This window comes from Cajanus cajan, chromosome 6, assembly GCF_000230855.2.
Source record: "Cajanus cajan strain Asha chromosome 6, NIPB_CcT2T_4, whole genome shotgun sequence".
NCBI classification, from domain to species: domain Eukaryota; kingdom Viridiplantae; phylum Streptophyta; class Magnoliopsida; order Fabales; family Fabaceae; genus Cajanus; species Cajanus cajan.
The window spans coordinates 31,196,846-31,268,934 of NC_138522.1; the positions used below are offsets into that span (position 1 = coordinate 31,196,846).

Here is a 72,089-nt window from a genome sequence, read left to right on the forward strand (position 1 = left end):
CAATGGCAATGAGCAACTTGGAAAATTTGATGCAAAAGATGATGAGGAAATCTTCTTAGGATATTCTACAAATAACAAAGCCTATAGAATATATAACAAGAGAACTAAGTGTTGAAGAATCAGTTCATGTTGTGTTTGATGAGACTAACAAACAAGAGACAAAGCAAACTACAATAGAAGACTTGACTCATTTGCTTGATCAACCTCTATTGGAAAGTGAACCTAATGAAAAGCCAAAAGAGAGTGAATCAAATGAAACCACTGAGGATACAACTGAACAATTGCCTAAGGAATGGAAAACTTCTAGGGACTTATCAATGGATAATATAATTGGAAATATTGGTAAAGGAGTGTCAACTAGAAGAGCCATCAAGAATATTTGTAATACTATGGATTTTGTGTCACAAGTTGAACCTAAGACTATAGATGAAGCACACTAAAAGATGAACATTGGTTAATGGCTATGCAAGAGGAACTAAATCAGTTTGAAAGAAATGAAGTATGGGATTTAGTGCTATTACCAACTGATTATCCAATTATAGGGACCAAGTGAGTTTTTAGAAATAAGCTTGATGAATCAGGAATTATTATAAGAAATAAGGCAAGGCTAGTGGCTAAGGGGTATAATCAAGAAGAGGGAATTGATTATGATGAGACTTTTGCCCCTTTAGCAAGGATAGAAGCCATTAGATTACTTCTTGCTTATTCTTCTATAATGAATTTCAAGCTTTATCAAATGGATGTAAAAAGTGATTTTCTTAATGGGTTGATACAAGAAGAAGTGTATGTGGAGAAACCACCTGGTTTTGTTGATTGTAAGTATCCTAATCATGTGTACAAACTTAAAAAGGCACTCTATGGCTTGAAGCAAGCTCCTAGATATGGTATGACAGGTTGAGCAAGTTTTTGATTGAGAATGACTATGTAAGAGGGAAAGTAGATAATACATTATTTGTGAAAAAGTTTAAAAATGATACTATGTATGTTCAAATCTATGTGGATGACATTGTTTTTGGATCCACTAATGTCTCTCTATGCAAAGAATTTTCTAAGACCATGCAAGGTGAATTTGAAATGTCAATGATGGGGGAGCTTACATTCTTCTTGGGGTTACAAATCAAACAAATGAGTGATGGAATCTTCATAAGTCAAAGCAAGTATTGCAATGAATTATTGAAGAAGTTTGGTACGAAAGGGTGTAAGGAGGCTGCAACACCAATATCAAACACATGCAATCTTGACTTGAATGAGAAAGGCATAGTTGTTGATAACTCAAAGTATAGAGGTATCATTGGATCACTTTTATATTTGACAGCTAGTAGGCATGATATAATGTTTGTTGTGTGCTTGTGTGCAAGATTTCAGGCAAAACCAAAAGAATCTCACATGAAAATTGTAAAGAGAATTCTTAAATATCTGAAAGGAACAACTAATGTAGGTTTGTGGTATCCAAAAGGAGTCTCACTAAGTCTGATAGGCTACTCAGATCCAGACTATGTTGGGTGTAGACTTGATATAAAAAGCACAAGTGGTACTTGTCACCTACTAGGAAGTGCACTAGTCTCATGGCATAGCAAAAAGCAAGCTTGTGTTGCTTTGAGTACAGCTGAGGCTGAATACATAGCTGCTGGGAGTTGTTGTGCTCAAATTCTTTGGATGAAACAACAACTAAGAGATTATGAAACTGAGCTAAATAAAATTCCATTGAGATGTGACCAAACATATAGAGATAAGACACCACTTTTTAAAAGATCATGTTCAGAAAAATGATTGTGTTGTAGAGTTTGTTGAAACTAGTAAACAATTAGCTGACATATTTACAAAACCTCTACCAAGAGAAAGATTTAATCAATTGAGAATTGAACTAGGAATAATCAATGAGTCTTGTTTGAATTGATTATGATTGTGTACTTGGGAATGATTGTTTGATTGAAAATTATTGATGTATGTGTAAAACATTGATGTATAATGCATAAAAGAGAGTGTTTAAGAGTTGAATTAGATTTAAAATGGTTTAAAAGTGAGAAATAAGAGAAGCAAAACCTCTCTAGAATAATCGATTATTTTGAAATTTAATCGATTATTGTAAGTGAGCCTATGAGAATAATCGATTATTTGGGTAATAATCGATTATTTGGGAGAAGAGGAATTCCAGAAGTCTTTGGAATAATCGATTAGTTGGGCAATAATTGATTATCTGGGAAGCAGAATACAAAGAGTCTCTAGAATAATCGATTATTTTAGAAATAATCGATTATCTGGGCAAGTTTGAGGAAAATGACCCTCTGGAATAATCGATTATTCAAAAAATAATCGATTATTTAGTGCAAAAAGGGTTTTTCAAAGGATTTTACTGATACAAACAATCGATTATTTGCGTGACCCTTGGTTTTCTAGAAGGTTTTTGAACGGTTTTATTCGCGCCAACCTCCAACTCTCTCATTACTCTTCATTTGTAGAACCTCTCCTCTACCCAAAATCGTGCTAGGGCTTTTATAATCTTTGAACCCTCTCATTTTCCAAATAATCACATTCTCTCAACTCTCAAACCCTAACCTCTTCATCTTTCTTCATCTTCTTCACCTCCACCAAAGAACCAATCTTTAACCCAACAATAGGGGTGTTCAAAAAAATCAAAAGAACCGAATTGGATTTAAAACTATACTGTACCATTTTAAAAAAACTAGAACCAATTGTAAAAAAAATGGACTAGATATATATTTTTAAATATAAGTTTAAAAACCGAACCTATTTTTTAAGAGGGTCGGTTCACTTAAAACTAAAAGAACCGAACTAGATTTAAACTGTACTGTACCACTGGTGCTTTCGCGTCGGGCGTTGTTTCCGCTGCTGTCGGGGATGATGGTTCTGTTTGGGTGTGGGGGAAGTCAAAACGCGGTCAACTCCCTTGGCAAACATGTCATTGAGGCTATTGTGCCTACCAAAATGGAAGCACTTTCTGGAGAGAACGTAGCCAAGGTTTCGTTTGGATGGGGGCATGCTCTTGCTCGAACTTCGGATGGAAAGTTGCTCGAACCTAATTGTTTAAAGCTGGTACATTTCTTAAAATTAGTTAAAATCAGTTTATTTCTTAAAATCAGTTTTAAAAACTGGTTTGGTTTTGAAACTGGTTTTAAACCGATTATAAACCTATTTATTAAAATAATTCAGTTTTAAATCGATTTATTAAAGTGGTTCAAATGGTTTATAAACTGGTTCAATTTAATAAAATGGTGTGGTTCAGTTCAATGTGGTTTTTTGGAAAAACCAAACCATGCACACCCCTACCCAACAATGGCTTCATCCTCCAAAAGGCCAAAGAAGCTAGAAGTGAGGGGGAGCAAACGTCCTCTACCCATGGAGCAACTCATTTCAAAATGGTTTGTTGATGAGAAAACCCAAGAGTACTATTTTGAATGGTATGCGGGTAGAAGAATCATCCCTCCCAAGACCTTGAAGTTGGAATGGTTCAAGAACGAAGGGTTTAGCTTTCCTACTCTGTTAGAGCACCAAGAACTTGGGAAGTTTTTGGAACTAGAAGGACCCTATTACCCTGAGCTTATAAGGTTGTTCTTATGCTTTGCCTCAAGCAATGAAGGGATAACGCAATCGGTGGTGAAGGACAAGCTCATATGGCTTGAAGGTCCAACTTTGAAGGAAGTTGCCGGGCTTAGCGGAAATGGGAGTACAAAGCCCCAACCCTTCAACTTCGGAGATTTTGAAGAGCTGACGACCTTCAGAGACTGTCAGAGGAACCTGGAGAACACCAACTACACTAAATTTCTGGCAGGAGGTATGAAGAAAAACTCACATTTAATTTCTCTTATTATAGCATAGATGCTTAAACCTCGTTTGCATAATCATGCTCAAATGTCAAGGGATGACATTTTGCTGATGCATGTTATCAAGAAAAAGATTAAGATTGATTGGGTGTCTGTGGTGAACGAATGTATGTGGAAGGCTAAGAGGAAAGAGGACGGTCCGATTCCATATGCTTTATTATTGTCTAAAATTTTTGAGAAAGCAAGTGTGGATCTGAAAGGGGAGAAAAAGATTATTCTCCATGCCTCTAATAAGATTGAAAAATCTTCCTTGCATCACATGGGGATGCTGAAACAGGAAGATAAATGGGTATTCAAGGGAGATGTCCCTCCAACTCCTGAACTGGCAACTGATGAAGATGGCGTTCCATCTCATGATGAAGATCAGCCACCACAGGTCGAAGTTGAACCTGATAGAGAACAAGAAGCGGAGCCTAAACCATTCTCTCCATTCGATCAGATTATGATTAATAAGCTTGATGCGGTAATGGAGATGTCTAGGAGGCACGAGTCAATGTATTTGGGTATTCTTGATCGGTTTGATAACCTTGATCATGAGATTAACCTAATTAAGACTCAATTTGGGATGCCTGAAGACTCAGAGTGATTTAGTGTTTTGTTTTTGAATTAGGAAGTTATAGTTTTAAATTTTTGTTTTTCAATTGGGTTGTAATTTTGTTTAATTTCTGAACAATTGTCTTGGTTTATTCTGTTGAACAATTTAAATTTTGTTGGAATGTGAAGTTTAATTGTTGATATATTGTGTTTGGAATGATTTGATAATTCTGTTTTGGATGATTGATGGTGCGATGTTCTGTTTTTGATAATGTTTTTGGAATTTGAAATGTGATAATATACTGCACATTGTGATTTTGGCTGACAAATTAATGTTTTTGCTGCTGATATGATGCTTATGGTTTAGATATGGTGATTAAAAGATCACAAAATTTTTTATATCAGTTGATTGGAACAATGCCTATGTTATGTTTAAATCAGTCTTGTGGCATTGATTTTGAGCAAATAAGGATTATGCATAATCTCATACATGTGTAATTTGGACATACATATATTGGTTTGTTTTTTATGATGTCCAAAGGGGGAGAAAGGTTTTGTTGAGTTATTTTGCAGGTTTTAAAATGTTGTGTAATGTGGCAAAACAAAATGGCTTGGCTTGTATGGTTTGTCATCATCAAATAGGGGGAGATTGTTGAGATTCATAGTGGTGAATCAACTCACATTTGGAGAATAAAGGTTCTGATGATAACAAAATATGGATCAAAGCTGACCAAGGACATCAACAAGTCAAAAAAAAGTCTTGAAGAAAAATATGACTATTATGTTTTGTAATAGGAGTAGCTTATAAATTGTATTGTTTTGTTGAGCTTATTTTTCGTGTGTGTGCTTTGTGCATGAGCTAATCTTTATCTAATCTAATTAAGAGTGTGTATGCTGATGAGTTAGAAACTTAAGAAGTTATTTTGAGACATAAAACATAGTTTTTGAAAACTGACTCAAAATAATCGATTATCATTAAATATAATCGATTAATCCAGCAACAGGTAAAAAGGATACCTTGTTGCAATAATCGATTATTTGTGAAATAATCGATTATCCCAGGAATCACTCTCTAGAATAATCAATTATCCTGCAAAATAATCGATTAAATTGTTCTTGATTGATTTCCAGAAATCATGAAGAACAAAATAATTGATTATCCTTTAAAATAATCGATTATCTGGTTCTGAAAATGTTATAAAGAGTTTTCAGATTTTGAAACTTCAGAATAAGAGAAGAATAAGATTGAACAGAGTGAAAAACGTGTTTGTGAAGTCTTTGTGACCTTCTTGGAGTGTTTTCTTTGTGAAACCAAGAAGTAAAACGTTTTTGAAATGTTTTGAGAAAAGATCATCATCATCATCACATTCTTGAAAGAGAGAAGGATTAAGATTTGCTTCTGAATTCTAGGTGAATTCGTTCCTTTAATTCTTTGTGAATAATTGTAAATCTTGAGTAAGTTTCTCAAGTGGTAAGGAATTCGTGTAGTGAGTTTCTACAAGGGGTGCTTTCTTGGGGTCAAGAAAGTGATTATCTTGAATGTAGGAGTGTATGCATGTGTAAACTTCTTCATTAAGATAGTGGAACAAATCTTGATCAGGTTATGATTGAGGACTGGATGTAGGTCACATGTGGAGTGGCTGAACCAGGATAAAAGACTTGTGCAATCTTCTCTTACCCTTATTCTTTACTTTGAGTATTCTTGATTAACATGTTTGTATACATAACATTGTTTTAAACTGAATCAAAGTATTGCATATGGATTATTCTTAACCTTAAAGTTTATCAACGATTAATCAAGAAAGCATATAGGATTCATTCTTCATTAACAAGTCTTTAAGAAACTTCTTTGAAAATTCATATTAGAAAAGTTTGAATTGAAATAAAGATCCTAAAAACTCTAAAAAAATTTAAAGTGTCATAGAATCCAATTCACCCCCCTCTTGGATTGAGCCATTCTTTTCTAACACAATGGTCAACTACACAAAGGTCAACAAAACAAGTATCAGTCATTGGATAACACAAGATGAAGAAATATTCCAGACGGAATAAAATTCATCCATCTTCCTGACTGATCAGACGAGATCAAAAAGTCAAAGTCTAACTCTTAGACGGAGACTTAGATTCCAGACACAAATGAAGAATGTTGAAAAATGTCTGAAGTTCACTATTCACAACAAGGAATATCCCATATCGTCCACATTCACAAGAAGAGTACATGATGTCATCAAGAATGTGATATGAAAGAATAAAAATAGAAGAGCGCGAATCCACAAGTCAAAGTTGCGTGTGTTAGGGCAAGTACATCTACTTTTTAGAAAAAGGCAACGCCTCCATAGCTACAATGGCGAAAAAAGGAAAAACATACCTAGTTCATGATTGAAGTCAAAAATAAAAGGGAACAAATTACGCAAAGGACTTCATGTAACACAAATTCAGCAAGCAAGCATTTAATACAAGATCGAACGAATTAAATGAAAAAGATTTGTGTAGCCATGAACGAATGATTATCTGCACCAACAGGAAGCTCTACCTCAACAAACACATTCAAATTCAAACAACGGCAAGATTTATCACAATGCTATAAATATTAAAAATCGAGAAGAAAAGAAAAGAAGAAGAGAAGCAACGAACAATAAGAAAAAGCTAGCGTCAAAACAAATTTACATCTCTTCTTGTTCAAATTTAAATATCAATGTTAAACTAAGATAGTTTATCTTAGCGAGTGTAGAAACTACCCCATCCTCTCTACGAGAGTTATACACACACACTCTAAAACACATATCCTTGTAAAACTAAGGTTGAAAACCTTAGCAAGTGTTGAAACCATACTATCCTTTCTGTGAGAGTCGCACACACACTCAAAACATCCATTGTTTGTAAAGCATGAAAAGGCTTGTTAAAGAATACTTGGAGAACCATAAGTGGTTTAAAAATACTAGCATCAAAAGTGAATTTGACGAACCATGAGCGGTTGAGAATACTTGGAGAACCAGAAGTGGTTTAAGAATACTAGCGTCGACAAGTGAAGTTGACCAACCAGAAGTGGTTAAGAATACTTGTAATCTGTTGTGATTAGTGGAACCCTTCAGTTGAAGGAGACTAGACGTAGCTCAGGATGAGAGAACTAGTATAAAACTTTGTGCATTGTTATTTGTTTTACAAATGCAGTTTTATCTATATTGATATATCACACCAAAAAACTTCGTCTACTACTTATTTTCTAAATGATATTTAGACGAAATTATATTTGTTTGACTTAGGAAACTATTTTCGAGTTGATGATAGATCTTCAGATGCAGAGTTTCTTTTAACCAATCTTGCACAGTCTCTAAGTGCTTGAAATATTATTTTCAGACCGAAATAAGCCCCTTTGCGAAAACGTTCTTAAAATCCTTTGTTCACACACATTCAAGCCCCCTTCTGTGTGTTTTTCGCTAAACTTCATTTTCACCCTAGCGGTATTTTGCAAGTGATATTTTTGGGCATAATACTTCTTTGCTGTGACAAAATTTCTAACCGTCCACGTTAGGGGGGAACCAATGCCTTCGATGATTAACACTGCTCCCGTCCTATACACCAAGGAGAAAGATGCTACCACGACTTATGGGTGTTGAAAGTTCTTTCATGGACCAAGATTTATGCTTCCTTTGTCAGGAAAATTGAGTTGAAGTTTTTTTTGTGTGTAAGATTCTTATTATGCGATGAGAATCTTATGGTTCTGCATTTGATCACTTTCTCATATTTATGTGTTTCAAGGAAGTGATTTCCTTATCTGCCTTGGACTCAGATAATGCGTCGTAGATGTTTGAAGCTTTGATTAATTTTATAATCTTCAGTTATGTCTGCTTTGATAAAATTTTGGCCAAATGCTCCCAAGAAACCCTAGATGCCTTTCTGTCCCTATAAGTACTCTAGGTAACCCACCTTGTAGCCACTTTGGAAATTAATGATATTGAGTGAGCCTTGTGATTTTTTTTCCTTCCTTAGTCCCCTAGGAACTCCATGGCCCCCTATCCTCTCCTCTCTTCCTTGAGTGAGCTTGGGTCTTCCTTGGTTGGCCTTCATCATCCTAAGTAAAGTGAGCTAGCCTAAAGGAGCTACACCACCAATCACCTTCCCCTTCTATCCTCCATTTTGTGCGTCAACCTTCACCTACCTAAACACCATCTCCACCATTTCCACACCTTTGAAGAGATCACCCTTCATGTCATCTCAACCTTGGAGAAGAGAGAGAATCAACCATTAGCCCTCATGAAGAAGTTGGTTCCATCATGTTGACCCTGAAAATAAAGGCCATCAAAGATTGACCCACCCCAAAGAGTGTTGGAGAAGTTAGAATCTTTCATGGTTTAGCAAGCTTCTATAGAAGATTTGTGAAGGACTTATCCACACTTGCATTCGCTGAAAATAGATTCTTTTGACTTTCAATTTGAAGTTCTTCTCATCAAAAATATTCTAAGTTAAAACTTTAGTTTTTGAATCAAAAGGAGTCGCCTAAAATCCGATCCATGTAAAATGGAAAAATATTTTAAGTTAAAACTTTAGTTTTTGAATCAAAAGGAGTCGCCTAAAATCCGGTCCATGTGAAATGGAAAAATATTCTAAAGTTAAAAACCCAGTTTTTGAATCAAAAGTAGTCCCCTAAAATCCGATCCATGTAAAATGGAAAAATATTCTAAGTTAAAACTTTAGTTATTGAATCAAAAGGAGTCGCCTAAAATCCCATCCATGTGAAATGGAAAAATATTCTAAGTTAAAAACCCAATTTTTGAATCAAAAGTAGTCGCCTAAAATCCGATCCATGTAAAATGGAAAAATATTCTAAGTTTAAAACCCAGTTTTTGAATCAAAAGTAGTCGCCTAAAATCCGATCCATGTGAAATGGAAAAATATTCTAAGTTAAAAACCCAATTTTTGAATCAAAAGTAGTCGCCTAAAATCCGATCCATGTAAAATGGAAAAATATTCTGAGTTAAAACTTTAGTTTTTGAATCAAAAGGAGTCGCCTAAAATCCGATCCATGTGAAATGGAAAAATATTCTAAGTTAAAAACCCAGTTTTTGAATCAAAAGTAGTCGCCTAAAATCTGATCCATGTAAAATGGAAAATATTCTGAGTTAAAACTTTAGTTTTTGAATCAAATGTAGTCGCCCAAAATCCGATTCATATAAAGTGGAAAAATATTCGAAGTTAAAAATCGATTTTTGAATCAAAAGTAGTCGCCCAAAATCCGATCCGCGTAAAATGGAAAAATCTTCTAAGTTTAAAATACGATTTTGAATCAAAAGTAGTCGCCCAAAATTCGATTCGCGTAAAATGGAAAAATCTTCTAAGTTTAAAACTTGATTTTTGAATCAAAAGTAGTCGCCCAAAATCCGATCCGCGTAAAATGGAAAAATCTTCTAAGTTTAAAATACGATTTTTGAATCAAAAGTAGTCGCCCAAAATCTGATTCGCGTAAAATGGAAAAATCTTCTAAGTTTAAAACTCGATTCTGGAATCAAAGGTAGTCGGCGAAGCGCCGACCTTAACCATGAGAAAAAATGACTGTTAAAACTTGGTGTTGAGTAATGTGAGGTTGGTAGGATCCCGATCGCATGAGGAAAACTCGTTTGAACAACATGACCGTTCAACTTCCGATCTCCACGATGAGTAAAAGTTCTTAGTTAAAGGCTTGTGAAATGTCTGAAGACCTTGCAGTCGCCTAAATACCGATTCCACATTTGATCGCCTAAACTTGGTATCATGTAAAGTGAAAATAATCCAAGTTAAAAATCTATTTTAACTAGATATATTGCCCAAATTCTGACTTTGTTTTATGAGAAAAAATGACTGAGTTTAACCTTTGATCGCTGAAATTCTGACTAAAAAATGTAGAGGCCATATGCCCTAGTTAAAACATAGGATTCGCCCAATCTCCGATTGGTCGGACCGAATATAAGCAACAACGTTGACCTTTAATTGCCAAAACACCAACTTAAATGAGGTATGAAAAATCATACAAGTTTGAAAATCAATCACATGAGAAATTCTTCAAGAGTCCGACTCACTTTGGTGAGAAGATGACCAAGTTAAAGATTCCATTTTGAATACTAGGAGTCGTTCTAATACCGATTTCCCGAGTTTAGAGGGAATTGTCTAGCCTTCTTGAATTATGTTTGCCCAGTCGGATTTTTACCGATCAATCACGAGTTTGGTCTTCGAGTTATTTATACTCGCCCAGTCGGATTTTTACCGATCAATCACTAGTTTGGTCTTCGAGTTATTTATACTCGCCCAGTCGGATTTTTACCGATCAATCACGAGTTTGGTCTTCGAGTTATTTATACTCGCCCAGTCAGATTTTTAGTGATCAATCACGAGTTTGGTGCCTTTAAAATAACACGTGTTAGAAATCATAGAAGAGAAGTAGGGGGTGATATTTATTAAAATTGAGAAATTATTACTTTGTGGTGCCTCGTTAAAAACCTTCTCAGCAAAAAACCCCTCTCATTTTTACGGGGAAAAAATACTGAGTTAGGAAAAGAGTGCACCTAATACAAATGAATAGACTAACTATAATAGAAACGCAAGTTTTCTACGTTCCAAGTCCTCGATATCTTCCCTCCATCCAGAGTCCTCAATCGGTAAGCTCCTTTGCCGACCACGTCGTCAATTTTATAAGGGCCGACCCATTTAGGTGACAATTTGTTCCTCATTTGAGTTAGCTGAGCACGCTTCAAAACGAGGTCTCCTACCACAAAATCCATTGGGATGACCTTTGTATTGTACTTGAAAGTTGCCCTTTTCTGAGCTGCTACTTGATTTATCCGGGCTCTTTCTCTTGTTTCTGTAATCAAATCCAAATCAACTCGTCTTCCTTGATCGGATTCTTCCTCAGAGAAGCACGTTGCTCATATAGAGGGTTCGGTGATTTCAATCAGGATCATCGCATCTGTCCCGTACACTAGATTGAAAGGGGTGTCCTGGGTCGACGAATGAAAAGTCATGTGGTATGACCATAGCACTCGGGGAAGCTCCTCCACCCATGAAGCGCCAGAGTCCTGGACACGCTTTTTCAATCCTGATAGAACAACCTTGTTGGCCGACTCTACTTAGCCATTAGACTGGGGGTGTTCAACGGAAGTAAATGTCATTCGGATACCGATCTCCCGACAGAAATCGCGGACTCTCCCACTTGCAAATTGTGTCCCATTATCTGATACGAGCACTTGAGGAATGCCATATCTGCATATCACATTCTTCCATAAAAATTTCCTTACCCTTTCTGCCGAAATAGTTGCTACTGGCTCCGCCTCGATCCATTTGCTGAAGTAGTCTACAGCCACTATCAAGAATTTTAGCTTTCGTACAGTAATCAGAAATGGACCGAGAATATCAATACCCCACTTGTTGATTGGCCAAGGAGACAGGATTGAATGAATTCGTTTAGCTGGAGAATGGTGCAAGGTTGCATGTCTTTGGCATCTTGGATCCAATTGACGCAGTCGTTTCTCAAAGTCGGCCAAAAATATCCTTCCCGCGCAACTCTATATACTAGAGCTCGTCCTCCGATATGACTTCCACACATGCCGCCATGCACTTCATCCATCACTCTCTGTGCTTGTGATGTAGTCAAACATCTCAAAAGGTGAGTGCTGAAACCCCTTCGATATAACCTTTCATTGATGACTACAAACCTGGGTGACTCCCTTTGTACCAATGACGCCTCCCTTTTGTCCTCTGGCAACTCTCCCCTTGTCAGGTATGCAATATACGGTCCCATCCACGAATCAAGCTCTTCTTGGATGAAAAGAACACTCCCCTGTGGCTCATTAATACTCGGCTAAGCTAAGGTTTCTTGGATCACCGACCGAGTGGCCCCTGGCTTCTTTGTGCTTGCTAACTTAGAGAGGAGATCGGCTCGCGAGTTTTGTTCTCGCGGTACATGGTTAAGTGTAAACTCTCGAAAGTTTTCCGATAAGAGCTTAACCTTTTTCCAGGTACTTAGCCAATTGGGGATCCTTTGCCTGGAAAGTTCCAGCTACTTGCCCCATGATCAACTGAGAGTCACTCCGAGCTGATAAACTCGTTGCCCCCATCTCCTTCGCCAAATTCATTCCTGCTAACAATGCCTCATACTCGGCTTGGTTATTGTTTGCCTAGAATTTAAATCGTAATGATTGCTCCAGCAATATTCCCCCCGGACCCTCCAAGACAATTCCGGCTCCACTTCCTCCTAGATTCTAAGCACCATCCACTGATATAATCTATTGGGTTTCTCCGGCGCTGCCCTCCTCAACAGGAGGGGTCAATTCCATCAGGAAGTCGGCTAAGGCTTGAGCCTTGATTGCTCCTCTCGGCTCATACTTGATGGAGAACTCTGATAATTCAATCGACCACTTCATCATTCTGCCTACCATGTCACGTTTCTGTAAGACTTGTCAAATTGGATGGTCAGTTCGGATAACCACCTCGTAACTCTGGAAGTAGTGTCTCAGCTTCCTCGCGGTAACTAGTATTGCAAGGGCCAGCTTTTCATTCTTCTGGTACCTCGTCTCTGCTCCCTATAAGACCCTACTCACGAAGTAAATAAGAACTTGAGAACCTTCCTGTTCTTGTACAAGAACCGAACTAACTGCTCGGTTGGATGCCGATATGTAAACCAACAAGGGGAGGTTCGGTCGTGGTTTTGTCAAGATCGGTGGCGATGCCAGTGACCTTTTGAGTTTCGTGAAAGCTTCTTCACACTCAGTCGTCCAAGTGAAACGATCGTTCTTCTTCAAACATTGGAAAAGCGGTAACGCCTTATCAGCTGCCCTTGACAAAAAATGAGACAGAGAAGCCATCCTTCCCACTAGTTGTTGAACCTCCTTCACCATAGATGGGCTCCTCATATTGATGATGGCGGAGCACTTGTCGGGGTTTTCTTCGATGCCACGATGAGTTAGTAGAAAACCAAGGAATTTTCCTGCTTGGACCCTGAAAGAGCACTTTTCAGGATTCAACTTGAGTTGGTACTTACCGATAGTATCGAATAATTCCTGTAGGTCGTCAAAATGCCGATCGGTGCTCGCCGACTTCACCACCATGTCATCCACATAAGCTTCCACATTCCGACCCAGCTGATTCACTAAGACCTTGTCCATCATTCATTGATAAGTCGCCCCGCGTTCTTTAGGTTGAACGACATAACCCTGTAACAAAAGTTGGCTTGATTTGCTATGAAGGCTGTCTTGTTTTCATCTGCTGAATGCATGCAAATCTGGTTGTATCCTAAGTAGGCATCCATGAAACTCAGTAACTCGTACCCCGACGCTCCATCAACCAAACAGTCTATGTTGGGCAGCGGGTACGAGTCCTTTGGGCAAGCTTTATTGAGATTGGTAAAGTCTGTACACATTCTCCACTTTCCATTACTCTTGCGAACCATCACCACATTCGCCAACCAGGTCGGATACTGGATTTCTCGGACATGTCCTGCCATTACCAATTTCTTCGTTTCTTCTGCAATGGCCCTTCGTTTCTCCTCTCTAAACTTCCTCCTCTTCTGGATTACTACTTTTGCATTGGGGTCTATAGCTAGCTTGTGGCACAGGAAATCAGGGTCAATGCCAGGCATGTCGCTAGAGTGCCATGCAAATGCCGATGCATTTTCTTTTAGAACCTTGACCAACCTTTCTTCGTTTTCTGGGGTTAAAGAGGTACCGATCTTCACCGTTCTTCCTTCCATCATTGCTACTTCCTTGACATCTTCCACAAGGGCGGGTCGGTGATCAAACTGCCCCATCCTAGGATCCAGCTCAATGGAATGAATGTGTTTTTCAGCTGGTGTAGAATATAAATGCCTTCTCACCTTCAAACTATCCGCGTCACCTTAGGGTGACCTCTTGATCTACTTTGAGGACTCTGACATCCCCATTCGGCAATGGGTACTTCAACTTTAGATGCGATGTTGACACAACGGCCCCTAGTTTGTTCAACGTGGGCCTGACGATGAGTATGTTGTAAGACGATTGAGCATTCACCACTAAGTACCGGATGGTCACTGTGTTCATCTGCGAGCCTTGACTGAAGGTCGTTTCTAGATCAGCATACCTCCTAGCCATAACCTGATCTCCTGCAAAACCTACTAGGGTTCCCATGTAGGGTATCAGTCGATCGTTGGGGATCTTCATTCCCACGAAAGTTCCCAAAAGAGGATGTCGGCCGAGCTTCTCTAGTCGACCAGAACGCGCTTCATGTTATAGCCCACTATCGTCGAAATGACGATAGGATCATCCTCATGAGAAGCTACTCCTTTGTAGTCGGCCTCCGAGAAGGAAATCGTGGGTTGGGGAGGTCGGCGGATTTTCGACACTGACAGGACGGAGCGTGTGTACCTTTTTCGAGCAGCCGAGGTGACTCCTCCTCCTGCAAATCTTCCTGCCACCGTGTTGAAGTCCCCATGAATCGCTTGTTGGTGGACCTCAGATGCCTTTGCTGGGGTGTCCTTCAGGGGGGTCCTCTCTCTATGCATGTCCCTCCTTGCGTCGTCCTGTGCACGTCGATGTCACCTGTCCGATGAGCCCTCCTCCTGTTTTCCTGCCACAAAATTTTTCAGGCGTCCCTCTTTATCAAGCGTTCAATCTGTCTTCCAAGGACAAAACAATTTTCCGTGGAATGCCCATGAGTCCTATGAAATTCACACCAGTCAGTCTTGAAGGGACCCAGCTGGCGCTCCATCGCTGCTGGAAACTCAAACAGCGATGCACTGTTGACATCATGAAGTATCTGCCTCCTAGGGACATTGAGTGGAGTAAACTTTTCTTCCTCGTTGCGTCGTGTCCACTCGCCCCTTGCCCGACCACCATGATCTGCCTGTCGGTAATTACCCTCTTTCATATTGTAACGGTCACGTCGCTTACTCCAATCCGAGCACGGTCGGAGGTGTTTATTGCCCTCCTTGTTGCTTACCCCGTTTCTCGGCTTTCTGCTGCCCTCTTGTTAATTTGTACTTCCTCCATCTTGATGTGACTCAGGGCGAAGGCTCTCACCTCCAACATCGTTTGACAATTCGCTCTCTCCAGCGTGATGTCAAAAGCTCCAGACCTTAAACCCTTCTGGAAAGCGATGACTGCCATCTTTTCATCCAATGACGCTATCCTCAAGGCGACCTCATTTGATAGCAAACTTAGGAGAAGTGATGGATGATCTTCTCCACGGATTTGCTTAGGCCGGATCTTCTTCAATGGAGGCTTGATTCTTCAACTCAAGAACACTTAGAAGCTTAAGAACTCACGAATGCACTCAACCTAGAACTAGGAGGGAAGCATCCAAGCTCAAGCATCAATGGAGAGCACACTTCAAAGAGGAGGATTCTAAGGTGAAATCCTAAGGTTTTGAAGATGAACTCTAAGGGACTTTTGAGAGAGGAAACTCGGCCAATGGCTCACAAATTTCAATTATGATCAAAAGTGAATACAAAAGGTGAAAGAATGGCTTAAGTATGCACGGAATTATGACCCATAGGTGCCTAAACTAAAGCCTCACAAAATGGCGCCTAAAGTTTGAATTCAAATTTGAATTTTGAATTCAAACTTTGGTGCACATGTGTAAGTCCGAAAATTTAGGTGCCAAGGTGCATTTAGGTGTGATTTGAGAGTCATTTAGGGTTAATTTGAGTGGCACATGTTCAGCCACCCATGGTGCTAAACATGTGACTCAAATGTAACTTAAATGACTTCCAAATTAAACCTAATTTAACCTAATTAGCATACTTTAGTATTCCTTGTATTTTCCTATTCTAATGACCTAATTACATTGGTCAAACAATTACAATGGAAAGGAAAAATTACAAGAATGAAAATGAGCCCAATATTGGGTACCAAAAGCCCAAAGGCCCATGAAGCCCAAAACTAGGCCCAACTAGCCTAAAACCTAAAATGCTACTCTATGTGGTCCAAAATACAAGACCAAAATATATGATACCTATACTAACATGATGTATACAAAACATATGAAAATAGCTATAACAAAATATGGCCCATGAAAAGTTCAACTTGGGCCTTCCCAGGCCCATCAGGCCCATTGGGCCCTGACTGGCCCAAACCTTCATGTCTAGCCAACTCCTCTTGGTTCTTTGAGTATGTCACCTCTTGCACTCCAAAGCATGATTCCATCATGCCCTCCCTCTTGAAAAGGATTTGTCCTCAAATCTCGAGGATGAATGGAAGAAGAAAAATTAACACCTACATATAAAACATGCAAGGAATAAGTAGTAACATGATAAGATAAAAGATCATGGATCCTAAGAGGAGTCCTAGTATCTAACCTAACAAAGAAAGATAAAATATTAGACTCTCTAGAAATAGGCTCCTCTTCTAAGCATAACCTAGAAGTAAAACCTAAAAATGTAAGAACACTATGACTAAGACAATGAAAAGACTGATTTTTAAACACTACAATATCTTGCCTAAAGTACCCTAAATGGTATCCTAGGCTTTTCCTAAAATATAAAGAAAATACTACTAAAAAACGTCCTAAACAATTTTGGATTTGATTGTTTATTAGATACTCATAGTCATATAATCTATTTCTGTCTTGTAGGGAAGGAAACATATTAAGTTCAAAAAAATAAGAACTTCCCATAAGATCAAACATAGAATATAGATTATTACAAGTTATATCTACTAAACAATGTAAACCGAAAATTGGGTGCTTTATGAAATCTAAAGAAATACTTCCTTCCTTGTGCACCTTCAAGGAAGTAGTATAAGGAGTAACACTAGGTATAGTCCACTCCTTCTTCACTATATCTCGAAGTTGAGAAGAATTCTTTACTTGAAATTCATTTTGTTCCTCATTCTCAACTTTAAGATAAGTGGCAGCATTAGGATAAGAGTCAAGACTTTTGTGAATAAAGAGAGTTCTTTTTAAGTCTTGTTTGGTCATAAAATAACTCTCTTTTGTCATAAAGGTCTTAGTGGAGTCCCATTTATCCACACTCTTTCCTTCTTTCTTTTCTTTGTTTCTTTTCTTTATCATTTGCTTTTGATCCTCAAACACTTGGGATGGTGTTAAAGGATTAAAAACAATTTCGTTATTTTTATGAGTGAAGGATATTTTGTTAGTGAGGCCATCATGTATAGTTTGTTTATCAAATTGCCATGGCCTACCAAGCAAAATATGACAAGCTTCCATAGGGATCACATCACATAAAACTTTGTCTTTATAATCCCCTATAGAAAACTTGACCTTCACTTGTTGATTCACCTCCAATTCCTCACCTTCATTGAGCCAATGAAGTTTATAAGGGTGAGGGTGAGGAATGGTGGTAAGGGCTAACTTGTTAACCATCCTTGTACTACAACAATTAGAACATGATCCACTATCAACAATGAGAGAACAAGTTCTTTTAGAAACCAAACATCTTGTATGAAAGATGTTCTCTCTTTGAGATAGTGAAGTGGGACAAGGTTGGCTTCCAAGAAGCCTTTTGATCATAAGAAGATCACCATCCACAGGATATAACTTTTCAATTTTAGGATCTTCCTCACTAGTCTCACTACCACTTGAAGTGGTAGAACTAGATTCATCAAGACTACTATAAATGTCTTGTCCTCTCAAAATCATGACCTTTTTAGTTGGACATTGAGAAGCTATATGGCCTCTCCCAAGAAATTTAAAGCATTTGATGTCACTAGTTTTACTACTAGAAGTGACAACATTTTTATCATTTTCTTTTTCTTTTTCTTGACTTTTACTAGAGCTTTTAGAAGAGTCATATTGACCCTCCCTCTTGTAGTCATTCTTGATATAAGAGTTAGCTTGAGTTTTTCCTTTTAAAGAATTTTTCCTTAAATTTTTTTGTTCCACCCTTATACAAAGTTGGACCAAATCATCAAGGTCCCTATAAGGGAGTAACTCAACTCTATCTCTTATGTCAAAATTTAGACCACTCAAAAACCTAGCAATGGTCAATCTTTCCTCTTCCCTTATGCCAGCCCTCATGAGATACAACTCCATCTTTTGTCTATACTCCTCAACACTCATATTCTTTTGTTGGAGTCTTTGGAGCTTATCCATAAGCTCCCTACTATAATAAGAAGGTATGTGCCTTCTTCTCATAGCACTCCTCAACTCATTCCAATAAGTGATTGGAGGGTCATTGTGAAGTCTTCTCTCTCTCTCTAAGGATGTCCACCAATACATAGCTTGTCCTTGGAAAGCTAAGGTGGCCAAGGGAACTTTTCTTTCTTCACCTACTTGGTGACAAGTGAAGATTTGCTCCACTTTCATTTCCCAATCCAAGTAGGCATCCACATCTTCTTTTCCATGAAAGTAAGGGAGATCAACCCTTGATTCCCTCACTTTGTTTTCTTTAATGACTCTCCTAGGATGAGGTTGATAGTATGCATCCATGTTCAAACTACCATCATATTCTTGGCTTTGAGAATCATTGGAGCTCTTGGTTGAGCTCCTAGAAGAACCTTTTGGACTTTTATTTTTATTCAATCTTTTCAAAAGTTTTTCTTCTCGTTGCTTAATCTTTTGAATCTCTTGTTCTAAAGCCATGATTTGTACTTCCTTTTCAAGTTTTTCTTTTTGTTTTTGAAGTATTTCATCATGCTTCCAAAGTTTTAGTGCCTCAACCTCCTTGACAATTCTTTTAAAACTTTTAGGAGATTCAAAGTCACTACTACTTTGAGAATGTTGACTCATGATTAAGCAATAAGATTTTATATGTTATGCAAAAAGTTATAAAATGTTTTTGGTATTTTCTAGGAATGAAAATAGCACTTGGAAGTCTAAGTGTACAAGTTGCACTATCAAGGGAGGTGAGCTACAAAGAGCCACTTAATAACCAAGCCTTTTCAAGTGGAAATCACTAAACTCCTTTGTGGTACTTCCAATTCCCCAAAACTTTTCACAAAAATTTTGAATGCTTTTTCACAAATTGTTTGTTTTTGAGACTAAACTAAACGTGAGCAAGTAAATCTACACAAGTCTAGACGTTTCAAGGCAGCAAAATAAAGCAATTAAAAGACAAAGAACTTAAAGGAATCAAGATAAGTAACTAGTCGGGTTCCCTAAGTGGAAGCTTGAAACATATGAAATTTCCAAGCCACTTCCACTAGCACTACACGTGAGGATGCTAACAAGGATTTAGATATACCTGACCAGCTTCTTAATACTCCCTCCAAGCTTTACAAATTGATTTTAAAATACAAGAGAGATTGCAAAATTTAAACTAGCCTAGAAAGCAATAAATGGCGGTTTTGGTGACCAATTTAGTGACGGATTGTTGTGCAAATTTTCCAACACTTAATCAAGTGTTTAATCCGCCACTGTCGCCACCGGCCCGAAACGGGCTTTCGGCATTCGCGAAGGATGGTTGGACTCTTTTATTTTGGTTTTGAAAATGTATTGGATTATTAGAATGACTTGTTCTCAAACTGAGACCTTGTCGATCTTATCCAATTTATTTATTTAAAGTCTCACTAATCCATATTAATCCCAAGCGGGACCCTCCATGGTTTAGTGGTTTTCGCAAAAGGAGGGTTCGTGGAGTCGCCACCAATGTTTTACTCAAAACATTGGAAAAAGGGATAAGGCAATTGATTTAAAAATCAACTTTGGCCGCTACAACCAGAGTTGGGTAAGGGAGTCGGTTACGCGTGGGGAAGGTGTTAGCACCCCACGACGCCCCTTTCGGGTTCCCTATGACAGATTATTTTTAAAAGAACAGTGTAAAATTACTAAATTACCCCTATTTATTCTAAGCAATTATAAATTGACTATCTACATGATGACAGTTTAAATATGCACACAGAAAGCAGTAAAAGGAAGGATTGAAGGGAAACCTCTTGAAGCGTGCTTTTATATATTGAAAGAACTGCGAAGCGTTTTTGGCGTTCCCTCGCTCTACAAGCCCGCTCCTCGCTCTCCTAGAACAAAATTTTTACTAAGGGAATCAAAAAGATTTCCCCTCGACTAGATTCGATCCTCAAGCAAAATGGCTCGGGGCTCAAGAACTTCGTCGGATCGACTCCCAGAGAGATTTCTAGGGCAGAACACTGCTCAAAAACCCCAGAATACTCAAGGAGGGAGTCAAAACTGTGTGAAAAAGTGTCAAATGACGTCCAATTGACGTCATATTTATAGGGAATAGGCGCAGTACGGCCTACAGGGCCAATACGGCCGTATTGAAATTTTTGAACTTCAATACGGTCGTATTGGAGTTCAATACGGTCGTATTGAAAGTCAGAAATTTCAATACGCCCGTATTGAGTTCGCAGCGGTCGTATTGAAGTGTCAATACGGTTGTACTGACTTCAGTACGGCCGTATTGAAGCTTCAATACGGCCGTATTAAGTTCAGTACGGCCGTATTGGGCTTTTTCCCTCCACTTCCTTATTTTTAGCTATTCTAAGACCTCTAGACCTACAGAGAACCCTCCTAGGGCCTTCGAGGAGTCCTTCTGGCTGATTATCCTTCAGTCTTCGAGAGTCTTCAAGCTTTATTTCCGACCCGGACAATTTTAGGGGTCTACAGCTGCCCCCCCTTTACTTAGTCGGACGGCCTTTTGGTATACCGGCTGACAAGTAAAGGAGTTGACCCAATTGTCCGGGTATTGTGCCGACCTTCTGACTTGTAGCGTCTTCCGGTGGGAAAATGTTGAGTAGCCTCTCCAGGTGGGTGCATACTTCGGCGCTTCTGACATCCTCGGTAGCTGAGTTTACCTTCTCCAAGGCCAACTTCACTCGACGCCCGAGCCGGAAGTTGGACATCAACGCGCCTCTGATGACGCTGATGGTTGAGTACCGCCTCTCCAGGCTCAGCTTCACTCTTTGTTCGAGCCGGAAGCTAAGTACCTTTGTGACGACGGTGAGCGGTGTGAGTTTCGCCTCTCCAGGCTTAGTCTCGCTCTTTGTTCGAGCCGGAAACCAAGCACCTTTGCGACGACGGTGAGCAGTGTGAGTTTTGCCTCTCCAGGCCTTGCTTTGCTTGTTGCCCAAGCTGGAAGCTGTGAGTACCGTCTCTCCAGGCTTAACTTCACTCTTTGTTCGAGCCGGAAGCTAAGTACCCTTGTGACAACGGTAAGCAGTGTGAGTTTTGCCTCTCCAGGCCTTGCTTTGCTTGTTGCCCAAGCTGGAAGCTGTAAGTACCGTCCTTCCAGGCTTAGCTTCACTCTTTGTTTGAGCCGGAAACTAAGTACCTTTGTGACAACGGTAAGCGGTGAGTACCCCTTTTCCAGAGATAGCTTCTCTCATTGCCCGAGCCGGAAGCTACATACCTCCGTGTTTGTGACGACGGGGTAGCGTGAATATCTCCTTTCCAGGGATTTGGTGATGATTTTGTCTCCACAGTCCACGATGCTGCTTCGACGGTTGTTTTTTTGATTTTTGTGCCGCTGAGGGCTGGATAACGCAGGGATCCGTCTAGGGGATGTGCAGTCATTCACAGGTTCCTGTGCCCCAACTTGCATTGCATTGTTGGTACCCTTGGGGAATTTCTGACTCCTTGGGGTATAGACACAAAGATGCTCTTTCTGATGTGAGCGGTGCCTTATGATTGGCTGACGTCCTTTCGACGTTGGTGGAGTATCCCGGTTATCCTTGTTCGGGTAACTCTTTTTGATTTTCTGATTTTTCGCTGCCTCTGTGTAGGCTGTTATCCGCTGGGGATTCTGGATGTTGATTTTGATTTTGGTGCCACTGAGGGCTGGATAATGCAGGGATCCGTCTACGGGATGTGCAGTCATTCACAGGTTCCTGTGCCCCAACTTGCGTTGCATTGTTGGTACCCATGGGGAATTTCTGACTCCTTGGGGTGTAGACACAGATGCTCTTTCTCTCTGAGTCGAGCGATGCCTTATGTTTGGCTGACGTCCTTTTGACGTAGGTGGAGTATCCCGGTTATCCTTATTCGGGTAACTCTTTTTAATTTTTGGATTTTGTTGCCTCTGTGTAGGCTGTTATCCGCTAGGGATGTTGACATGTTGATTTTTTTGACTGGCCTCTTCTGTTAGGCAGATAGTCTTGATGTTCGATGTTTTGGCGGGATGCCAAATTCCGCTTGGGGAATTTTATTAATCTTTTTGATTTTCTTCCCCTTTTGTGGGGATGCCTCTTGGATAGGCGATCATCCGCTGGGGATTGATGTTGATTGGCCTCTTTTGTTTAGGCAGATCATCTTGACGTTCATTTGTTAGGCTGAGAGCCAAATTCCACTTGGGGAATAGTTTATTGGTCTTCCTTTTGAAGAGATGCCTCTTTAGTAGGCGATTGGGGATTTGAAGTTTTTATTCATCCCAGAGTATTATTTAGAAAGCCTCTTCAGGCTTAGCTTCACTCAATGCCTGAGTCGGAGAGCTACTTTCCACTGAGGAAGTCTGAAGTCCTTTGACTTGGATATATTACTTGGATGATCGTACTTCCTTTGGGAGATTTTGACGATCTTGCTTGATAACTCTTGCTGGGGATTTTGAATCCAAGAGCATGAGTTGAGGTTTCCTCTGGGGAGTATTGTTTTTGCGAGCCTCTCCAGGCTCAATTATTCTTTGATGTGGAGTATTATTTTGGCGAGCCTCTCCAGGCTCAATTATTCTGAATGAGTATTGTTTCGGCAAGCCTCTCCAGGCTCAGTTATTTCGAAAGATGTGAAATCTTTGTCTTTTTTCTGTCGACTTTTGACTTTTTCTGTATGTTTGTCTTTTTTGTCATTTTTTGGCTTTTTCTGTATTTTTGCCTTTTTTGTCATTTTTTGGCTTTTTCTGTATTTTTGCCTTTTCTGTTGTTTTTCAGCTTTTTCTGTACAGAAATGTCTCAGTTATTATGAGAGAGTATTATTTCGGCGAGCCTCTCCAGGCTCAGTTATTTTGAGAGTATTATTTCGGCGAGCCTCTCCAGGCTCAGTTATTCTGAAAGAGTATTATTTCGGCAAGCCTCTCCAGGCTCAGTTATTTTGAGAGTATTATTTCGGCGAGCCTCTCCAGGCTCAATTATTCTGAAAGAGTATTATTTCGGCAAGCCTCTCCAGGCTCGGTTATTTTGAGAGTATTATTTCGGCGAGCCTCTCCAGGCTCAATTATTTTGAGAGTATTCTTTCGGCAAGCCTCTCCAGGCTCAGTTATTCTGTATGACGCTGTTGATTTTCTGAATCTTTGCATTTTGTTTGCTGCTGTCATACACAAGCAATTTTTCTATTTTTCTATTTTATGCAATTGCCTCATGATGAGGTCTTTGAATGTGCAATTAATGTGCGCGATGCACAAAATGCAAGTTTAATTATTTTATTTTTGGAAAAAATGAATCGCTCCCCTTATCCTCTTCTTCTTGGAGGAATTTTGTCATTGATGTGAGGGAGGATTTCTGTTATTGCCAATACGGCCGTTATTCATTTCAGTATGCCCGTATTGAATTGAAAATTTGTTCATAACCCTAATTTTGGTACGGGCGTACTGAACATGATACGGGCGTATTGTTTTTCTGAGGTTTATATTTTTTGTTTTTTCAATAAACAGAGAATAAGCGATCTTCCAGTACACCTATCATCTGTATGCATGTATGCAGTATGATGCACCTAATTCTATTTGATTCTTTTTTTTCAAAAGAATTAACCGATGCGTTTTTGTGTTTGGATTTTGCCATTCCTCCAGACGGACTGTGCTCTGCCGACTTCTGTAACCGAGGAATGATGCGTATTATATTTGAGATTTGGTGTCATCAACCAAATGATTCTTCCCTTTCTTTAGAAGATGTGTCAACCCTCCTATTGACCACTATATCTCCATGTTTCCACTAGATTATTCAAAAATCATTTGGGACAAGAGAGAAAAGAAGGAAAGGATATATTTTCAAAGGTTTGTGTTTTAGAGGGGATTATTTTATTTTTAAAAAATGGTTTTTGTAAGAATGGCTGGCCATGGTAGGCTTATGTGTTTAGGCTTGTTCGATTAAACACTTATGAGGTTAAGCACATCTTTGTTATTAATGATTGTGTTTTGACAACTTGGATAGCTTTTCTTGAGCCCCTTGTTGAATTCAATTGATGGTACCATCATGGATTTATTTTGTTTTTCTTTTTTTGACGGCCCTAACTTTTGCCTAAAACACCCATTTGTGATGTCTTAGCGGGCTTTTGTTTTTGTTCATTATTTTGTAACCCTAATTTTTGCCTAGGTCACCCTTTTGTGGGATTCCTAGCGGGTCTTTTGCTCTTATTTTTGTGCAGCCCCCTTTTTGGGTTTCCTGCCGAGCTTTTTGTTTTTTAGGATTTTTGTCCTGAATGGATTTATTTTATCCATGACGGCACTTATTGAGGCCAAGAAAAGGTGCTCCAAGTTGACACACACACTTCCACATAAAAATGATGCGGGTTTATTATTATTAAGATGATTTAAACCTCATTCATGTTTATTCAAACAGGGTTAAAATAATGTGGTCTAGAATTTTATTGCAAGCGAGAAAAGAAGCAATAAAGAATTAATGAAGAATGATTTTATTATAATCGCAGCGGAAACATGTGCCCTATCGAGGCTCGGGGGTCGGGCTGTCCCCGAGGAGTGATCTCTAATAGTCACTGAGTCTATACATCCCTATCGGAAGGAAAAAAATATTTTGACGACGACGACCGGCCTTGACGCTTGTGAACCGGCCTTCCTAAAGATCTGGCTTAAAGAACGTCGAGAAGGATCTTGATTCCTCTTCGTTCTTTGATCTTTAACAGGGTTGTATCCTAACCCTTGTTTCCCCGGATTATCCTTGATAATGGGTAGCTCCGGGATTCCTTGGGAGTCCTTGCCTAATCCTTGTCCTGGCAAGTATCCGTTCTTTGTGAGCATATGAGCTACCTTCTTCATTTCTCGAGGAAACGTTTCAACATTGGCAATTTCCAATGCTTGGAAGGCGGTTTCCAAAGCTTCCTCTGCTGCATCCACATAAGGTATGTTGGATGGCTTGCTGATGAGTATGTCATCTTCAGCTTGTACAGTCACCAGCTTGTCACCCACAATGAATTTGACTTTCTGGTGGAGCGTAGAAGGTACAGCTTTCGCATCATGAATCCAAGGTCGGCCGAGGAGACAGCTGTATGCAGGAGTGATGTCCATCACTTGGAATTCGACATTAAAGATAGTGGGTCCAATTTGGATTGGAAGATTGATCTCTCCCACCACTTCTCTTTTAGAACCATCGAAGGCTCGAACGATCATGTTGCTCGGGCGCATTTGGACTCCCTTGATTGCCAATTGCTTGAGCGTTCTTTTTGGCATCACATTCAAGGAAGATCCATTATCTACCAAGACTTTAGCGATGTGATACTCCTTGCACTTTATAGAGATGTGCAAGGGTTTGTTGTGGTTTGATCCCTCGGCGGGGATTTCTTCATCGATGAAGGTGAGGTGATCATTAGCCTTGATGTGACTAACAATCCCCTCAAACTCGTCTTGGGAGATTGTGTGCGACACATATGCCTCGTTCAAGACTTTCAACAGATCTTGTCGATGCGGTTCGGAGCTTCGGATCAACGACGACAGCGTAATCTTTGCTGGCGTCTTATGAAGTTGATCCACGATGGAGTACTCGCTCTGTCGGATATATTTTAACAGCTCGTCTGTCTCCTCCTCGGATTCTTTTTCCTCGGTTTTCTTTTCTTCTTTTTCTTTATTCTTGGGGGCTTTATCATGAAGATCTTCGGGAGTGTAGATCCTGCCACTCCTAGTCATGCCCCCAAGTCCAACGATGTTGGAGATATCGCTGTCGGCAGAAGAGTGGATGTCGTATATCCATGGCACAGCCTTATTTGATTTGCAAGGGAAAGGCCTTGGAACTGTGATCCTTAATGGTGTTGGACCTTCCCCTTTGTTTGTCTTGATTACCAACAATGGAGTTGATGTGCGCTTGCTTGGCGCGGTTGTTGGCTTACACTTAATAACAAATGGCGTGCGATCCATCTTGAACATACGCATCGATTATTTCTTTCTTTTTATTAATGTTTATTAATGAATTACTAGGAGAGATGTATGAATGACTCCTAGATCTCTCCATGATCTATATGCATGATATGAGATGATGAAGGTTGAATATGCATGCATAGTGTTTATTCAACTAAGCATTATCATGTTTTTAGGATGTTCCTAAGATGATGCATGATATTGCTTGGTCTGGATAAATAACCCTTTTTTTCTTTTTTTGGGTATTTTTTATTTTATATATTTTTTGTATTTTTTTGGGTGAAAAGGGAAACTACCTATATGAATGTGATGAAGGTAGATGTTAACACCGTATAATGGAAGATTCTTATTCCTATTTATTCTTATTTTTAAAAGAATAGGAATGTTGTATGTTTAAAGAAATGCAATGTATGCTCAAACAATTTCACATAAACAATGCACAAACAATTCACTCATCCACGAACAGTCACGAGCGAATCACGAGGTAGGGGTCTCCTGCAGAAATGGTGCATATTCAAGGTAGGTTCTAACTGTTCTCACCAGTCCAAGGCCCCCAAGGTGCCCCCATTATAGGGACCCAATTCCTCTCGTCGTAGGTCGATGGAAAGTTCCAACGCACCGTCGGACTCAAGTTCATGGTTATCACCTTGAGTGATGTTTTCCGACAACGGTCTACGGGCACCTATAGACCCATTCGACAACCGGCCGTACTAACATCCACTCCCTATGGTTAATCACTCATGCCCCCGGGTATAGAGGGAACTGTTGTGTGCAAAGGTTTGTGTACAGTTTTTATTTCAAACAATTGCGTAAATTTAAAAATACAACAGTTATTAAAGCCAAATAGATAAACATGTTATCATACAAGTGAGGGGTAATAAAGTAATTTTAACTATTATTTGTTAAAAATAATCTGTCACTAAATGGGACTGACTCTCGAGGCTTCCCCAGTGGAGTCGCCATCTGTCGCCACCGGCCCGAAACGGGCTTTCGGCATTCGCGAAGGATGGTTGGACTCTTTTATTTTGGTTTTGAAAATGTATTGGATTATTAGAATGACTTGTTCTCAAACTGAGACCTTGTCGATCTTATCCAATTTATTTATTTAAAGTCTCACTAATCCATATTAATCCCAAGCGGGACCCTCCATGGTTTAGTGGTTTTCGCAAAAGGAGGGTTCGTGGAGTCGCCACCAATGTTTTACTCAAAACATTGGAAAAAGGGATAAGGCAATTGATTTAAAAATCAACTTTGGCCGCTACAACCAGAGTTGGGTAAGGGAGTCGGTTACGCGTGGGGAAGGTGTTAGCACCCCACGACGCCCCTTTCGGGTTCCCTATGACAGATTATTTTTAAAAGAACAGTGTAAAATTACTAAATTACCCCTATTTATTCTAAGCAATTATAAATTGACTATCTACATGATGACAGTTTAAATATGCACACAGAAAGCAGTAAAAGGAAGGATTGAAGGGAAACCTCTTGAAGCGTGCTTTTATATATTGAAAGAACTGGGAAGCGTTTTTGGCGTTCCCTCGCTCTACAAGCCCGCTCCTCGCTCTCCTAGAACAAAATTTTTACTAAGGGAATCAAAAAGATTTCCCCTCGACTAGATTCGATCCTCAAGCAAAATGGCTCGGGGCTCAAGAACTTCGTCGGATCGACTCCCAGAGAGATTTCTAGGGCAGAACACTGCTCAAAAACCCCAGAATACTCAAGGAGGGAGTCAAAACTGTGTGAAAAAGTGTCAAATGACGTCCAATTGACGTCATATTTATAGGGAATAGGCGCAGTACGGCCTACAGGGCCAATACGGCCGTATTGAAATTTTTGAACTTCAATACGGTCGTATTGGAGTTCAATACGGTCGTATTGAAAGTCAGAAATTTCAATACGCCCGTATTGAGTTCGCAGCGGTCGTATTGAAGTGTCAATACGGTTGTACTGACTTCAGTACGGCCGTATTGAAGCTTCAATACGGCCGTATTAAGTTCAGTACGGCCGTATTGGGCTTTTTCCCTCCACTTCCTTATTTTTAGCTATTCTAAGACCTCTAGACCTACAGAGAACCCTCCTAGGGCCTTCGAGGAGTCCTTCTGGCTGATTATCCTTCAGTCTTCGAGAGTCTTCAAGCTTTATTTCCGACCCGGACAATTTTAGGGGTCTACAGCCACTAATCCTTCAATATGATGCTACTGGACCTGCAAAAGAAACACAACAAAGAGGTTAATGGTGGCTGACTCACAAGGTGAAAGGAATGGTCACTCAAGTGAAGGAAGTTTAGGAGATGTTTTGGTCACTAAATTAGGTCAAATTTTTAGGTCTTAGTGTCCAAACTTTTCCTACTCTTTGTTGAGCAATGCTTGATCCTTGAGCAAGGATTTGAGGCCACTTCCAGAACAGGGAAATTATTGAAAGAAAACTAGACAAGCAATAAAGCACAATTTGGAAAGCTTATACCAAAAGTTAAGAGTAATATGTATATATGACAAGACTCAAAGAGGTTCAACAAGTAAAACTGGAAAATAAGACTCCAAATAAAGCTAGCACTCAGTTAGGAATGTTCCTAGATAGGTACTAGAGTAGATGAACAAAACAAAAAAATTTTGAAAGCAATTGGATAAGTATAGCACAAGTAGTAGTCAAAACAATAACAAGGAATCAAGTGATTTTTCACCAATGTACACCTCTCGGCTTTTTCACTTTAAAATGCTTTCTCTAATTTTTTTTTTAATTCTTTCTTTTTCTATATTCAAGTTAAGAGTCCAGAGAGTATATTTGCCTTTTGTTTCAAATTTTTCTAAGATTCCAAGCTATAGAAACCGTGACTACAAGTTAGACAAAAATTCAAGTGAAAACAAGGAAAGTAGTGCACTAGTTTTTAGGTTTTGTCTTGGATTCTTTTGTACACTTTTCTTCTTTGAATATTTGTACTTTTCTTTTGATTTAGGCTCTGTTTTTGTCTCTGTTTTCAGCCTATTTACTTTTTAAAATTTGAATCCAAAAGATAGTGCACTAGAAGTAAGATTAAGCACTTGAAATTTTGAGTCACAAAATTTTTTATAAGATTTTTCAATGGAAATGTGATTTGAAAACTTAAGACACAATGGAAACCTAACTCTAAAGAAACTTACTAGAACTAATAGCAAGTTATGAACACAATAAGGTAAAAGAAAAAGCACATATAGGAGGCAAGAACAATAAGCAAACCGAGAACAACAAATTGATGAACAAGACACAAAGAAATTTAGGTCAACATGCTATTCAAGGAATTTTAAGACATATAAAGACTACACAAACATACTAAGACAAAACATGGATTAAAAACCAAAATCTAAATGCAATGTATGCAGTCCAATCACGGACACATATTAGGAATGGAGAGACTCAAAATTAAAATAAAAAACAAGCACAAGCTAATAGGTCGTAAACAAGTTGATTAAGGAAGAAATTCAAGAACAATCAACCAATGGATCTATGGAACAAAATATGATAAAAAGCATGTAGATCCGAAAAGAAACTCAAACAAGACACTTAGAACACAAAGAACACAAAAACAATCGGACCAAAACAAGATGAAGAACTTATCTCCTTGAAGACCTTGCTCTTGATACCAAAAATGATAGCAAACTTAGGAGAAGTGATGGATGATCTTCTCCACGGATTTGCTTAGGCCGGATCTTCTTCAATGGAGGCTTGATTCTTCAACTCAAGAACACTTAGAAGCTTAAGAACTCACGAATGCACTCAACCTAGAACTAGGAGGGAAGCATCCAAGCTCAAGCATCAATGGAGAGCACACTTCAAAGAGGAGGATTCTAAGGTGAAATCCTAAGGTTTTGAAGATGAACTCTAAGGGACTTTTGAGAGAGGAAACTCGGCCAATGGCTCACAAATTTCAATTATGATCAAAAGTGAATACAAAAGGTGAAAGAATGGCTTAAGTATGCACGGAATTATGACCCATAGGTGCCTAAACTAAAGCCTCACAAAATGGCGCCTAAAGTTTGAATTCAAATTTGAATTTTGAATTCAAACTTTGGTGCACATGTGTAAGTCCGAAAATTTAGGTGCCAAGGTGCATTTAGGTGTGATTTGAGAGTCATTTAGGGTTAATTTGAGTGGCACATGTTCAGCCACCCATGGTGCTAAACATGTGACTCAAATGTAACTTAAATGACTTCCAAATTAAACCTAATTTAACCTAATTAGCATACTTTAGTATTCCTTGTATTTTCCTATTCTAATGACCTAATTACATTGGTCAAACAATTACAATGGAAAGGAAAAATTACAAGAATGAAAATGAGCCCAATATTGGGTACCAAAAGCCCAAAGGCCCATGAAGCCCAAAACTAGGCCCAACTAGCCTAAAACCTAAAATGCTACTCTATGTGGTCCAAAATACAAGACCAAAATATATGATACCTATACTAACATGATGTATACAAAACATATGAAAATAGCTATAACAAAATATGGCCCATGAAAAGTTCAACTTGGGCCTTCCCAGGCCCATCAGGCCCATTGGGCCCTGACTGGCCCAAACCTTCATGTCTAGCCAACTCCTCTTGGTTCTTTGAGTATGTCACCTCTTACACTCCAAAGCATGATTCCATCATCATTGAACCTTTGCGAAAAACCCTTCAGCAACTCCTCGCGTTGTTGTTTGAGGTCGAACAAGTCCGATGTGATAGGTGGTTTCTTCTTGTTAGTGGTGAACTGTGCCATGAAGAGCCGACTAAAGACATCAAAGTCGGTGATTGATCGGTCAGGGAGACCACTAAACCAATCAAGTGCTGCCTTCTTGAGCGTTCCCATGAACAGCTTGTAGCGGACTTCCATACTCCCTCCACAAATCAGCATCTGAGCTCGAAAATCCATCAAGTGCTGACTGGGATCCTGAGTTCCATCGAAAGGCTCGACTTGGGGAACCCAATGATCCCTCAGGATGGTCTCGACCTCTATGGCTTCCGAGAAAGGTCAAAAATCCCTAGGGACTTCCATCATGACATCTTCCTCCACCGTCCTGGCGCTGGCCACTATCATGGCTTGCATCTCATCCGCTCGCCTCCTGATCTCTTCATTCTCTCGTTGAATGGCCGCCTCTCTCTCCCTGGATCGTGCATTCTCCTCCCTTAAGCCATTGATCAATGCCATCATCTCCTCCATAGTAGGATGTTGTGAGTTGTTATTTGATGTGCCACCTCTTGCCATGGTAAAGTGCAGGTTCTTCTGTATTACTTGGGGCGTAGGAAAAGTTTCACCATAGCCCCACGGTGGGCGCCAAAATGTTCCGGCCAAAGGGTGGAATAGGGTTTCTTCCTAGGTTAAGCCTTAGATCCAGAGCATTCAAAAGTGTACTCTGCCTTCTCAACTCTAGGGTTTTTGGTTTTATAGTTTCTTGTTTACGGGCCTCATGGGCCCCGAGAATGTAGGGATTTCTTTAACCGTTCTAATTTGGAAAATACTTGGTAAGTAAAGGTGGGGCCTCGCCCTTGCTATCGGATAGCTTCTTCGTGCGAAGGTTGGATCGGCCCTTGACCGACTAGGCCCACACGGGGTGTCTAGTCAGATAATGACTGGGTAGGCTCTTATAGGCGAGTAAGATCGGTACTTGACTAGCGTAGCTTACACAAAGAAGCCAAGTCGGCTATATACCGAGTGACTCAGAGAGAGCGAGTCGGCCAAGATTGTAATTGACTATCCACGTGGAGGAGACTAGGTCGGTATCCGACCTGGACAGTACAGATACAGATTAGCTCAAGCACAAAGCACACACAAGAAAAAATAAGCTCAACAAAATAACAGAAATTATGAGCTACTCCTATTACAACATGATAGTCATATTTTTCCTCTTGACTTTGTTTTTGACTTGTTGATGTCCTTGATTAGCCTTGTTCCACACTTTGGTATCATCAAAATCTTCAATCTCCAGAGGTGAGTTGATTTACCACTATGAATCTCAACAAAAGCATCAATGTCAAATGCTCAGGCGAAGGTCAAGACTTGAGACGCGTAAGACTATCAAACGCAGACGAAGACTACCACACAAGCCTATGAAGAATCAAGTCTCAAAGGACAAAGTAAGGCATTTTCTATGATCATTAAAATGCCCTCAAAATGATAGCGTGATCAAAGGAACAAAAGAAGAAGAAAAGAATGCAAAAGTAAAAGCATGCATGTGTTAGAAAAAGTACATTACTTTTTCAGATAAGGAGAGCGCTCTACAACTACGTGACCGAAAAAGGACAAAAAGGTTCCTAGGTCTCTGCTAAACTCAAACACTATTGCTAACAAAGTAAAGAAGAATTCATGCAATGTTTATGAAAAGGAAGCAACATTTAATGAAAAATCATAAGCATTAAATGAGAAGATCGAACTAGTCATGAACGACTATATTCTGCTTCAACAGACACTTGCAACGAAAAAATTCTACAAGACTATATATACATCACTACTTAAAACCTTAAAAGGCTGGCCTTGGTATTAATAAAGAGTGATATCCAGCCTACGAAGCAATGAAATCAGAGAAAGAGCGTATATCGTGAAATCTACCATAGTGTATTTATCTCTATAGACTAAGGAGTTCTAAGTTTAAATTAGGAACATAAACTTTAGTGAGTGTAGAAATCTTTGTATCCTCTCTATGAGAGTAAATGACACACTCAATCGTTGTAAGACTAAGGGTGCATACCTTAGTGAGTGTAAACATTATTTGTATCCTCTCTATGAGAGTAAACCAAACACTTAAACCAAACCGACTAAGTTATCATATGTAAAGCCCGAAGAGGCTAGGGAAAGAATACTTGTACAAGCCTAGAAAGGCTTTTCAAAGAATACTCACTACAAGCCAGAAGTGGCTGAACAAAGAATACTAGCGCTAGTGGTGAAGCTAGCAGGCTGGGTGTTGGTCGATAATACTCACTAAGAGGCAGAAGTGGTTGAGCAAAGAATACTAGCGTCAGCGAGTGAAGTTGACAAGCCAATAGTGGTTGATAAGACTTGGGACCAGGAATGGTTGTGATCTGGGTGGTCTAGAATACTCACTACTAGCCTGAAGAGGCTGATTAAAGAATACTAGGACCAATGAGTGAAGTTGGCCGACTAGGAGTGTTCGTGACCTAGCTGGTCTATAATACTCACTGCAAGCTTGAAGAGGCTGAACAAACAATACTTTTACTTCATTGAATATCTAGTGGAGCCCTTCATTTGAAGGAGACTGGACGTAGCTCAGTTCGAGCGAACTAGTATAAAAATACTTGCATTATTTTTCAATGTTTTAGACTTATTCTTATTCAGTTGATTTAATCTACTGAAAAATTCCTCCAATGCTTATCGTCCATTACAACTATCTTTATATGAATACCATACTTATTTAATTTACTATCTTAAAGAACAGTTTTTGTTTTAGAATCATTTTCCCTGTGCAGACGATAAGCTTTCAGAAGAAAAAACCTTTTTAACCAATCCTGCATAGTTACTACTAAGCGTCCAAAATAATATTTTCACTAGACGAAGAATGAGTCCCTTGCGAAAATGTTTTTAAAATTCCTTTGTTCACACACACACATATTCAACCCTCTTTCTATGTGTTTTTCATATAACTTCAATTGGTATCAGAGCTTAACCCCTTGGGTTGAGCATCTAACAATGCAGGGGTACATAACGATCCATGGAAGAACTAAGGACAAATGGAAGCTGAAGAGCAAGGAAGACAAACTACTGGTATATGTAAACCTAGTATCAAATCATCTACTTCAATGATGCATGTTCTAGATGTTATAAGAGTATATCACATCTGATAGGTTAGGATATTTATATGTGTATATCCAATTTCGCCTGAAATACAATAGGTGATGGAATCACACTAAGGCCAAGAAGACCAAGAGGTGATATTTTGAAAGAGGCAAGAGGAATGGGTTAGTTTTGAAAACCCTAAGAGGTGTGGGCCTACTTTTGGGCCTTAGCTCCTACGTTTTTATTAGCATAAAATTTATTCCTATTTTTCCCTTATCTTTGAATTTTCCATTTTCACCCTTGTATTTTGGGTATCTTAGACATATGATTTATTTTCTTTTGTATTTTTCATTTTACCCTTGTATTATGGGGTATCTTAGTCATAGGATTTATTTTCTTTTGTATTTCCCATTTTACCCTTGTATTATAGGGTTCTTTAGATCATAGGTTTTTAATTTTGGGCTAAGGTATTTAATTTGGGAGATAGACGTATTTTTGGTGGTGTTTGGACTTATTTTTAGACTTAGAAAGGCTTAGGCCCAAGTGGAGGGCAAAGGTTGCATGGTCTTATCATGCACCTAGATGTAGCCTAACTAAACCCAAAGATTCCATCATTGGCCACCAAGTTGCATCTAGGGTTGTAGACCCCTAAAATTGTCCGGGTCGGAAATAAAGCTTGAAGACTCTCGAAGACTGAAGGATAATCAGCCAGAAGGACTCCTCGAAGGCCCTAGGAGGGTTCTCTGTAGGTCTAGAGGTCTTAGAATAGCTCAAAATAAGGAAGTGGAGGGAAAAAGCCCAATACGGCCGTACTGAAGTCAATACGACCGTATTGGCACTTCAATGCGGTCGTACTGAAGTCAATACGACCGTATTGACACTTCAATACAACCGCAGCGAACTCAATACGGGCGTATTGAAATTTCTGAATTTCAATACGACCGTATTGAACTTCAATACGACCGTATTGAAGTTCAAAAATTTCAATACGGCCGTATTGCCCCTGTAGGCCGTATTGCGCCTATTCCCTATAAATATGACGTCAATTGGACGTCATTCCACACTTTTTCACTCAGTTTTGACTCCCTCCTTGAGTATTCTGGGGTTTTTGAGCAGTGTTCTGCCCTAGAAATCTCTCTGGGAGTCGATCCGACGAAGTTCTTGAGCCCCGAGCCATTTTGCTTGAGGATCGAACTTAGTCGAGGGGAAATCTTTTGATTCCCTTAGTTAAAATTTTGTTCTAGGAGAGCGAGGAGCGGGCTTGTAGAGCGAGGGAACGCCAAAACGCTTCCCAGTTCTTTGCGATATATAAAAGCACGCTTCAAGAGGTTTCCTTTCAATCCTTCCTTTTACTGCTTTCTGTGTGCACATTTAAACTGTCATCATGTAGATAGTCAATTTATAATTGCTTAGAATAAATAGGGGTAATTTAGTAATTTTATACTATTATTTTAAAAATAATCTGTCATAGGGAACCCGAAAGGGGCGCCGTGGGGTGCTAACACCTTCCCCACGCGTAACCGACTCCCTTACCCAACTCTGGTTGTAGTGGCCAAAGTTGATTTTTAAATCAATTGCCTTATCCCTTTTTCCAATGTTTTGAGTAAAACATTGGTGGCGACTCCACGAACCCTCCTTTTGCGAAAACCACTAATCCATGGAGGATCCCGCTTGGGATTAATATGGATTGGTGAGCCTTTTAATAAAATTGCTCGTTTGACGAGGTCTCAGTTTGAGAATAAGTCTTTCTAGCAATCCACATTTTAAAATAAAAAAAACGAGTCCAACCATCCTTCGCGAATGCCGAACGCCCCGTTTCGGGCCGGTGGCGACAGATGGCGACTCCGCTGGGGAAGCCTCGAGAGTCAGTCCCATTTAGTGACAGATTATTTTTAACAAATAATAGTTAAAATTACTTTATTACCCCTTGCTTGTATGATAACATGATTTATTATATGGCTTTAAAATAACTGTTGTATGTTTAAATTCCGCAAATGTTTGAGATAAAAACTGCACACAAACCTTTGCACACAACAGTTCCCTCTATACCCGGGGGCATGAGTGATTAACCATAGGGAGTGGATGTTAGTACGGCCGGTTGTCGAATGGGTCTATAGGTGCCCGTAGACCGTTGTCGGAAAACATCACTCAAGGTGATAACCATGAACTTGAGTCCGACGGTGCGTTGGAACTTTCCATCGACCTACGACGAGAGGAATTGGGTCCCTATAATGGGGGCACCTTGGGGGCCTTTGACCAAGTGAGAACAGTTAGATCCTCCTTGAATATGCACCATTTCTGCAGGATACCCCTACCTCGTGATTCGCTCGTGACTGTTCGTGGATGAGTGAATTGTGTGTGCATTTTTATGTGACATTGTATGAGCATACATTTGCATTCTTTAAACATACAACATCCCTAGTAAAATAAAAATAAATAGAAATAAAGATTTTCTAGTACATGGTGTTAACATCTGCCTCCATTGCATCCATATAGGTAGTTTCCCTTTTCACCCAAAATATACAAAAAGAAAAAATACGTATTTATCCAAACCAAGCAATATCATGCATCATCTTAAGAATATCCCGAAAACATGATAATGCTTAGTTGAAAAAAACACTATGCATGCATATTCATCGCCATCATCTCATATCATGCATTGTATTGTAGATTATGGAGAGGTCTAGGGAGGTGCAAAGGCCATTAAAGAAAGTGGACTTCCTATTATACCGTGCTGAGAGGTTGGATCACCTCTGTACCTTGATGCCACGAGAGGCTCGTTTGGAATTCGAAAAATCTTATGGACGAGTCCTTGACTTGATGAAGATTTGTGTGGATCCAGTTTTTCTGAGAGCCTTGGTCCATTTCTGGAGTCTCGATCTGCACTGTTTTGAATTCCCCCAGTTTGACTTAGTTCCTACTCTCGAGGAGTACGAACTCATGCTTCGATGGCCCAAATCAACAGGGGTCTATATTTTCCATGGAAATCATGTGGCCGTAGAGAGAGTTGCCACTCAAGTCAAACTACCACCACGATTATCTGCTTTAGTGGGGAATGGCAGTATCAAGGGTTGGAAGCTTGCTATGATTGAAAACCACCTTTCTTCTTTGGCTGATGAGGGAGATTGGTTAGCTTTCAACAAGACTCTAGCGTTAGCCGTGTTTGGGATGATCCTATTCCCCTTTCACGCTAACACAGTGGACCATGCTGCTATGGACGCCTTCTTCGCTTGGGACGTACATATGAAGAGTCCCGTGCCTGCCATTCTTGCCGACACCTTGCTTTCTGTCAGCTTATCTCAACAGAAGCAAGGGAAAACTATCCGATGTTGTACCTCCTTGTTGTATGTGTGGGGCATCACACACTTTTATGCCTCTAGTCATATGGGGACTTTGCCCGATCCTTTGAGAAGTTTTTCGAAGATCCCCGTACGCCGTCGGTATGCTTCCGAGTGGAAGGAAGAGATGGAACAGTGGAGTATTGAGCACTTCACGTGGGTTTGTCCTTGGTTCCGTCCAAACAATGTATTGACAAGATGCGGCAGTTATCCAAGCATACCATTAATGGGCCTCAGAGGTTGCATAGCTTATTCACCTAGATTGGCTATGAGGCAACTCATGAGGACTCAAATTGTTCCTACCAAAGAGGAGCTTGGAGGGTTGTGTTTCTCCTTTGATTCCGAACATCAGAGGGACATGCACGCTATCATTAGAGCATGGGAGAAACCAATCTATGAGGGAGATCGAGAGCTTGGAAAGCCTCGGGTATCCGTCTCCACCGACTATGAGATATGGAGGAACGAGAGAGGGGTGTCTCAACCATCCACCCCTTGCGCAACCACAACCACAAGGAGGTTAATGCAAGAACAAGTCGACGCCTTGACCAAAAAGCTGGAAAGTATGGAAGCTCAAATGAGATTTCTTGAAGAAAAAAATGAAGAATCCAGTTTTACTATTGATGGTCTTCAAAGGCAATGCAAGAAGAAAGACCACGAGATAGAGCGGCTCAAGGATGAGTGTGCTAACCTCAACGAGGAGACTACTCGGGCATCCAAAATGCCAAAGGTCGAACCGAGTAGTCAACTCCAAGAAGTCAACGCAAAGATAGCACACCTTGAAGCCGAACATGTAAGGCAGGCACAGTTGATCAAGAACATGCAAGACGATCTGCTCTTGACTCGATCCGATGCACAACAATGGCGGGAAGTTGCTCAACAACAAGCCGCAAACCTTTCCGATTTCCGCAAAAAGGAGAGGGAGGGACTAGCACAAATGGCTAGACTCCGAGAGGAGAAGGATCGAGCCGAAGACGAGCTTAATGAGCTACAGGCCATGATCAACTACTATACTCAGAAAGCGAAGGAGGCTCAGAAAATCAGTGACGATATGAGCCAAGCGGTCCATACACAGATTAAAGCAATGGGTCGTCACGTCGAGGAAGCCGAAGATGAGTGGCAAAGAAACATGAACCCGCCTGTGGGTTTTTACCGGCTTTTCTCTTATTGTAAAAAATTGCTTCAAAGCATTGTATAAAGTTGTACACTTTCTTTAATGAATAAAACAGTATTTTTGAGATTTATTGCCTTTGCATTTCATAGTCATTCATTTGCATTTACCTCTCCCGGTAATTTAATAATAAATGTTAATAAAAAGAAAGAAATAATCGATGCGTATGTTCAGAATGGATCGCACGCCATTGGTCATTAAATGCAAACCAACAACTGCACCAAGCAAGCACACGGCGACTCCGTTGTTGGTAATCAAGACAGACGAAAGGGAAGGTCCGACACCGTTAAGGATCATCGCTCCGAGGCCTTTCCCCTACAAAACAAATAAGGCTGTGCCGTGGATATACGACATCCACTCTTCTGCCGACAGCGATATCTCCAACATCGCTGGACTTGGGGGCATGACTAGGAGTGGCAGGATCTACACTCCCGAAGATCTGCACGATAAAGCTCCCAAGAATAAAGGAAAAGAAAAGGAGAAAACCGAGGAAGATAGAGAATCCGAGGAGGAGACTGATGAGTTGTTAAAATTCATCAAACAAAGCGAGTACTCCATTGTGGATCAACTTCACAAGACACCAGCAAAGATCACTTTGTTGTCGTTGATCCTAAGCTCCGAACCGCATCGGCAAGCTCTGTTGAAGGTCTTGAACGAGGCATATGTGTCGCATACCATCTCCCAAGACAAGTTTGAGGGAATTGTTAGCCACATCACGGCTAATGATCACCTTACTTTCACCGATGAAGAAATCCCCGCCGAGGGACCTAATCACAACAAGCCCTTGCACATCTCTGTAAAGTGCAAGGAGTACCACATCGCAAAAGTCTTGGTGGATAACGGATCCTCCTTGAATGTGATGCCCAAAAGAACTCTTGATCAAGTGGCAATCAAGGGAGTCCAAATGCGCCCGAGCAACATGATCGTTCGAGCTTTCAACGGTTCTAAAAGAGAAGTGGTGGGAGAAGTCAATCTTCCAATCCAAATTGGACCCACCATCTTCAACGTCGAATTCCAAGTGATGGATATTACTCCTGCATACAGCTGTCTCCTAGGCCGACCTTGGATTCATGATGCGAAAGCTGTACCCTCTACGCTCCACCAAAAAGTCAAATTCATCGTGGGTGACAAACTGGTGACCGTGCAAGCTGAAGATGACATACTCATCAGTAAGCCATCCAACATACCTTATGTGGATGCAGCAGAGGAAGCTTTGGAAACCGCCTTCCAAGCATTGGAAATTGCCAATGTTGAAACGTTTCCCCGAGAAATGAAGAAGGTAGCCCATATGCTCACAAAGAACGGATACTTGCCAGGACAAGGATTGGGCAAGTACTCCCAGGGAATCCCGGAGCTACCTATTATCAAGGACAATCCGAGGAAGCAAGGGTTAGGATACAACCCTGTTAAAGATCAAAGAACGAAGAGGAATCAAAATCCTTCTCGACGTTCTTTAAGCCAGATCTTTAGGAAGGCTGGTTCACAAATGTCGAGGCCAGCTGTTGTCATCAAGTGTCCTTCTCCTTCCGATAGGAATGTATAGACTCAGTGACTATTAGAGATCACTCCTCGGGGACAGCCCGACCCCCGAGCCTCGATAGGGCACATGTTTCCATTATGATTAGAATAAAATCATTCTTCATTAATTTCTTATTGATTCTTTTCTTGCTTACAATAAAGTTCTAGACCACATTATTTAACCCTGTTTGAATGAACATAAATGAGGTTAAGATCGTCTTAATAATCAATAAACCCGCATCATTTTTATGTGGAAGAGTGCATGACAGCTTGGGGCACCTTTTCTTGGCATCAATAAATGCCATCATGGATAAAGAAATCCTAAAGATAATAAGCTCGGCAGGAAACCCAAAAGGGGACTGCGCAAAATAAGAGCAAAAGACCCGCTAGGAATCCCACAAAAGGGTGACCTAGGCAAAAATTAGGGTTACAAAATAATGAACAAAAACAAAAGCCCGCTAAGACATCACAAATGGGTGTTTTAGGCAAAAGTTAGGGCCGTCAAAAAAGGGAACAAAATAAATCCGTGATGGTACCATCAATTGAATTCAACAAGGAGCTCAAGAAAAGCTATCCAAGTTGTCAAAGCACAAATCATTAATAACAAAGATGTGCTTAACCTCATAAGTGTTTAATCGAACAAGCCTAAACACATAAGCCTACCATGGCCAGCCATTCTTACAAAAACCATTTTTCAAAAATAAAATAATCCCCTCTAAAACACAAACTTTTGAAAATATATCATTTCCTTCTTTTCTCTCTTGTCCCAACGATTTTTGAATAATCTAGTGGAAACATGGAGATATAGTGGTCAATAGGAGGGTTGACACATCTTCTAAAGAAAGGGAAGGATCATTTGGTTGATGACACCAAATCTCAAATATAATACGCATCATTCCTCGGTTATAGAAGTCGGCAGCGCACAGCCCGTCTAAGAGGAATGGCAAAATCCAAAAACGCATCGGTTAATTCTTTTGAAAAAAGAATCAAATAGAATTAGGTGCATCATACTGCATACATGCATACAGATGATAGGTGTACTAGAAGATCATTTATTCTCTGTTTATTGAAAAAACAAAAAAAAATATATATAAACTTCAGAAAAACAATACGCCCGTATCATGTTCAGTATGCCCGTACCAAAATTAGGGTTATGAACAAATTTTCAATTCAAATACGGGCATACTGAAATGGATGCGGCCGTATTGGCCATAAAGAAATTTTCAAAGACCTCGTCATGAGGCAACCACATAAAAATAGAAAAATAGAAAAATTGCTTGTGTATGACAGCAGCAAACAAAATGCAAAGATTCAGAAAATAAACAGCGTCATACAGAATAACTGAGCCTGGAGAGGCTTGCTGAAATAATACTCTAACTGAGCCTGGAGAGGCTTGCTGAAATAATACTCTTTCAGAATAATTGAGCCTGGAGAGGCTTGCAGAAATAATACTTCCTCAAAATAACTAAAGCCTGGAGAGGCTTGCAGAAATAATACTCCCCCAACTGTATAGAATAATTGAGCCTGGAGAGGCTTGCTGAAATAATACTCTCATCAAAAATAACTGAGCCTAGAGAGGCTTGCCGAAACAATACTCATGCAGAATAATTGAGCCTGGAGAGGCTCGCCAAAATAATACTCCACACCAAAGAATAATTGAGCCTGGAGAGGCTCGCAGAAATAATACTCCCCAGAGGGAACCTCAGCTCAAGCTCACGGGAAAATCCCCAGCGAGAGCTATCAAAGCAAGATCGACGCAATCCCCAATGGAAGTACGATCATCCAAACAGTATATACAAGTCAAAGGACTTAACACTTCCTCAGTGGAAGATAGCTCTCCGACTCAAAGCGCTGAGCGAGGCTAAGCCTGTAGAGGCTTCCTAAATAATACTCTGGGATACAATAAGATCCCCAAATCCCCAATCGCCTACTCAAGAGGCATCCCTGCAAAAAGGAGAAGAAAATAAAAAATATCAATAATTATTCCCCAAGCGGAATCTGGCACTCAGCCGAACACCGAACATCAAGATAATTCGCCTACTCAGAGGCACTTCTTCAAAAAGAAAAGATCCAAAAGATCAATAAACTATTCCCCAAGTGGAATTCGGCTATCAGCCAGGCAATGAACATCGAGAAAATCCGCCTAACAGAAGAGGCTAATCAAAATCAACGACAAAATCCCCCAGCGGGTAACAGCCTACACAGAGGCATTCCTTCAAAGAAGAGAAAAATCGGAAAAATCAACAACAATTCCCCAAGCGGAATTCGGCTTTTCAGCCAATCATTGAACGTCAAGCTGATACGCCTAACAGAAGAGGCCAATCACAACTAATGACAAAATCCCCTAGCGGATAACAGCCTACACAGAGGCAACAAAATCCAAAAATCAAAAAAGAGATTACCCGAACAAGGATAACCGGGATACTCCACCAACGTCGAAAGGACGTCAGCCAATCATAAGGCACCGCTCACATCAGAAAGAGCATCTTTGTGTCTGCACCCAAAGGAATCAGAAATTCCCCAGTGGGAACCAACTACGCAATGGAAAGTTGGGACACAAGAACCTATGAGTAACTGCACATCCCCTAGACGGATCCCTGCGTTATCCAGCCCTTAGCGGCACAAAATCAAAAAACAACCGTCGAAGCAGCATCGTGGACTGTGGAGACAAAATCATCACGAATCCCTGGAAAGGAGATATTCACGCTACCCCGTCGTCACAAACACGGAGGTATGCAGCTTCCGGCTCGGGCAATGAGCGAAGCTATCTCTGGAAAAGGGGTACTCACCGCTTACCGTTGTCACAAAGGTACTTAGCTTCCGGCTCAAACAAAGAGTGAAGCTAAGCCTGGAGAGACGGTACTTACAGCTTCCAGCTTGGGCAACAAGCAAAGCAAGGCCTGGAGAGGCAAAACTCACACTGCTCACCGTCGTCACAAAGGTGCTTGGTTTCCGGCTCGAACAAAGAGCGAGACTAGGCCTGGAGAGGCAAAACTCACACTGCTCACCGTCGTCACAAGGATATTTAGCTTCCGGCTCGAACAAAGAGTGAAGCTAAGCCTGGAGAGGCGGGTACTCAACCATCAGCGTCATCAGAGGCGCGTTGATGTCCAACTTCCGGCTCGGGCGTCGAGTGAAGTTGACCTTGGAGAAGGTAAACTCAGCTACCGAGGATGTCAGAAGCGCCGAGGTATGCACCCACCTGGAGAGGCTACTCAACATTTTTCCACCGGAAGACGCTACAAGTCAGAAGGTCGGCACAATACCCGGACAATTGGGTCAACTCCTTTACTTGTCAGCCGATACACCAAAAGGCCGTCCGACTAAGTAAAGGGGGGGCAGCTGTAGACCCCTAAAATTGTCCGGGTCGGAAATAAAGCTTGAAGACTCTCGAAGACTGAAGGATAATCAGCCAGAAGGACTCCTCGAAGGCCCTAGGAGGGTTCTCTGTAGGTCTAGAGGTCTTAGAATAGCTCAAAATAAGGAAGTGGAGGGAAAAAGCCCAATACGGCCGTACTGAAGTCAATACGACCGTATTGGCACTTCAATGCGGTCGTACTGAAGTCAATACGACCGTATTGACACTTCAATACAACCGCAGCGAACTCAATACGGGCGTATTGAAATTTCTGAATTTCAATACGACCGTATTGAACTTCAATACGACCGTATTGAAGTTCAAAAATTTCAATACGGCCGTATTGCCCCTGTAGGCCGTATTGCGCCTATTCCCTATAAATATGACGTCAATTGGACGTCATTCCACACTTTTTCACTCAGTTTTGACTCCCTCCTTGAGTATTCTGGGGTTTTTGAGCAGTGTTCTGCCCTAGAAATCTCTCTGGGAGTCGATCCGACGAAGTTCTTGAGCCCCGAGCCATTTTGCTTGAGGATCGAACTTAGTCGAGGGGAAATCTTTTGATTCCCTTAGTTAAAATTTTGTTCTAGGAGAGCGAGGAGCGGGCTTGTAGAGCGAGGGAACGCCAAAACGCTTCCCAGTTCTTTGCGATATATAAAAGCACGCTTCAAGAGGTTTCCTTTCAATCCTTCCTTTTACTGCTTTCTGTGTGCACATTTAAACTGTCATCATGTAGATAGTCAATTTATAATTGCTTAGAATAAATAGGGGTAATTTAGTAATTTTATACTATTATTTTAAAAATAATCTGTCATAGGGAACCCGAAAGGGGCGCCGTGGGGTGCTAACACCTTCCCCACGCGTAACCGACTCCCTTACCCAACTCTGGTTGTAGTGGCCAAAGTTGATTTTTAAATCAATTGCCTTATCCCTTTTTCCAATGTTTTGAGTAAAACATTGGTGGCGACTCCACGAACCCTCCTTTTGCGAAAACCACTAATCCATGGAGGGTCCCGCTTGGGATTAATATGGATTGGTGAGCCTTTTAATAAAATTGCTCGTTTGACGAGGTCTCAGTTTGAGAATAAGTCTTTCTAGCAATCCACATTTTAAAATAAAAAAACGAGTCCAACCATCCTTCGCGAATGCCGAACGCCCCGTTTCGGGCCGGTGGCGACAAGGGTTAATTTGGGTTTCATTTGGTGTGCATTTGGCATTGTAAATTTCGGCCAATGCAACCCTAAATGGAACCCTAGATGCCTCCCACTCCTATAAATACCCTAGGCACCACACCTTGTAAATACTTTTGATGTTGAATATAGAAAGAGCCTTTGTGCCTTTATATCAATCCTTAGTCACCCTTGGCTAATTCGGCCTCCTCCCTCCCATCTCCACCTTGAGAGAAACAACCCTAGAAGTGGCCTTCATCATTATGAAGTGAGACAACCCTAGAGTACCCTTCTCAAGCATTTCCTCAAACACATTTTACCCAACCTCCAAACACTTTCATTTCCACCCCATTCCTCCATTAAAACGTCCCTTGAGGAACTTTGATCCAAGGAGTTCAAGCATCCCTTTCCATTGTTCAACATTCCTTCTTCAATGAAAGCAAGGATGCCATAATGTGGTATCTAGAGCCTTGGTTCTTCAAGGGTAACTTTTCCATCTCTGGTATTTTCAGTCTTGTCATTTGTGTCTCCTTAAATGTATAAATTGTTGTGCGAGATTGAGTCATCATCTTGTAATATGTCATGATTCTTTTTCTTCCTTTTCATGTATTGATTCATGCCTCATCATTCTTGTGAATCATCTTGGTGCTTTAGGCTTCCTTGCTAGGGTTGCTACCATTTTTTCTTTAAAATTGAGTTGCTGGAAATTTTTGGGCTGCATGATACAATGATTTTTTTCATTTTATAATCCATATGGTTTTGTCATAAGCTTGTTTCCTTTGAACTACCTTGAAAGAAATTTCAAGTTTTTATGCTTAGCCTGAAATGAACAAAAAAATGACATGCATGCCACTTGTTTGATAAAATGGCCATGAGTCCTTGATGTGCTTTAGAGAGTCAATCATGCATGCTAATTAGTTCTACCATGTTCTACCTTCCTAAAATATCATGTGTGATTAATTTCTTTGCACATACTTGCTTTAAAATTTTTGGCCACTTTGTGTATTCATTGGTGCACTTAACATGCCTATGTATTTTTGATGTTTTGAGTATGAAAATGCCTTTTATGTGCAAATTATTGTTGCTGGACATTGCACATTAAAAACCTTAAGAAGACATTCAAAACTTGTCTCTTTAATCCGTTGTAAGTTGCTAAGAGGATACTCCAAGGACTTACTCATCAAACTAGCAAACACAAGTGTAAAACCCAAGCAAAGGAGAACTATAAAATTCAAAAAAAAAAAGAGTATTGGCTCGACTTTTGGACCTCAAAATCGTGACCTAGTCAAGTGTCAAAAGGAACAAAGAAACAAAATCAAAAGAATCAAAGACAAAAGAAAAAGGGAACCTTTGCTAGACTTGTGGACTTTGGACCCAAAATTTTCATACCTTGGCACTTAGAGTTAATCTTGGACCATTGGAAAATGCTTATTTACCTTATGAGACATTTAATCAAACACCTTAAGTGCGTTATTTTCTTTTAAACCTACTTGTTGAATTCTATTCTAATGCCATTCTAGGACTTACTCTTTTGTGTGCTTGCCTTTTGTTAATGTGCCTTAATTTTAGTTTTTGAGTCTTCTTTCCTTCTACTCTTAAGTTTGTCTCAACAAATCCACTTGAGTTTAGCTTTTTTAATTGTGCCTTTTCAGTTTTCTTCCTTGGCCTCTTGTACTTTTGGGTTGTGTTTTCTTCTTGACCTAGGTGAGGAAAGCTTCTAAACACCACACACTTTCTTGGTGGATTTAGTGGAGGGGCTGTCCAATTTGAGTTCAAGGAACTTTGGAGGATCACACCAAATCAAAGAGTGCAAAAACCATTGAAAGGCTAACCTTGGGTGTTCATTGTGAAGGGGTGGAGATTTGAAGACTTAGAGACTCAAAATTTTATTTTCTTACTTTTCTTTCTTGATTAAATTTTTGGCCTTTTTGTATTTTGGGCCTTTGCTTTCATTCATTTTGGGTTGTAATTGGCCATTTTAAACTTCTTCAATTTGGTAGTAATTTTGTGTAGTTTGAAGGTGATTTGAAAATCTTCACCTAGAAATTCGACTAGTATATGTTTTAAGTTGCTTTCCTTTGCATGTTTTAAAGATTTTGGTAGTATAATTGTTTAGGTCTTTATTTTGTCTAAATTTTCGTTTAGAAGGCTTTCTTTTGCCTACTAGGGGGGCCATGCACACACACACAAGTATTGTGAAAAATTGGTTTGTGAGAAAAGTTTGAAAAGGCTTAGTGATTTTTACTTGAAAAGGCTTGGTTTTTAAGTTATTCTTAGTAGTCCACCTCCCTTGATAGTTCACTTTGTACACTTAGGCCTTTTCATAGCAATCTTGCATCTTGAAAACCTTTTTGTGAAAACCTTCTTATCACTTCTTTTTTGTGAAAACTTTTTTACCAACCTTTTGAAACCAAATTTGTGAAAACCTTTTCTTGATCAAAGATGAGTGATCGTTCTAGTATACATGGTCATAATTCTCGTAGTACTAGGTCTAGTGTTAGAGATGATATTAGAGAGTTAAAAGAGTACATAAGAAAAAAAGAAAAGGAACACATAAAAAGAGATGAAGAAATTAGAAAAAGGGAAAAAGAGAATGCTAGGAATAACGAGGAAATAAAACAATTACTTGCAAAATTAGTTGAGGGGAGAGAAACTAGTGGATCCAAACCTAGGGTTGTCCCAACTAGGTATCAAAAATCCAAAGAGGTTAGAATCCCTAAGAGTATGCATAAGGAAGCAAACACAAAAAGAGAGGAAGAACTTAGAAGAAAAGAAAAAGAAAAGAAAGAAGAAAAGAAGAAAAGTATAGAGATGGTTAAAGAGTGGTTAGAAAAATAAAAACAACAACCAACACTCTTAGAGAAGAGTAAGGAGGATAATGTTTCTTCCAAAGGGCTTATGCTTGAAGAGAGTCACTTTCCCATTGAAAATTATTTAAAAAAGACTTTCTTAATTCATCAAGATCTTAACTCTTTCTCTCACGTTGCCACTAGTCATGAAGTGGAGATTCAAAAACAAATCCTTTTTAAAGAAAAAGAATCTCAACTTCAAAATTTAGTGAAGAAGAAGTGGACTTCACTTGGTCCCACTTCTTGTGCTACTTCCTTGGTGGTGCCCAAGGAAGATAAGCCTTCTTTCTTTAAGACTCTTTCTACTTTAGTTCTCTTTATAAAACACCCATCTTTTGGTTTGTATGGTTTGTTGGATACATCTCATGGTGTTGTATCTTCTATTTTTGTTCTTGAAGGAAGTTCACACTTATTTGAACTTTAACTTGGTTACTTCCCTAGAAGACAAACTTAGATTATATGAGTTTTCTAGACTCCTCTTAACACCTTTTTCTCATATGTATCTAACAAATTATGCAATATAAATATGTTTAGGTAATTTTTTAGTTAAATTTTCTTTATTTTCCAATACTTACCTAGGTCACTACATTGGGTAACTCCAACAAGATATTTTAGTTTTTAGGACTAATGTATTAGTGTGCTATAGTTTTAGTCTTTTTACCTTTTTAGTTTTAGTTATGCACCTAGATTTCATCATAAGGAGGATCCTATCCATAGCATTAGGGAGTCTAGTCCTTTTAGTTTAGAAAATCTTTTTAACATTTTTAGTTGAACTCCTCTAAGGATTCATTTTCCATCTATATCATATACTATTGCCTCTGATTCTTATTTTTATGTTTCTGTTGGTCATGACGAAGAACCTCTTGATTTGAGGTCAAATCCTTTTCAAGAGCGAGGGGATGATGGAATCACTCTAAGGCTAAAAAGAACAAGAGGTGATATTTTGAAAGAGGCAAGATGAATGGTTTAGTTTTGAAAACCCTAAGAGGAGTGGGCTTACTTTTGGGGCTTAGCTCCTACGTTTTTATTAGCATAAAATTTATTCCTATTTTGCCCTTATCTTTAAATTTCCCATTTTCACCCTTGTATTTTGGGTATCTTAGACATAGGATTTATTTTCTTTTGTATTTCCATTTTACCCTTGTATTATGGGGTATCTTAGTCATAGGATTTATTTTCTTTTTTATTTCTCATTTTACCCTTGTATTATGAGGTTCTTTAGATCATAGGTTTTTAATTTTGGGCTAAGGTATTTAATTAGGGAGCTAGACATATTTTTGGTGGTGTTTGGACCTATTTTTAGACTTAGAAAGGCTTAGGCCCAAGTGGAGGGCAAAGGTTGCATGGTCTTATCATGCACCTAGATGTAGCCTAACTAAACCCAAATCTTCCATCATTGGCCACCAAGTTGCATCTAGGGTTAATTTGGGCTACATTTGGTGTGCGTTTGGCATTGTAAATTTTGGCCAATGCAACCCTAGATGCCTCCCACTCCTATAAATACCCTAGGCACCAAACCTTGTAAATACTTTGGATGTTGAATATGGAGAGTCTTTGTGCCTTTATATCATTCCTTAGTTACCCTTGGCTAATTCAGCCACCTCCATCCCATCTCCACCTTGAGAGAAACAACCCTAGAAGTGGCCTTCATCATTATGAAGTGAGACAACCCTAGAGTACCCTTCTCAAGCATTTCCTCAAACACCTTTTACCCAACCTCCAAACACTTTCATTTATGCCCCATTCCTCCATTAAAACGTCCCTTAAGGAACTTTGATCCAAGGTGTTCAAGCATCCCTTGCCATTGTTCAACATTCTTTCTTCAATGGAAGCAATGATTCCATCAATAGGACAACAAACCTAGTAAGTCACTACGTTTGAATATTCCTCAGAGTGTAGTAAGAAATTACTACGTCTGAAAATTTTCGTCTAATGAAGCATCTAGGAAACCCCCCTTGCATTTGAATATTCAGCCCATGCGTCTGAAAATTTAGTTTAGCACATTTGTATTAAATGACATTCATAAATTAAAATGTAGAATCTGTTAATAACAATCGAAAACAAACACTCTCTATATTGAAAGAATAAAATGATTAAATTAAATAAGTAACATAACCTTCATTTGGAATTTCTCTTTAAAAGACGTACACTTTACTTTGAATTTAATGCACGCCCCACGTTACACTACACGAGGAAGACAAGAGGACGCCACGTCTTCATAACATTAATGACAAAAAATATATTTCTGTTCCAAGAGGCCGTATATCTTCCCTCGTAATCTTTATCTTTACACTCCCTTTTCTACACACGTTGAACCCTCATTTATCTTAAAATTTCTTTCTGAATCCCAACACTCTAAGCTCTTTCAAATGTTTCTCACCCACTACAATGGAGGCACAAGCGGAAAATGCTACAGCAGTGACCATTCCTACTTAAATGCGCGAAGCCACCAACTATGCCCATACCTTCTCCAGTGAAAGTAAAGCCAGTGATGAGCATCACTCCAACATAAGCCAAATGAAGGAATGGGGAATACCTATCTACGAGGATTTGGATGAATGTGGAACTCTTGGGTATTTCAACATCCAGGAGTCGCAAAGGAGGCCACAACTCAAGATGGGTGAAAAAGGAAAAACACTGGAGTTGGTGTTGAAGAAGAAAAAGAGGAATGAGCGTTGGCAAAGAAGCTGCGAAGATGAAGTAAACTAAATAGCATGCAAAGGAATACGAAAAGTAGGAGAAGGAACTTATTAGGTTGAAGTGTGAGGCCAAGTTGAAAGCCACTATAAAAGTGACTTATGAATTCCCTAATCTGAAGAGCGTCCAACTCATTTTTTTCTTTCAACAACAACCATCATCCTCTTCACCCAAATGCAAAAAGTCAATCCGACCAACATAACCATCTGTCCATAACAGCCTTCATCTCTTCTACCAAAGGTAGAATTCATTCAAACATTCTCAAAAATCATTCCTGTAAATATAGGTCATATTTAGCGTCTGACCTCACAATAAATGACCATTGGCACCGATGTATAAATACACCTATAGCATTGTCTTCTCCCTCTAAAGCTTTTCCTTCTGGGTCTGAACTTGCACTGCAATATGCCTCTATTGAGACATTTAACAAGTTCAGAGCAGACTAAGACAACAAGTTGGATCGTCTATTCAACTTGATGGCGTCGCAACCTTCCAAGGATCTACTTCCGTCTTGATGACCATCTTAGGGGAGATAGAATAATAGGGATAACCGTGTTAGAGGAAAAGATTTTTTTTTGGACTGTGTAAATTCTTCATGTTGTACATATTTCTAAGTCAAGTCAATACAATACACATTTTCTTATCCATAATTATTGTTTGATGTATGGGATAATCTGCTCAAAGTTATCCCCTTTACTTTTTTTTCTTGCTGGCTATGATAATCTTTCTAGTATCAAACTACTTCTAGAAATTCATCTATTTTGATTTGATGATCACAAAAGGAAGAAAATAATTGGATGTATTCTGTATTTACTTGATTGAATAGATTCTTCTTCTGGTTAAATATCATTTCAATATAATACACACTCTTCATCCAAGACTGTTGAGCTATGTGTCGTAACCGGGATCACGACGGGATGACGCTAACATTTATTTCAATGGAGCCGCCACCGATATTTTATTTTAAGGGAAAAACATTGGAAAACCCTTTAAAAGATAATCTTTAAAATTAAAGTTGGGTTCGGGAGTCGATTACGTGTAGGGAAGGTATTAACACCCTACAATGCCTGTAAAAATAGTACCTTTAATTAATTGCGCAAAATTATATAAATTTATAAATATTTAATTTACTCATCAAAATTGTATGTGAGATGCTTATATTTTTTTTGTATTTTTATTAGAAAATTATAGGGATTTAGGTTAACAAATGGCTAATCAATAAACCCTTCCAATAACATGAAAGATAGAATTGCTATTCAATCAATGTTATTGATTTTTATTTGTTGATACTAAATTATGCTTAAAGCTTAGGACAATGAATAATTATTCTATTAACTTTTATGATTTACATGATATTAAAAGGTAGAAGTGCTCCTCAATTAATATCATTAACCGTAAAAATAAGTATACATGAAGCAAAATTATGTTTACATCTTTTATCTAAAGAAATAGATTTTGCATAAGGATTCAAGTTAGCAAATGGCTAATCAATAAATCCCTCCAATAACGTTAAAAATAGAAGTGCTACTTAATTAACGTTATTGGTTGCGACATATCTTTATTTTTTAAAAAAAGGAAATTTTGTACAAGAGAGTTTAAGCTAGTAAATGACTAGTCATTAAACCCCTAGAACCAAATAATGTTAGAGATAAAAATGTTATTCAATTAACATTATTATTTGTTGTATAATAAATATTTTTTAAACAATTATTTTAAAGACAACAAATCATATTCACTATGTACAAGTGATTATTAAATAATAAAAATAAAAAAAACAAAAAAAAACAAATAAATAAATAAAAAGAAAATAAATGATACCAAATGAGATGCTTGAACTTGTTGAATCTTCAAATATAACGATCTATTAGGTGCTTTTTGGCGACCTAACACACTACAATATTCCTCACAAAAATGTTGTCTGGTACAAGATTCATATTTTTTAGCTGTAATGCAAGGCCTCTAAGAAATCATTAACCGTTGGACCATGCTAAAAATTAGATGATATCTTCTTGATATATTTATCTTTAACTTCAACGGTCGGATCTTCAAAATTTGGTCTTTAATCCAATTTGGGAATGGCCCTTCCGTGCCCTAGATCAAAATTTTTTTTTTTAGTTTTATGTGCCTTCAATAGCCATTTTGGCCAGTTTAGGTGCTTTATCGGGCCCTTCTACATGCTAATTTTTCCAGTTGTAGTGAGAGGCCTCTTGAGAACTTGTTAACTGTTGGATCATGCTGAAATTTTCATGATATCTTCTCAATACATTGATCTTTAATCTCATGGTTGGATCGTCAAAATTAGTTATGTAACGAGAGATATTATCATAACAAAATTGTTGTCCAACGCATTGGGCCCCTCAAGGGTTGTTTGTCTCGCTCTAGTATACCTTTGTCGTTGGTTTGGGTACCCGGACGAAATCGAGTGTCTACAGCTACCCCTCTTTACTTGTCCTTAGGATGGCTATATGTTGCTTTTCCAAAGGCAAGTAAAGACGTAGACATTTTGTCCAAGTCTTCTCTTTGCTTCTTTCTCCAGGTGCTTCCACATTACTTCTTTCAAATAGGTGGGTTTACCTGTATCCTTGCCTTTCGAAGTAGCTGAGTGTTAGACTGCGTACTCTGTTAGGTAATAAAGGTGGCAAACTTTACACCTGATCTTCTATCTTCGAGTAGATGCTCCATGCCATTTGCTCTAGTTTACCTGTATCCTTGCCATTTGCTTTCACAATAGCTACCTCCACGTTGTTTTCCTTAGGTAGATAGTGTTTATCGCTATCCTTGCCCATTGGAGCAACTAAGTGTTGAGTTGTGTGCTCCCTTAAACTGTACATTCTAGGCTTAGGGCTCTGTGTGAATGTCCATGTTGCTTCTTTTGTTATTGGTGGCTTCTTTTGTTGAAGAGTATAGCTTAGTCGAAGACAAAATAAAGCTTGGTGGCTTCTTCGGCCTGTAGGCTCGATCACTACAAGAAAAATACTAATTTTTGACAAAATTTTTTGACAAAAACAAGTAAATTTCTGATGGAATAAAGTATTTCCGATGGATTTCAATCCGTTAGAAAAAAGGGCGTCGGACTAAAAAATCCGTCGAAAATACATTATTTTGTCAGAAATTTCCGATAGAAATATTCGTTGGTAATTTTCGACGGATACATCCGTCGCAAATTGTTTGAAGATCTTTATATGATTCGACAGAAAATTTTTGTTTAATTTTAATAAATTTATTAATGTAACAGCCCTCATATTTGGCCTCTCAAGGGTTTTATTTCACGACATTTCAATTTTTAGCGTGTTGTATCCTTACTTGCACAATTTTTGGGAAACTGCCCAGAAAGTCACCAATCCCTTCATTACTTCAGGTCAAGCATGCTTAACTGTGAAGTTCTAATGAGATAAGCTACCATAATGTATATGCATGTTGTCAGTATAATTTGTATAAATTAATTCATTTAAGTCATCCTCAACTATACAATCTCATACTTGTACTATAATAATAATATATAATAATTTTATATTACGAATAATAATAATAATAATAATAATAATATATTTAATTATTCTTTATTAATATGTACTTAATTTTATAATTAATAATCTACTTATTTCTATTTAAAATTATAATTTAAATTATTTAATTTTATAAGTTATAATGATAATATAATTTATAAAATTATAAATATTTCTTTATTACATACTTATAAATTAAATTTTGACATTTTAAATAATATTTGCATATCAAATTTAAAACCAGATATTAGTTATACAAAAATATTAAAATCATATAGTAAATTGTCAATAATTAAGATTTTAGTTAAATAATTTAAAATAATTAATTTTTCAATTATATTGTTAATTAGCAAATAATTTATTCCAAAGCTAATTAATTTTTCTATAGTAATTATTAGTAAAATTTAATAACTTTTAATTTAAGAATTGGATCGATGAAATTCAACACACCATGAGTTATTAAGTGAAATAACTTTACCAAAAGTTATTTTATAAGTTATTTGATTCCTCCTCTCTCTCTCTCTCTCTCTCTCTATATATATATATATATATATATATATATATATATATAGATAGAGAGAGAGAGAGAGAGGAGGATTATACTAACATTGGTGTAACTTTTAATAAGTATTACACACTACTCAATAACTTTATATTAAATGTGAATTTTGTAAATCCAACCATTATATTACTATAAAAATATAATAATATATAATAATTATATTATGAATAAAAATAATAATAATATATTTAATTAATCTTTATTTATATATACTTACTTTTATAATTAACAATCTACTTATTTCTATTTAAAATTATAATTTAAATTATTTATTTTTATAATTTATAATGATAATATAATTTATAAAATTATAAATATTTATTTATTACATACTTATAGATTAAATTTTAACATTTTAAATATAAATTTTTAATTAATTTAATATATTTATTTATCTTAAATCAAACATATAAAATTCAAAAAATGTATTTATCCTTATTTCATTTTCTCATTATCAACCATTAATAAAACACTAACTTAAAATCTTATCTAATTATATCATAATATTTTCATATCAAAATTAAAACCAAATATTAGTTATACAAAAATATCAGGATCATATAATAAACTGTCAATAAGATTTTAGTTAAATAATTTAAAATAATTAATGTTTCAATTATATTTTTAAATAGAAAATAATTTATTCCAAAGCTAATTAATTTTTTTATATATTAATTATTAGTAAAATTTAATAACTTTTAGTTTAACAATTGGATCGATGAAATTCAACACACACCATGAGTTATTAAGCAGAATAATTTTACCAAAAGTTATTTTATAAGTTATTTGATTCCTCCTCTCTCTCTCTCTATATATATATATATGTATATATATATATATATATATATACTAATACCGATGTAACCTTTATTAAGTATTACACATCGCTCAATAACTTTATATTAAATGTGAATTTTGTAAATCCAACCGTTTGATTAAAAGTTCATATCACTTTATATGTTTATATCAATTTTTTAAAAAATTGAACAACAACATCAAGGTAATCAAAATGTTCATATTTTATATATTTTGAAATGTATATATTACATTAATTTTGTTTTATAAGAAATCATCTTCGATTAATATAAAATTTTGTATATATGATTTAAGAGTAAAGAATTTTCAATTGAATGGTTGGTTTACAAAATTCTCATTTAATATAAAGTTATTGACCAGTGTAATACTTAGAAAAAACTATACCGGTGTTATTATAACCCTCCTCATATATACATATATATATATATATATATTTAAAATTTTATTGATTTTTTTAATATATGATTGTTAATTTCTGTAAATAAATTCTTACATTTTTGACAAATATAAATTTGTCAGAAATATTCCATCAATAATAGAATTTTTCCTACGAATTATTTTTTCATCGAAAACATAAATTTTTCGACGAAAAAAACTGTCAAAAATTTCCGATGGAAAAATCTGTAGTTAATTTCTGACAGATTTATCTGTCGTAAATTACTAACGGATATTTTCTGACGAATTTTGATGGATTCCTTCCACCATGGGAGAGACCAAAATGTCCAAGGTGAGAGAGAGACTCCTTTCCACGACCAAGATGATGACTTTAGGGGCTAGAATTTCCTTCAAGGGTGGAGAAACAAGGAAGGTGGGCGTGAAGGGTGTTGGTTGGGCGAATATGAGAAAAGGAGGAGGAAGGTGTCTAGGTGGTTCTAGGTTGGCTCACTTCACCAAGTGGAGATGAAGGCCACTCAATAAACCCTAAACTCACTCAAGGGAGGAGTGTCGCAACCCAAAAATTTTCGATCTCGCGACTAATGGTTTAGACATCCTTTTAAAAGGCTCATCAATTAAGGAATGCCCGGACACCAGACTAATCCTTAATTAATGGTTTTGAAAAATGAGATCATGGAGTCACCACCAATGTTTTACTCAAAACATTGGAAAAAGAAAAGGTTTTTAAAAGTCCAATAATGGCCTTGATAACTAGAATTGGGTTCGGGGGTCGGTTACGTGTAGGGAAGGTATTAAGCACCCCTACAGCGCCCTAAATCGGTACCCTATGATGAAGTTAACGTAATAAGAAATAATAAATTAAATATTAGATCCCCTTTTATTAATAATTATTTACATGCTTAAAAATTAAATTATACAATTAATCCTAAAATATCTACATGATTGTTTTTATTATAAACAATATTTATTAAAGATAAGAAATAAAATAAAGAGAAGAAAATTGACTGAAATACCTCTTGAATGAGCTCTATTGGATCTTCAAAAAAGGTGCTTTGTGGCAACCCTTCACACTACAATGCCTCACAAAATCTCAAGAAATACAACAGAGAGGGGAAGAGAGAAAAAGAGAGAATTTTTGAGCTATAGGAAGTCTGGACGAAATTCCGGAGTCCGGAGAAATGAGCCCCAGCCGTCTATTTATAGACTTCAGAAGGGGGGCCAGAACGGCCCATTCCAAAATCGGAACGGCCGTTCTGGATATGGCCGTTGTGCCTTAATTTGGACCCTGGAACAGCCCGTTCTGAGGTCCAAATTCAGCACACATGATTGGTCTGGAACGGCCTTGAAACGGCCCGTTCCAACGGCCCGTTTCGGACCCGTTCCAAATAAGCTTTTACCCCTTTTTGGAGGAGTTTGGAACGGCCTGTTCCAATCTTGGAACGGCCCGTTCCAATCTCGGAACAGCCCGTTCCAAATTAGGGTTCTTGGCTTTTTGGGAGCCTCGGAACGGCCCGTTCCGGGCCCATAAAAATATTTAATCTGTGCTTTTGGGCCCTCTGAAGTCTTGTCTTCTCGTTGGCATGCTTCGGGAGCTCCTTCCCTTCGTAACAAAGATCCATGTCCTTATTTGTGTGCCCCCGGACGAAATTAGGTGTCTACAGCTGCCCTTCTTTACTTGTTCTTTGGAATAGTAATGTGTTGCTTTTCCAAAGGAAAGGAAAGACGTAGACATTTCGTCCGGGTCTTCTCTTTGTCTCTTTGTTGATGCTTCTACATTGCTTCCCTTGGATAGGTGTATTCGCTTGTATCATTACCTTTTAGAGTAGCTGAGTGTTGAGTTGCATACTCTATGGGGTAACAAGGGTGACAAACTATACACTTGATCTTCAGTCTTCGAGTAGAAGCTCCATTGTTTCTCTTGTGATAGTGAGGTGAAAATTCGGATCTTCACTCTTGTTTTGACAATAGATACATTCACGTTGTTTCCTTCAGGTAGACGGTGTTCCCTATATCCTTGCCCCTTGGAGCAACTGAGTGTTGGATTGTATGCTCTATTAGGTGTCAAGGATGGTGAACCGAAACATCTAGGCTTCAAGATCGATGTGAATGCCCCATGTCGCTTCCTGTGTCCTGAATCTTCTCCTTTAATTCAGCAGTGTAGATGCACCAACACCATTTCTTTCAGGTAGATGGTGTTTGCCCGTATCCTTGTCCCTAAGAGCAACTGAGTGTTGGTTTATATGCTCCGTCGGGTGATAAGGATGGTAAACCGAAACATCTAGGCTTCTGGTCTTGATGTAGATGCTTCCTACTGCTTCTGCTTGTCTCATGGTAGTGTGTTTCTTTATTTATGGCTTGTTAAAGAGGGAGTATATTATGAGTTCAGCCTCTCCAGGTTGGACTGATATTTAGGGCTTCAGCCGGCCCACTACTAGTTTTGGGGTCTAGCAACCCTTACCGATCTTGTACTAGTTTTAGGGATCTAGCAACCCTTACTGATCTTGTACTAGTTTTGGAGATCTAGCAACCCTTATTGATCTTGTACTAGTTTTGAGGATCTAGCAACCTTTTTCGATCTTGTACTAGTTTTGGGGATCTAGCAACCCTTACTGATCTTGTACTAGTTTTAGGGATCTAGCAACCCTTACCGATCTTGTACTAGTTTTGGGGATCTAGCAACCCTTACTGATCCTGTACTAGTTTTAGGGATCTAGCAACCCTTACTGATCTTGTACTAGTTTTGAGGATCTAGCAATCTTTTCCGATCTTGTACTAGTTTTGGGGATCTAGCAACCCTTTCCGATCTTGTACTAGTTTTGGGGATCTAGCAACCCTTACCGATCTTGTACTAGTTTTAGGGATCTAGCAACCCTTTCCGTGTTTGTACTTGATGTCTTTTTATTGGTGTTGTGAGATGAAGGTCTGCCCCTAGGTGGATGGGCAGGAAATGTTTGATGTGCCCCTATGTTGGTGGGCAAAGATAGATGGATGACAAGGATTCTAGTGTTGCCCCTGCCATGTAAGTATTATGATGCCTCTCCAGGCGTCTTCATTGTGGGATGGTTGGTAGGAGTTTGGTTTTGTTCTTGTCAAGGTGAGTATTGTAATGCCTCTCCAGGCATCTTCTTGTTGTAGGTTTTTTTCTTTTCATTTCTTTGTTTAACTTCAGCTTTTTCACATTTGAAGCTTGCCTTTTTCTGCTATTTTTAGATGCTTCGACTTTTTCTACATGTACGAAGCTTGCCTTTTTTCTGTTTTATTTTGTGTTGTCATCATTGGTGGAGGGATCCCATCCATGATGATGTTATTTGCTGAATCCTTATTAATGAGTATTATTTCGGAAGCCACTCCTGGCTTTGGTGAGGAAACCATTCCTAGTCTGGCATTCTCTTGGATCATCTTTCATTTGCTGAAGAAGTAAGGCGTGATGACCTCTTCATGCTTATAGTTGCTTGCTTGGTCGATTCCATTCTATTCTACTATTGATGTGTCTTTGCTTAGTGGGCACGTAGAATCACTTGGGGTTTTTGTTTGTCACCGTTTCGACTCATGCTTGGCTTTTGAGCTTTTACGAGTGTTTTGTCCTGATGACTCTTCTTGACCCATAGCAAGTAGAATGCATGGATGCATGGATGCAAAGAAAATGCAAGACAAGAATGATTCTTTTATTTTTTTTTGTGTAACGCCCTTCCATATGCCCCTAACTCATATGCATGCGATACAGTTTATGCTTGTGTTTGTTCCTAAAGATGCAATTCATTTTTTTTATATCGAGAAATTAACCTGTACGTATTAAGGTTAATGATGACGATTCCTTTTCATTCATGTCGTTTATGATCATTGTTGGGATATGTTCTTTTGAACACGAGGTTCCAGTGGCTCCTCAATTATCAATGTGTAGTCAAGCGTCTCCCAACTCCGTTCGGGGACGTCTCGATCTTTCCTCTGTGAGTATTCACTGTGCATTCTCCGTGTATATTTTTGGTACCATTTTAATGCCATAAGGGTCAAGCGAAAAGAAAGAAGGGATGTTTGTATTTTTTCAAAAGATTGTTAGAAGGGATTTTTTTTTTCAAAAGGGGTTTTTAGAAGAATGGCTGGCCAAGGTGGGCTTTAGTGTTTATGGCTATTAAACAAGGCATATTTGTTGCAAAGAAGCTATCATTGTGTTTTAGCCTTTTTGGAAAGTGGAGTGATGACTTGGGGTTGCGTTTTGTTTAGATGATCCCCCTGAGCTGCCTTTCGGTTTTCAACTCAGGTTGCTGCTTTAACGTCCTAACTTTTGCCTAGGTCACTTGAGATGTGTTTCCAAGCGAAAATTTTTCTTTTGATCTTTTCTTTTGCCTAGGTTACCCAATTTTGCTTGTGGGTTGCCTAGCAGATCTTGCCCTAACTTTTGCGCAGCCCCCTTAGTGGGTTTCCTGCCGGGCCTTCTTTTTCGCAGCATTTGTGTGGGACGACTTTATTTTTATTGAACCCTAGTCATGTTCGGTTTTCTGATTGTTCTTTTGTTATCCTTTCCATGCTATTATCGAGTAACATCTTTGTCGCAAATATATTTTGTTTATTAAGGGTTTATGGATGAGGCCTAGAGTGAATATTTTAAAGGGAGAAGAGAAATGAAAGAATGTTATGGCATTTAAAACAGTACTTCCAATTTACACGTGCCCCTTTAGCAAAGCTCGGAGGCCCGGGCATGCCCCGAGTTTGTGATTCATACACAGAGAGATTAACCGAGGTTGCCCCCTAGAGAGGCATGGTTGACGATTGGTTGAACTACATTATGAATGCATTCCCACTTGCTTGAATGTGGGTGTTTCGACTTCGGAGTGAAACCTTTATGAATTCTTTCTTTCTAAAGGGAATACTCAAGCCGCCTTTCGGTTTTCAACTCAAGTAGGCATTACTTTTTTTTATTATTTTTTTTTATTTTTATGTATCCCTAACTTTTGCATAGGACGTATCCTATCGGGATTTTGATTCTTTTTCTTTACCCTAATTTTTGCCTAGGACACCCTTTACAGGTTTTCATCCTAGCGGGTTTTTGTCATGCAATGCCTTTATTCTTCAATTGAGTTTTGTTGTAATTCCCTAGAAGCAAGGATTCATTCATTCTTGATTGTTCCTCCTATCCCAACAGTTGTCATTTCCGCATGGGGAACTCTTGGTGTTTGAATCGTCAATTTGGGCGTGTTATGCCCCCAGTCTTCTTGCACAATTACTGGTTTTTAAGTGCTTTCAATTTGATGTATCGAGTTTGAACTTGACTACCAGTGATCTCATTATTTGATTAACACGCACAGGTTAGGTTTCCCTTTTTATTCTTATTTATTATTTACAAGGAAGACATATTATTTATATGAAGTGCAAAATAGGATGCAAAGATGATTGAGAAATTCAACAAATATCATTCTCATTGATTTATTTGTTTAGAGAACATTCTTTGTACAAATCTTTTGGTGCACTTTGATGATGTTGTTGAGGCTACAGAAGCTCATGCTTGAATGATGTCCCTATGGACATGCTTGCTCGTTCGTTGATTTGCAATTAGTTCTTGTTTCTTCTCAGATTCTCTTCTGGCTATTTCCATCAGAAGTAACCATCAATAGGATCTTCAAGTTCACCACTATTTTGGTGATTTCCAAAATTTTCATCTTTATTGACGAGGTTGATGAGTCAGAAAAGAAAGATGCAATTTGGAGTGATTTGATAACGAATTGGAGGATTAAGGGAGCTTATCATCAATTTTTTTTTCGCTTCAAATTTTTTTTTTTTTTGCGTGCCTCCTTTTCGAAATTTCAAATAATCTCCTATTTGAGTTGAGGAATGACATCTTTTTGAATCGGAAGAAGTCTGAGAAGATGTAGACTTTGCCTTCTATTGAAAGGATGACGAGAGTCCAAAGCCTAGTAGGCCTCTTTAGTGTGTGCACACGATTCTTGTACTTTAGAATGTTCTCCTTTCTCAAAAATCTTTACATACTATGTGTCTTCTATTTTCTAATGAATGTATATGCTAAACTAAAAGATGCATGATATTTGTTTTCTGCCTAAACTTTATCATTCATTTTTTTTACTAAAAGGAAATGATGCATGATTTTTGCTATATATTTATCTTTTTTTTTTAAATAAACTATCCTATATGATGCTTTGAAGTTTGGGTATATAGAAGGGAGTTAAAATTTTATCATATTTTTTTATTAATATTTATTTGTTTGTAATTCTTATCTATTTGAAATAAATAAACACAAACAAATGCAACACACATATGCTCAAACAAATGTACACTCGCGAACAATCACGTTTAAATTCTTGGTCTGTGGCCCCTGCAAGAAAAGTGCATTGTATAGGATAGTTCTAATCTCACTGGTCTTAAGGCCCCCAAGGTGCCCCCATTATAGGGACCCAGTATCTCTGTCGTCGTCACCTGGCAAACTCTAAGGTTTGTCGCAGTATTTCGGGCTAGAGTAACCGGTTATCACCTTGAGTGTGATTTCCGACAAGGCTCGCAGGCTCCAAGGCCAAACTTGGGCCGGTCGTACGTCAACCACTCCCTATGTTTATTACCCTCATGCCCCGAGTGTAGGGGGAACTGTTGTGTGCAAAGGATTGTGTACAATTTTTATTTCAAACAAATGCTGAATTTAAACAGGCAAACAAATATTAAAGCCAAACAAATAAAGCAAACAAAGTAAAGGGGAAATATTTAAATTATTATTTTTATTTTATTAACTTCATCAATTAAATGGGCCTGGCCCTCTTTAAACGTCCCCAGTGGAGTCGCCATCTGTCGCAACCCGAAAATTTCCGATCTCGCGACTAATGGTTTAGACATCCTTTTAAAAGGCTCATCAATTAAGGAATGCCCGGACACTAGACTAATCCTTAATTAATGGTTTTGAAAAATGAGTTCATGGAGTCGCCACCAATGTTTTACTCAAAACATTGGAAAAAGAAAAGGTTTTTAAAAGTCCAATAATGGCCTTGATAACCAGAATTGGGTTCGGGGGTCGGTTACGTGTAGGGAAGGTATTAAGCACCCCTACAGCGCCCTAAATCGGTACCCTATGATGAAGTTAACGTAATAAGAAATAATAAATTAAATATTAGATCCCCTTTTATTAATAATTATTTACATGCTTAAAAATTAAATTATACAATTAATCCTAAAATATCTACATGATTGCTTTTATTATAAACAATATTTATTAAAGATAAGAAATAAAATAAAGAGAAGAAATTTGACTGAAATACCTCTTGAATGAGCTCTATTGGATCTTCAAAAAAGGTGCTTTGTGGCAACCCTTCACACTACAATGCCTCACAAAATCTCAAGAAATACAACAGAGAGGGGAAGAGAGAAAAAGAGAGAAATTTCGAGCTATAGGAAGTCTGGACGAAATTCCGGAGTCCGGAGAAATGAGCCCCAGCCGTCTATTTATAGACTTCAGAAGGGGGGTCCAGAACGGCCCGTTCCAAAATCGGAACGACCGTTCTGGATATGGCCGTTGTGCCTTAATTTGGACCCTGGAACGGCCCGTTCTGAAACCGAAACGGCCCGTTCCGGGGAACCAAAACGGCCCGTTCTGATTTCAGAACAGCCCGTTTTGGGGTCCAAATTCAGCACACATGATTGGTCTGGAACGGCCTTGGAACGGCCCGTTTCGGACCCGTTCCAAATAAGCTTTTACCCCTTTTTGGAGGAGTTTGGAACGGCCTGTTCCAATCTTGGAACGGCCCATTCCAATCTCGGAACAGCCCGTTCCAAATTAGGGTTCTTGGCTTTTTGGGAGCCTCGGAACGGCCCGTTCCGATTTTGGAACGACCCGTTCCGGGCCCATAAAAATATTTAATCTGTGCTTTTGGGCCCTCTGAAGTCTTGTCTTCTCGTTGGCATGCTTCGGGAGCTCCTTCCCTTCGTAACAGAGATCCATGTCCTTGTTTGTGTGCCCCCGGACGAAATTAGGTGTCTACAAGGAGATAGGAGGGGTAGGCTGTGTAGACCTAGTGACTAAGGAGAGGATTTGAGGCACAAAAGGCTCACTCAAATTCATGTATTCCAAAGTGATTACAAGTTGCATAGCCTAGGGTATTTATAGAAGGGAGGGAGCATTTAGGGTTTTATTTGAGAGTGTATTGGCCAAAAATGCAGTGCCAAATGCACTTCAAATGAAACCTAAATTAACCCTACTTGGTGCCCAAGGATGGAATCTTTGGGTTTGGCTAAGCTACAACTAGGTGCATGATAAGACCATGCAACCTAAGTTCCCTCTACTTGGGCCTAAGCTTTACCAAGTCAAAAAATAATTCCAAGACTACTAAACAATACGTCTAGGCCTTTTTCCTAACCCTAATAAAATACCCTAGCTATAAAATAAAATCCTAAAATCTAAGGCACCCCATAATACAAGGGTAAAATGGGAAATACAAGTAAAAATATATTCTATGACTAAGATACCCCAAAATACAAGGGTAAAATAGGAAATACAAGTAAAATAAATCCTATGTCTAAGATACCCAAAATACAAGGGTAAAATGGGAAAATAAAGACAAGAGCAAAATAGGAATAAAAATAAATGCTATGCTAATAAAAACTTAGGAGCCAAGGCCCAAAAGTAGGCTCACTCCTCCTATGATTTTTCAACACTAACCCATTCCTCTTGCCTCTTTTAGTACATCACCTCTTGGTCTTCTTGGCCTTATTGTTATTCCATCATTCCCTCCCTCTTGAAAAGGATTTGACCTCAAATCTAGAGGTTCTTTATGGTGGGGATCATGACCAACAAAAACATAAAAATAAGCATTAAAGGCAATAGTATATGATAGAAATGGAAAGTGTATCCTAAGAGGAGTTCCACTAAAAATGCTAAAAAGATTGTCTAAACTAAAAGGACTATACTCTCTAATGCTAAGGATAGGATCCTCCCCATGGTGAAGTCTAGGTATATAACTAAAACTTAAAAAGGTAAAAAGACTAAAACTATAGCACATTAATGCATTATTTGTTAGATACATATGAAAAAAGGTGTTAAGAGGAGTCTAGAAAACTCATATAATCTAAGTTTGTCTTGTAGGGAAGTAACCAAGTTAAGTTCAAATAAGTTTGAACTTCCTTCAAGATCAAAAATAGAAGATACAACACCATGAGATGTATCTAACAAACCATATAAACCAAAAGTTGGGTGCTTTATGAAGAGAACTAAAGTAGAAAGATTCTTAAAGAAAGAAGGTTTCTCTTCCTTGGGCACCATGAAAGAAGTAGCACAAGAAGTCAGACTAAGTGAAGTCCAATTCTTCTTCACTAATTCTTGAAATTGAGATTCTTTTTCTTTAGAAAATATTTGTTTTTGAATCTCCACTTCATGACTAGTGGTAACATAAGAGAAAGTGTTAAGGTCTTGATGAATAAAGATAGTCTTTTTCAAATCATTTTCAATGGTAAAGTGACTTTCTTTAAGCATAAGCCCTTTGGAAGAAATATTATCCTCTTTACTCTTCTCTAAGAGTATTGTTGGTCTTTCTTTTTCTAACCACTCTTCAACTCTCTCTATACTTTTCTTCTTGTTTTCTTTCTTTATTTGTTTTTTCTTTTCTTTTTCCTTTCTTCTAAGTTCTCCCTCTCTTTTTGTATTTTCTTCCTCATGCACACTTTTAGGGATTCTAACCCCTTTGCTTATTTGAGACCGAGTTGGAACAACCCCAAGTTTGGATCCACTAGTTTCTCTCCTCTCAACTAATTTTACAAGTAATTGTCTTATTTCTTCATTATTTCTAGCATTTTCTTTTTCTCTTTTTCTAATTTCTTCCTCTCTTTTTATATTGTCATCCTTTTTTTCTCTAATACTCTTTTAATTCCCTAAGCTCGTCTCTAAAACTAGGTCTACTACTATGTGAATTATGACCATGTACACTAGAGTGATCACTCATCTTTGATTAAGAAAAGATTTTCACAAATATGTTTCAAAAGGTTGGCACAAAAAGGTTTTCACAAAGAGTGAGTGACGAAAGATTTTCACAAAAGGTTTTTAAGGTGTAAGATTGGTGTAAAAAGGCTTAAGTGCACAAAGTGAACTATCAAGGGGGGTGGACTACTAAGAATTACTTAAAAACCAAGCCTTTTCAAGTAAAAATCACTAAGCCCTTTTGACACTTTTCTTACAAAACAATTTTGCACAAGAATGAAGTGTGTGTGTGCACGAACCCTTAGTAGGCTAAAGAGGCCTTCTAAACAAAAATGACAAGGTAAAAGAAACCTAAAAAATTATACTACCAAAGCAAGAAACATGCAAGGAAAGCAACTAAAACATGTGTTAGTTGGTTTCCCTAGGGTGGGAGCTTGAAGGAACCTTAGTGGTATTCAAGCCACTCCCACAAGTACTATTTGAATTACCCTAAGACTATGAGGTTTAAAGAGGCCAATTTACAACCCAAAATAAAAGAAACAAGGCCCAAATACAAATGGTCAAAAATTGAACAAGAAATAAAACAAGTAAGATAGCAAAATTTCAAGTCTTCAACTCCTCCAATTTGGCTCCCCTTCACAAGGAACAAACTTGGTTAGTCCTCTCCTTTGGTGTTTACACTCTTTGAGATATGGTATCCTTCTCCAAAGCACTTGGGACCTGTGACACCCTCTACCCCAACATATATATATATATATATATATATATATATATATATATAATAAAAAGAAATATCTTATTGGCTAAAAAAATATTTAAAATTGAAACGACAATTCCAATAATCATGTGAGTAGAGAATTCACATTCATGTCCTTAATCCAAATAGAAAATAAAATTACAAAGAATAAAAATTGAATTTTCCAAAATATATACTTTAATAAATCATAAACAATGTCATATTCTAATTCTATCTATGTCCCGATGTCACATGTCCTATCAGAGCAAAATCCCACATAGAAGCCTCAGCTCCATCGTCCACATCCTCAGCCTCATGCTGTTGATGGTCTCCTGTATATCAAACAAGGGAAACAACACACAAGAAAGGAGTGGGAAACATCTCACTCTGGCTTACGGTGTAGGAACGCACACCGGATAGCCAAACACAAACAATATAGTTACCTCATAGATCAATCAACAACAATAGCTTATCCAATCATCCAAGTCATACAAATAGTAATTTATCATCATTTAATAATAAGAATGCACATGCATGGACACGAACTACATATTATCATGCATGTGGCGCCAGTAAAACATCACATGGCATATTGCCGCTAGCAATACACGAAGAGTAGTCTAGGAGTACATGCCGGGTCACACCCTCTGCGCACTCTCACTAGAAGGATATACTACCAGAGTCTCGTCGGGATAGCTAAGCTGCGCAAGATACATCCCATGCACACAATGGGCGAGACTGAGACTTCCAAACCGAGCTATCCCCAAGGACTAATCCCCAAAGCTTTTACACTAGGGGGCCTTCTCTGGCGGTGTATTCCATATCGTACCCTTAAAACACTTATGCAAATGATGCATGTCAATCAAGACTCTATGCATTCTCATATCACATTATCATTTCCCATGGTCATATCACATCATCGCATTTTTTCATCATATTTCATTATCACATTTCATATCCCATGTCTCAATCACATTTCACTTTACATCATCATATTCACAAAGCCTCCACAGAGCACTTTAATTTATATCAAAACTCGTTTATTTATAAAATTAAATACATATTTTTATATCTCATCAAACAAGGAATATAACAGAAAAATCAAAATTCAAAACAGAAAATATTTCATATTTTGCCTATTTCTTATAGGGTTTCCCAGAGGAACCCATAGAGCACTCTAGATCATATTAAAACATATTTATTTTCAAAACTAACCACATACTCATGCATCATATCCAACAAGGAACACAACAAAGTAATCAGAAGGCAAAATAGAAAACATTCATATTTTGCCCGTTTTCTCATAGGGTTTCCCATAGGAACCCATAGAGATCTCAAGTCATACAATTAATTGCATATAAGAAAAATAATAAGCAAAACAAATACAATTGGGAGAAACCCCTCATACATGAGCATACATAAAAATATAGCAAACACAGGATTGGGGGTCAATCCCACTACCCAACATACAATCCCACACCCAGAGCGAGGTTTCTCACTCCCCCCTTACCTGGATGAGCAGAAGACAAAGGTGTGATCTAAGGTCGTTCCTGAGTACTCTTCCTTAGAGCTCTTTGTTTCTCTTTTTTTTTCCTAACCCTTCAGAACGCAAATGAGGTAGATAGGGTTAACGCTAGCTGACTCCTTAAAATTAATCCATTGGGCTGGGTCAACCCAACCCATTTTCCTTCTCTTCTAACCCACTTCTCTTTTTCCTAAAAATAATTAAATAAAATAAATACATGTATATTATAAAATATTTTTCCTCTATAATAATAATATATTTCTGACCCAAAATATAATAATATAATTTCAATAACAAAATATCATATAAAATCAACCTTCTCTTAAAACATATAAATATTTATTTAAATATGCTAATAAAAAATACTTATTTAATACGTACAAAATAATTGTCCAAAACAATAATTATTTAAAACGTACAAAATAATATTCTTCTATAATTATTAAAATAATTATGACCAAATATCATATAATAATAATTATTATTATTATAATAATAATAATAACTTTATTGAAAACTGGGGTGTTACAATTCTCCCCTCCTTTTAAAAATTTCGTCCTCGAAATTACCTGAAGTAAATAAAAATGGATATGTCTCCTGCATTAGACTTTCTAATGTTCCACCTTAGGCTTTTGGAATACTACACACGAGTCCACAACTTCCTCTACTCCTCTCTTCACCTTAGACCACCACACTTTCGCTACGTCACTCTCATACATCCTCCTAAGGTCCTAATCCATCTAATAGCTCCTAAGTGAATACTATGAGTACTCTTATTGCCTTTTTCTAAGATCATCTTCCTTAATTCGGGATTATTAGACACATAGATTCTATCTTGAAACCACAAAACACCATCAACTTCCACTCGAAAATGGCTATCTATACCCTTACAAATCCTTTCCACTTGGTTCACTAAGAAAGGATCTAACTCTTAGGCTCCTCTAATCTCATCCATTAATTCACTAGTCACCTTCGACATACTCAATTCAATGCTTCTAAGGGTAAGCTCACAAATCAAGCTTAAATCTCTAAACTCTTCAATCAAATTTAACCTTTAAATCATCAAAATGATAGATGAAAGATCATCCTACTCAATGCATCTGTCACCACATTGCCTTTACCTAGATAGCAACTGAGATTAAAATCCTAGTCCTTAAGAAATTCCAACTATCTCTTTTGGTCAAAAGATATTTAAGACTCTAACAATCACTAAATACCTCAAGCTTAGAATCATATAGGTAGTGTCTCCAAATCTTAATGTAATATCATAACCACTAACTCATAGATAAGGTAGTTCCTCTCATGAATTTTCAATTGCCTAGAAACATAAGCTACTACCTTTCCTTCTTGCATCAACAATGCATTCAAATTCATCTTATAAGTACTACTATATACCACAAAAGGCTTACTAAAATCCAATAATATTAACACTAGTCAATCTTGCCTTAAGAGTTGGAACTACTCTCATACTTACTATCCCACATAAAGAGAATAATCCTCCTAGTGAATGTAGTTAAGGGCAATGCTATCTTAGAAATTCCTTCAATAAATCTCCAATAATAATAAGCTAACCTCATAAAACTCTTATCTTCACTAACTGGCTTAGATATCTCCCCACTTAAACACAACTTCTACCTGAGACAGATCCATGTTTACCTCAACTGGAATTTACAGGAACTAGAAAACTTATCTCATACAATAAAAAAATAATAATAAAATAAAATAAAATAAGATAAAATAAAATAGTAATACTTAGATAACTTAACATACAACCGTCTTGAATATATCTCTACCCTCAACTACAATATGATCATATCACACCCTAAGATCAATCTCACTAACCACACGACATTCACCAATTGATCCCTAAGATCATCTATCCACATATCAACATACATGCATATTAAATCATATTAGATTACCTACTTTAAACCTTCAAATATACCATCCATAAGCATGTACATGAACAACCCTTACCACATAGCATCATACAATCTTAAACAACCTCTCAATCCACATGAAAACACCCCAAAACATCTTAACAAATCAATTCTTATCCTTGCATTGCCTACTAACCCGAAAACATTATTACAGCCTACTTCTCCTTTCAACAACTATCAAAGAAAATAACACACAGAGAGTTCTACTCATCCAAATGATCTCAATTCTATCTCAAACGAAAGATAAGAGAATAAGCTACAACTCCTATGAAGACATAAGATTCTAAAAAGATCATCTTCTTAGCTATATATCTCAAAAACCGCAGCAGATATACTCAGCGCTTACAGCTAGACCTTTGATCACCAAAGTAGCTATAACTAGAGTTCTAGACCTCCGTTTTACCTGATTTCAGTTCCATTGGAAAGATAACGTCCAAGGCTACAACTTTTGTGAAGACCCAAAAATCTAAATCTGTCAATATGGTACTCATACTGGAACAACAATACTGCAGCAAAAATATCCTCTAAACCAAACAACAATAGTATATCGATATATCTAAGGCCACAAAAATACCTCAACCCTTCCAAACTGATGGAATCATGCTTTGGAGTGCAAGAGGTGACATACTTAAAGATCCAAGAGGAGTGGGCTAGACATGGAAGATTGGGCCAATCCAGGCCCAATGGGCCCTATGGGCTTGGAAGGCCCAAACCAAGTTTCAACATGGGCCTATCTTGTTATTAACATCCTTATTATATTTTTGTTAACCTAGTTTGAATATATTTTGGTCTTGTATTTTGGACCATATAGAGTAGCATTTTAGGTTATAGGCTAGTTGGGCCTAATTTTGGGCTTCATGGGCCTTTGGGCTTTTGGTACCCAATATTGGGCTTATTTTCATTCTTGTAATTTTTCCTTTCCATTGTATTTGTTTGGCCATTGTAATTAGGCCATTAGATTAGGATTAAAGGAGGATTACGAGTTTAGTTAAATTAGGGTAAACTAGGTTTAATTTAGCATGCATTTAAGTTGCATTTTGAGTCACATGGATCATGCCACCTTGGCTGAACATGTGTGACTCAAATTCAACCCTAAATGCACACTAAATCAAAACCAAATGCACCAAGCACTCATGGGACCGGTCATACACATGTGTGACAAGATTTGAATTCAAATTCAAATTTGAATTCAAATTTTGGCGCCAACATGGTGACCACTCATGTGGCGCCAAGTGTATTCATATTTTCGGATGCATATATGTTCCCTCCTTCACCTATTGTACTCACTTTGAATATTGAATGGAAATTTGAGAGCCTTTGGCCGAGTTTCTCCCCTTCAAAGTCACCAAGATTACTCACCTCAAAACCTTAGGAGTTCATCTTCTTCTTCTCTTTGAAGTGAGTAATCCATTGCTTCTTGAGCTTGGATACTTCCCTCCATAGCTTAGGAAACCTAGATCCGAGTTTCTCTTGTCTTCAAGTGTTCTTCATCACGGTTTCTAATCTCCTTTGAAGAAGATCCTAGCATTGGTGGATTCAAGGAGGAGGTCTTACTTCACTTCTCCTAGTCTTCTCCATCAATTTTGGTATCAAGAGCAAGGTCTTCAAGGAGATAAGTTCTTCATCTTGTTTTTGTGTCCGTGCTTGTGTTCTTATTTTTCTCCTTGTATTGTTTGAGTTTTTCTTCGGATCTATATGTTTTAATTCATATTTTGTGTTCATAGATCCATGGTTGATTGTGTTTGAATTTCTTCCTCAATCAACTTGTTTAGGAACTTTTTTCTTGTGCTTATTTTTTTTGAATTTTCTTTGAGTCTCTCCATTCTTGTATGTGTCCATGATTGGACCTCATGAATTGCATTAGATTTTGTTTTTTAATCCATGTTTTGTTTTAGTGTGTTTGTGTAGTCTTTATATGTCTTAAAATTCCTTGAATAACATTGTTGACCTAATTTTCTTTTAGTACATTGTTCATTTGTTGCCCACGGTTTTTGTTTTCTTTGTGCCTACCTATATGTGCTTTTTCTTTTACCTTATTGTGTTCATGATTTTCTATTAGTCCTAGCAAGTTTCCTTAGAGTTAGGTTTCCTTTGTGTTCTTAAGTTTTCAAATCACATTCCATTAAAAATCTTATAAAAAAATTTTTGACTCAAAATTTCAAGTGTAATCCTACTTCTAGTGCACTAATTTTGTGGATTCAAATTTTAAAAAAAAAGTGAGTTAAGAGGCTGGAAAACAGAGTTTAAAACAGAGCCTAAAGACCTAAAGTTCAAAAGAAAAAGAGTTCAAAAGGAATCCAAACCAAAACCTAAAGACTAGTGCACTAGTTTCTCAAGTTTACTTGAATTTTGACCTAATTTTGGCTAACTTGTAGTCTCGGTTTCTATAGCTTGGAATCATAGAAAAATTTGAAACAAAAGGCAAATATACTATCTGGACTCTTAACTTGAAACTGGAAAAAGAAAGAATAAAAAAAAAATAGAGAAAGCAATTTAAAAGGAAAAAGCCGAGAGGTGTACAAGCTGAAAAACCTACTTGATTCCTTGTTATTGTTTTGACTACTATTTTTGCTAT

The 72,089-nt window shown here is 38.2% G+C and overlaps 1 protein-coding gene across 1 annotated transcript; it reads right to left on the reverse strand.

Annotated features, from left to right (window-relative positions):
- Positions 1-15,310: 15,310 nt before the first annotated feature.
- LOC145958632 (uncharacterized) lies at positions 15,311-31,179 on the reverse strand. Its single transcript, XM_083076138.1, has 2 exons — positions 30,939-31,179; positions 15,311-15,498 (listed from the first exon to the last, which is right to left on the reverse strand). The coding sequence occupies exons 1-2, from the start codon at positions 31,177-31,179 to the stop codon at positions 15,311-15,313; spliced, it is 429 nt and encodes a 142-aa protein (XP_082932264.1).
- Positions 31,180-72,089: the final 40,910 nt, after the last annotated feature.

Bases quoted from the DNA above. Each gene is read 5' to 3' on its own strand.
- LOC145958632 (XM_083076138.1), bottom strand. From the start codon at position 31,179: ATGGATTTTCGAGCTCAGATGCTGATTTGTGGAGGGAGTATGGAAGTC. The intron at 15,499-30,938 runs GTTTTTCGCAAA...CCTTGAGGATAG, and splicing joins ACGCGAGGAGTTGCTGAAGG to CGTCATTGGATGAAAAGATG.